Source organism: Salvelinus namaycush, chromosome 21, assembly GCF_016432855.1.
Source record: "Salvelinus namaycush isolate Seneca chromosome 21, SaNama_1.0, whole genome shotgun sequence".
Classification (NCBI taxonomy): Eukaryota; Metazoa; Chordata; class Actinopteri; order Salmoniformes; family Salmonidae; genus Salvelinus; species Salvelinus namaycush.
This window is the reverse complement of record NC_052327.1, coordinates 47,892,546-47,964,634: the sequence shown is the minus strand read 5'-3', so window position 1 is coordinate 47,964,634 and position 72,089 is coordinate 47,892,546. Positions and strand designations below refer to the sequence as shown.

The 72,089-nt window shown below is 43.8% G+C and overlaps 2 protein-coding genes across 2 annotated transcripts; one reads left to right on the top strand and one right to left on the bottom strand.

The window, feature by feature from the left end:
- Positions 1 to 29,360: 29,360 nt before the first annotated feature.
- LOC120065785 (solute carrier family 23 member 1-like) lies at positions 29,361 to 39,087 on the top strand. Its single transcript, XM_039016838.1, has 12 exons — positions 29,361 to 29,408; positions 31,257 to 31,391; positions 31,757 to 31,914; positions 35,410 to 35,569; positions 36,151 to 36,332; positions 36,669 to 36,789; positions 36,957 to 37,113; positions 37,360 to 37,613; positions 37,760 to 37,924; positions 38,259 to 38,367; positions 38,528 to 38,623; positions 38,825 to 39,087. The coding sequence occupies exons 1-12, from the start codon at positions 29,361 to 29,363 to the stop codon at positions 39,085 to 39,087; spliced, it is 1,848 nt and encodes a 615-aa protein (XP_038872766.1).
- Positions 39,088 to 44,092: 5,005 nt separating this feature from the next.
- On the bottom strand, positions 44,093 to 61,477 carry LOC120065934 (protein FAM180A-like). The gene is made up of 5 exons (XM_039016976.1): positions 61,367 to 61,477; positions 61,077 to 61,151; positions 50,591 to 50,711; positions 44,749 to 44,846; positions 44,093 to 44,635 (listed from the first exon to the last, which is right to left on the bottom strand). The coding sequence occupies exons 1-5, from the start codon at positions 61,475 to 61,477 to the stop codon at positions 44,288 to 44,290; spliced, it is 753 nt and encodes a 250-aa protein (XP_038872904.1). The 3' UTR covers positions 44,093 to 44,287.
- Positions 61,478 to 72,089: the final 10,612 nt, after the last annotated feature.

The following is a 72,089-nucleotide window of genomic DNA, read 5'->3' as shown; positions in this document are numbered from 1 at the left end:
GTAGGTGGGGCGTCATTATTGTTGGGCCTGCCCTCTTTGGTGTCAGTTGGTGCTCCAGTGACCACTCCCATCATATCAGGTTTCCGGTAAGGGAGAGCTTTTCTAATTTCCTCAATTGCCCATAATCCTATTTTCATCTCAGCCTCTGCCTTCTCCCTCTGCTTTGTCCCTTCTTTTTTAAATAAGTGACTCTTATTCTTATCAACTTCACATTCTATCCCTTGCTTCACTGCTTCCTCCAATTCTTTCTCCATAATGAGGAGTTGCCCTTTTGATGGGGCGACTCCACTAAGGAAGCCTGCTTGAATCCATCTCAGCCTCACTTCTTCCCAAACTCTTTTAACGGGTTTGTAGTGTAATTTCCCGCCTGCTCTGTCTTTCATTCTCTGATCTAAATATTCGTTGAATTTGTGTTTGGGGACGATAGTCGTGGTCATTTTGTCGTTGAGCTATGTCTGGGTCTATTATTATCTTGGTGCACTTAGCCCATCACTGGCCAAAACTAACAATGTATCTCTGGTGCTGACACAGTCTTATCTCTGGTGTCTGTCTCCCCCTTGTGTACAAAGAATGTTATTGCTTTATGTTTGGCGAATTAATTAAATACTTTCCCAAAGTATTTCGGCAATATCCTTTTGGAACACTCTACTAGTATTATCTAGCGCTTCTATTTTAAATATAATAATAATTTTAGGAACTATTTTCAAACAGTTATTATTCGTTTTCACTTTTTCGATTATTTAAATACTTTGCCAAAACATTTCAGAAATGTCCTTTCGTGACATTATATTAGTATATTCAAGCGTTTCTAGAATAAATATTTAATTAATTCTAGGACTCATTTTTCTCAAAAACTAATTAAAAAACTGAAAACTCAAAAACTAACTTAATTAATTAAATACTTTCCCAAAGTATTTCAAACGTGTCCTTTTAGGACAATATATGGTGTATCCTAGCGCTTCTAGAATAATTATCAAATTAATTCTAACCCTTAAGGATTTGCCAACAGCACCAGAGGGAAAAACCAGGTCAATTTATCAGCAGAAAAATAGCTGCTTCACAGCAGCTCCCACAATCTGACTCGGCGGTCACTTAAACACAGCCTCAACCTAGCATATGGCTAATTAGTAGCAATCGGTCTCGTGGAACGTTCAGTCACTCACATTAATTTGGAGAGTTTCAGGTTTAAATACCATTACTCCTATTTCAAGCTTAGATTTATCACCGATGCTCCTAGTTGAAGAATATTTCGACTAGTCCCAGATTACTAATGCAACTTGAATCCCAATACGCCAAGCTTAGATTTATCACCGATGCTTCTAGTGGAGTGCCATATCCACTAGCCTCAGATTACTAATACGACTTGAACAGGCTACATTACATTTCAACACTTTGAGTTTCAAGTTTAATACCATTACTCCTATATCAAGCTTAGGTTTATCCCCGATGCTCCTAGTGGGGTGCCATGTCCACTAGTCCCAGATTACTAATTCGACTTGAACGGCGTCAAGCTTAGATTTATCCCCGATACTCCTAGTTGAAGAACAATTCAACTAGTTCCAGATTACTAATTCGACTTGAACAGCCTCAAGCTTAGATTTATCCCCGATACTCCTAGTTGAAGAATAATTCAACTAGTTCCAGATTACTAATTCGACTTGATTTTATACTTCGCAAATATCTTTACACAATGCCTTAGATTCTAAACAATTCCACATAAATTTAGCAACAATTCACACTCACCTCAGTACTTCTGATCATTGAATTTAGATATTGGCTATAATACAATATGCAGATTTTGATTAAACCGGCTCTGCTTACCTTAATATTTTCGAGCTCTTTGATCAGTTTCCTGGGTGAGTTGAATCGCCGACGTCTCCCTCGAGCGGGTCACCTCTCCTTCTTGAATCTTTCTCCCTCTCGTCTCCTGTCCGATGAATTTTCTATTGGGCCGAATTCAAATATGTTTTAACCATCCTCTGCTACCAAGTTTGTTGATAATTCGTTTTACTTGAGACAGGAGACCAAGTGGAGACATAGGACGAGGTGGATAATTTTATAATAAGGCAGGTTTATTCAAGTGTAAAAATATTATGCAAAGCGTGCAGCACGGCTCTTTCTATCTGATCCGTATGGGGTCGTCAGGAAAAGGGAGAGTTTCCACAGTTGTACAGTTTTATATATAGACAACAAGCAAAGTAGGTTGATCTGCGAGTCTGGCCTTCCGATTGGTCGATCTGGGTCTTGGGTAGTCCTGTACAGGCCTGGTGTCCACGTTCCATTGGTTCCTGAGGTAGTTCTTTGTCTGGAGCTCCAACCCTGAGTTGTGTGTGTCTGAGTGATTGTCATGGGGGAGGGGAGTTGTGGGTGTCGTGCATGTGTCCAATGAGTCCAGCATATGTCCAATATAAAAGGGAGTGTGTATATTGTGTCAACCATAGCTAATGTTGAGAAGTTGTTAAAACAAGTTACCAATATCTAATACAATTCCTTACAAATTATATGCATAAAATAATTTAAATGTTAAATTAGCTTCATGATGCTACAAAAAATAAAAATAAAATACAAGCAGAGTCATTTGAACTGGGTTAATGTTGGTTACATTAATTGCACTCAACATTGTCATCTAATGGATGATACAGGAACATCCCACAGCAAAGCAATGGCCAGTAAGGATCATAACTTACAGTGCTTGCTTCAGGCAGTTTTTTAAAGAAGAAAACTATTAACAAAAATGTATATACCTGGTTGTTCACTTCTGTTTTCCAAATGACCGACAAAGGCAACAGGTCGCAACTTATGGTCTTTCTGACCTAGGCTACTTTATAAGCACAAACATCTGTCTGAAATATGTCTGTGACGAGGGACACTATCTATACAAAAGTATGTGGACACCCCTTCAAATTAGTGGATGCGGCTATTTCAGCCACACCCGTTGCTGACAGGTGTATAAAATTTAGCATACAGCCATGCAATCTCCATAGGCGAACATTGGCATTAGAATGGCCTTACTGAAGAGCTCAGTGAGTTGGCACCATCATAGGCAACATGGCACCGTCATTGGCAACGTGGCACCGTCATAGGATGCCACCTTCCCAACAAATCAGTTTGCCAAATTTCTGCCCTGCTAGAGCTGCCCCGTTCAACTGTAAGTGCTGTTATTTTAAAGTGGAAACATCTAGGAGCAACAACGGCTCAGTGGTAGGCCAAACAAGCTCACAGAATGGGACCGCCGAGTGCTGAAGCGCGTAGCACCTGCACACAAGCCTAAGATCACCATGCGCAATCCCAAGCGTCGGATGGAGTGGTGTAAAGCTCGCCGTCATTGGACTCTGGAGCAGTGGAAACACGTTCTCTGGAGTGATGAATCACGCTTCACCATCTGGCAACCCGCCGGATTAATCTGGGTTTGGTGGATGCTAGGAGAATGCGGCAACAGTTTGGGGAAGGCCCTTTCCTTTTTCAGTATGACAATACCCCCGTGCACAAAGTGAGGTCCATACAGAAATAGTTTGTTGAGATTGGTGTGGAAGAACTTGACTGGCATGCACAGAGCCCTGACTTCAACCTCACCGAACACCTTTGGGATGAATTGGAACGCCGACTGCGAGCCAGGCTTAATCGCCCAACATTAGTCACCGCAGCAATGTTCCAACATCTAGTGGAAAGCCTTCCCAGAAGAGTGGAGGCTGTTATAGCAGCAAAGGGGGGACCAACTCCATATTAATGCCCATGATGTTGGAATGAGATGTTCGACAAATCCAAAATGGCCCCATTTGGCCCCATATAGCAATTACGTCAAGTCAAGTTTATTTGTCACATGCACAGGATACACATGGTGTACACAGTACAATGAAATGCGTACTTGCAGATTCACCTCTCAAAAATGTGACAGTAATACAAATAGAAGTAATTCATTTGAAAAATAGTACAAAATAAAAGCTCAGTGGAATAAATATAGAATAAATGAAGTCCAATAAAATGCAATTGTACTACAGAAAATGTTGGTTTTTTATTCGTTAATAATTTCACTTTCCACATGCACCTTTACTTAACTAATTGGTGTATCAGCATTGTTAATATGTATAAGTGATAAATAAGAATATATATATTTTTCAGGTATAAGCAGACAATTTTACTCCAAAGTGAGTTATACAGTTAACTCATTCCGTATGTGGCCCTTTCACAAAACAACACAGTATATTATGAGGTTGCAAGCACTATATGATCCAACGTTCTGAGTCTTTGGAACCATAATAGTACCAGATATGTACTGTATCTTGCCTGGGACAAGATATACTGTATTTTTTATTTGATTTATTTGACCATTAAAAAAACATAAAATACAACCACATTATGTGGACACAATGCACTTACAATCGTCGAGGATGACACAAACAAAGTTTTAAAAGGTTATATCCTGTCTACATTTTGTCAGTATGGGTCAAATATAGCTGAAATTCTTGGAAATGTACTTCTCTGAATTCACCATCTGACCCATAAATAACCCCAGCTCAAATTAAGATAAGGAGAGCTATAGCTCAATATAACAATACACCCATAGAAAGGATAAGGAAGGGAAGGGCTGCTAGGGCACGCAATAGTAGAACTTTGTAGACTATAAACACACTGAGCAAAAATGTGAAAGTCAAAAGGGTATGTCATACAATAGTGAAACTATCTTAGATTTACAAGAGGAGGTAGTGTGATCAGAAGACATAGCTAAACCTTCTGTCCTGCAGATAATTATGCCATTAAACCGTTGTACTCCGATATACACTCCTCACATAATATCTGTATTGAGAGTTATCACCAAAACACTAGTACTGTAGGTTGAATAAGCAGCTTCAGATGCATTCTGTTGTAAATAAAGGACTTTATATATAGACATGTACACTTTCACATGTATTTATATCTGTACATTAGAAGTCCTAGAATAGGGATTATCTTTCAGAGACTATTTTAATGTACAGGGACTATTCTTAACATCAACGTTAAACAATATTTTCAGAACCACAGCCACATGAGAAATACAGACACCACACAAATGTAATCATTAGAAATTAGATGTATTACAGTATTTATTTATGTATGTGTTTTCATGTATTTACAATATCATTATACAATTCCAGTCAACATATCTGGATGAGTGGAGAGTGAGTTGATAAAAAAACACAAAAATGTTATTCACTTTACTCAGCCATATTGCTTTATCTGTGAGAGATAATACTCAATTATCAATTCATTCATCAGTTTCAACAGCTTCTGAGATAGCAGCACCATGATTCCCTCTATACGGACACAGATGACAACATACAGATACATCCTATTTACAAAGCTTTTGAAGATACATTTCTTTAGTGTTCATTGTGTCAACTGAACGTGACTCTTGGGATTGGGAATTAATGTTGGGTCCAGGGGGAGCATAGAGCTTGGTGATGCAGGTGTGGCAACATAGGTAGAAAAGGTTGGAACGGCAATACCCCTGGGTAAAGCTTTTGTAGTAGTTGGTATGGCCCGTACGGTAGTGAGCAAGCATTCAACGGAAACAGAAAGATAGCATCTTCACCCTGTTTTGTCATGGAAACAAATGACAGGATCATTTTATTGAGGTTTTTGTCAACTGTCTCAAGCATGACTCACGTCTTATACAATCACATATACAGTCGTGGCCAAAAGTTTTGAGAATGACACAAATATAAATTTTCACAAAGTCTGCTGCCTCAGTTTGTATGATGGCAATTTGCATATACTCCAGAATGTTATGAAGAGTGATCAGATGAATTGCAATTAATTGCAAAGTCCCTCTTTGCCATGCAAATTAACTGAATCCCAAAAACATTTCCACTGCATTTCGGCCCTGCCACAAAAGGACTAGCTGACATCATGTCAGTGATTCTCTCGTTAACACAGGTGTGAGTGTTGACGAGGACAAGGCTGGAGATCACTCTGTCATGCTGATTGAGTTCGAATAACAGACTGGAAGCTTCAAAAGGAGTGTGGTGCTTGGAATCATTGTTCTTCCTCTGCCAACCATGGTTACCTGCAAGGAAACACGTGCCGTCATCATTGCTTTGCACAAAAAGGGCTTCACAGGCAAGGATATTGCTGCCAGTAAGATTGCACCTAAATCAACCATTTATTGGATCATCAAGAACTTCAAGGAGAGCGGTTCAATTGTTGTGATGAAGGCTTCAGGGCGCCCAAGAAAGTCCAGCAAGCGCCAGGATCATCTCCTAAAGTTGATTCAGCTGCGGGATCGGGGCACCACCAGTACAGAGCTTGCTCAGGAATGGCAGCAGTCAGGTGTGAGTTTATCTGCACACACAGTGAGGCGAAGACTTGCCTAAGAACACAGCCATGAATAAAGAATGGTACCAACACATCCTCCGAGAGCAACTTCTCCCAACCATTCAGGAACAGTTTGGTGACGAACAATGCCTTTTTCAGCATGATGGAGCACCTTGCCATAAGGCAAAAGTGATAACTAAGTGGCTCGGGGAACAAAACATCGATATTTTGGGTCCATGGCCAGGAAACTCTCCAGACCTTAATCCCATTGAGAACTTGTGGTCAATCCTCAAGAGGCGGGTGGACAAACAAAAACCCACAAATTCTGACAAACTCCAAGCATTGATTATGCAAGAATGGGCTGCCATCAGTTAGGATGTGGCCCAGAAGTTAATTGACAGCATGCCAGGGCGGATTGCAGATGTCTTGAAAAAGAAGGGTCAACACTGCAAATATTGACTCTTTGCATCAACTTCATGTTATTGTCAATAAAAGCCTTTGACACTTCTGAAATGCTTGTAATTATACTTCAATATTCCATAGTAACATCTGACAAAAATATCTAAAGACACTGAAGCAGCAAACTTTGGGAAAATTAATATTTGTGTCATTCTCAAAACTTCTGGCCACGACTGTACTGTCAGTGGAGGCTGCTGAGGGGAGGACGGCTCATAATAATGGCTGGAATGGAATAGATGGAATGGTATCAAACACACAATGGTTTGACACCATTCCATTCACTCCATTCCGGACATTACTATGAGCCATCCTCCCCTCAGCAGCCTCCACTGTATACTGAGTATATGTATCCTTATCTGACAGATCTGTATCTGACAGGTAATACAAGTATTCTAAAACTGCACATGTTGTATTTAATAGTTTGTTTCGATGCCTATGTAATGTAATTATACACTTGCTGGTTTTGATTAAAACTATATTACACCCACCTCACTATAAAGAAGCCCAGGTTTGGATGTACATATAGGGGTCTGGTCTCTGGCCATCATTTCCATGTCCCTTAGCATCTCAGTCTATCTCCATTTGACTCTGCGGTTCTGGAACCAAATCTGAAGACAACAGTGAGCATGATAGCAAATGGATGTTTGTGCCCTCTGACAGATAACTTGGTGTTTGACTTATGCAAGCAGATGATAAGGACTGTTTCTGTTTCTCCAGATGGCAAACATGGATAACAGTGATAACTCAAGACAACTCTTCATAACAGTGTCAATTTTTTTGTAAGATTCAATTGGAAATCTTTGTTGAACCCATATACTACCATGTTTAATTAATTGTACTTGTAACCAATGTACTCGTATAAGAAGCTCATACTGTAGATATATTTCAGCATGTCTCAGATGTTTCATGCTAGCATACCTGCACTCTTCCCTCGGTGAGCTTCAGATGAGAGGCAAGTGTGTCCCGGATGTGGACATCAGGATAGTGGGTCTCCAAGAACACCTTCTCCAGCTCCTCCACCTGACCTGGAGTGAAGCTGGTCCGGGTCTTCCTTCTCCTCCTGACCTGGAGTGAAGCTGGTCCGGATCTTCCTTCTCCACCTGACCTGGAGTGAAGATGGTCCAGGTCTTCCTTCTCCTGACCTGGAGTGAAGCTGGTCCGGGTCTTTCTTCTCCTCCTCTGCACTGTGCACACCAAACACAAGCAAAAGAGTCTGTATCATCGTCAAAATGACCATTATCATCATCATCCTCCATCCTCGTCCTCCTCATTCTTATCATCGTCATAATCAAAAACACATTTTTTATAATGTCGTTCATCCTCAGATATAATTCCGCTCCTTGATTCCAGCAATATTGACTGTAAGACTTGTGCTAAATCTCACCATGATGAGCTTGGCAGCTGTTCCTCTCCCACTGGATTCTGCCTTCGTCCTGGCCCTCCTCTCTCCCTGCTCTGTCCTGAACAATACTATCTTTACAGGAGCCATTACTGTGGCTGCTGGAGTCCCCACTGTGGTCTTGGGAGATGCGGTCAATATTGCACTCTCCAGAGTGTAGTCTTATGACCTCTGTGTTGTGGTCACCTCTCCAGTCAGTGACGATGTGCACATGCTGTGGCAGCACCCTGTGTTGAAAAGTTCCTTCTGTGGACAGAAAGAAAGCACAATATTGCTTGATTATCTTTGTCCTAAAAATAACTCTATGAACTACTAGCTCAATTCAGATAATGTTACCATAAAATATGATACACAGAATACAATTTCCCAGACTTGAGACAGAATCAGCCGTTTGACATCTAACCCCTTTGCCTCCTTGTAATGTATACTCCCCCAAAATCTCTTATGTTACATAGGCCTGCCCATAATAGTAACATAACAAGTCAAGGTCAATTGAACACACAGTGCCTGTATGTACATGCTGGTATGGACATTCTTCATTCTGTCTGTTAACCGACCATCCACCTAGCCCCTCTTGCCTCTCTTCTCCCACTCTGGATGGCTTCTTCAGGATCTCCTCAATAGAGTGGGACAGTTTTTTAGGAGTACTCGCAGTGTTGTCTACTCCTCTATCCAGAGTGAGCTGTTCATTAGAATTCTCTCTCAAACGTTTCTTTGGTCCATGCACCGTCACTTGCATAGTAGTCATGCTCCCCCTTTTTAAAATCCTTTGTACTTGTAGGCTCCTGATGTCTTCTGTTGTCTGTTCTTGGTCTATTCCTATGCCTTCAAAGCAACTCTCTGTTTCTCTCCTTCTGTCGTTCTTTTCTTCTTTCTGTCAGGTAAAGGGAGTAAGCTAGTTGTCCTCCTCCTTTCTTCCTCATCAAGCAGATTGTGTTTGGCCAGCATCATATGATCATTAAGAGGAGGGGTAAAGTTTACTGTTTAACTATGCCTTTCATGGTAATCCACTAACACTAACCAGTGTTGCGCTGAGCTGAGATATCCCAGCTCCAATTTACCTTGTGTCACTTTCTCTTTTTCACAGCTGCATGTTTTACTACCAGCGCAGTTTGAACAGTGCTGAACACACGTACCAACAACTTCATCGTTATCGTTATCTAAAATAGCAACACTATCTATATCTGAAGGGATATTTAATTATTTATAGTTGTGTAATTCTAATCAATTTAATCAATGTAATGTTTTGAAACTTTAGTTAAGAATATCTTGTGTTGTGCGTGTCATGTTGTAAGTGTTGCTGCTCTTCCTTGTTTACAGGTATATTGCCAACATATCTTTACCTTTACTACTCTGGCCTCCACATGAACTCTCATACACTACGCCTGCGTTTACACAAGCAGCCCAATTCTGATCTTTTTTTCACTTGTTCGTATTTTTAAAAGATCAGAATTAGGCTTTTGACCAATCAGAAACGCTCTGAAAAATATCTAATGTGATTGGTCAAAAGACCAATTTAGAGTAAAAAAAGATCAGAATTGGGCTGCCTTTGTAAACGCAGCCTACCTTGCTTCACCTTTCAGTCTGCTGTTTGTGAGGGACTTCTTATGGTACTACAGAGCAGAGCCATCGAAGGTTTGAGGGTGTCTCTCTCTAGTGGTGGAGAAAAGTATGGCAGTAAATGTAGAAAAAGTATGGCAGTAAAATATCTTTATTTTCTCCTATAGGAGACTTTGGATTAGATCCAGTCCAATAACATCAACGTAATAATTTAGTTTGTAAAATATCAGAGAGCAACTCAGAGCAACAACAACAACCACCCTGAATGACCTTTTAGTCCCCAGATTTCCTGTTGCAACAACGGCTTTGACTATCCAAAAAATGTTGATAAAATGTGTCTTAGATCACCTGTCTGGTTTGCTCTGAAGATTGCTTGTATTCAATTGACACAGGAACTTTTGTGTTTTCATACATTATACTGAAAGCAGCTGAGACCTTACCAAACCAGAGTGGGGAGTACGAGGAAGGACTCCATGCCCCACTTCTTTTTTGGATGACACAGAGAGAGATGTACACACGACACAGAGAGAGACAGTGTGTGGTGTGTGTGTTTGGCCTACCTACCCTACTTTAAAAAAAAACTTTATTTAACAAGGCAAGTCAGTTAAGAACAAATTCTTAATTATAATGACAGCCTACCCCGGGCCAAACCCTGAATATCCTTGAATATCCAAGATGGCGTAGCAGTCAGACGTCTTTGTCCTTCGTCTTGTCGTGTCACATGTATATATCTTTTTCTTCGCATATCTAAACCTCAACTTCAAAATACTCTCCTGCAACCCGCCTCACCCAATGTGGTGTGGATCTGTTTTTTTTAGAAAGTATTTTTTATTTACCTCGGAACCGGAATCCCCAAACAGAAGCTAGCCAGCTCACTAGCTACTAGCTAGTAGTCAGCTAACCACTGCTAACGGTCATCAGCTAACCTCTAGCTCGGAAAGCTCTCGCTGGTTTGTACAACGCGGTTCAAACCAGAGCATACCGGACCTATTTTCTCTCTGAACCTTTTCACCTGTATCATCGCAGCAAGCTAGCTGCAATCTGAGTGACTACTCGTGGCTAACGTCTCTGTCCCGAAGCAAGCACCAATTAACCTGGAGCTAGCCCATGCTAGGCCCATCTCCCGGCTAGCTGAAGAGGCCCATCAGCCACTCCTGGGCTACAATATCCGGACCCCTTCTACTGCCAGTACGGGGCACGGAACCCCGCCGAGCCGTCACGTCTGGACTACCGACGTAATCTGCTCGAGGGGGTACTCAACTGGCTCCTAGTTCGCGACGTCCCCTGAATGCCCATCTGCTAGCCTGCTAGCCGCGGCCCGCTAGCTGTCTAGAGCATATTGGACTGTTAGCTAATAGGCCTATCGGCCAATTTCTCGGGCCACTATACCTATTTTGGGCCCCTTTTACTTAACGAAGCCCTGCTTATCCATCACGACTGGACTACCAACATAATCTGCCCGAGGTTTTTTCCCCAACAGGCCCCTCCGTCGCGACGTCCCCTGAATGCCCATCTGCTAGCCTGCTAGCCACGGCCCGCTAGCTGTCTAGAGCATATTAGACTGTTAGCTGAATAGATCCATCGGGCAATTTCTTGGGCCGCTATACCTATTTTGCCAATTGGACTTGGACCCCTCTGCTACTCGGAACCCTACTAATCCATCACGACTGGTCTATCGATGTCACCGCACGCGGAGGCTACAACAGACTTTCCTCCATTGCGACGTCCCTCTAAGGTCCTTCTGCTAGCTTGCTAGCCCCGGCCTGCTAGCTGTCTGAATCGCCGTGTCTCCAGCCAGCCCAACCACTCACTGGACCCCTACGATCACTCGGCTACATATGCCTCTCCCTAATATCAGGTGCTCTCTTTTGATGACTTCTGTAACCGTAAAAGCCTTGGTTTCATGCATGTTAACATTAGAAGCCTCCTCCCTAAGTTTTTTTTATTCACTGCTTTAGCACACTCTGCCAACCCGGATGTCCTAGCCGTGTCTGAATCCTGGCTTAGGAAGACCACCAAAACCCTGAAATTTAGATAAAACTGCCAAAGGGGGCGGTGTTGCAATCTACTGCAGAGATAGCCTGCAGAGTTCTGTCTTACTATCCAGGTCTGTGCCAAAACAATTCAAGCTTCTACTTTTAAAATCCACCTTTCCAGAAACAAGTCTCTCACCGTTGCCGCTTGCTACAGACAACCCTCTGTGCCCAGCTGTGCCCTGGACACCATATGTGAATTGATTGCCCCCCATCTATCTTCAGAGCTTGTGCTGCTAGGTGACCTAAACTGGGACATGCTTAACACCCCGGCCATCCTACAATCTAAGCTTGATGCCCTCAATCTCACACAAATGATCAATGAACCCACCAGGTACAACCTCAAATCCGTAAACACGGGCACCCTCATAGATATCATCCTAACCAACTTGCCCTCCAAATACACCTCTGCTGTTTTCAACCAAGATCTCAGCAATCACTGCCTCATTGCCTGCATCCGTTATGGGTTTGCGGTCAAACGACCACCCCTCATCACTGTCAAACGCTCCCTAAAACACTTCAGCGAGCAGGCCTTTCTAATCGACCTGGCCCGGGTATCCTGGAAGGATATTGACCACATCCCGTCAGTAGAGGATGCCTGGTTATTCTTTAAAAGTGCCTTCCTCACCATCTTAAATAAGCATGCCCCATTCAAAAAATGTAGAACCAGGAACAGATATAGCCCTTGGTTCTCTCCGGACCTGACTGCCCTTGACCAGCACAAAAACATCCTGTGGCATTCTGCATTAGCATCGAATATCCCCCGTGATATGCAACTTTTCAGGGAAGTCAGGAACCAATATACACAGGCAGTTAGGAAAGCAAAGGCTAGCTTTTCAAGCAGAAATTTGCATCCTGTAGCACAAACTCAAAAAAGTTCTGGGACACTGTAAAGTCCATGGAGAATAAGAGCACCTCCTCACAACTGCCCACTGCACTGAGGCTAGGAAACACACCACCGATAAATCCACGATAATTGAGAATTTCAATAAACATTTCTCTATGGCTTGCCATGCTTTCCACCTGGCTACCCCTACCTCGGTCAACAGCCTTGCACCCCCCACAGCAACTCGCCCAAGCCTCCCCCATTTCTCCTTCACCCAAATCATGATAGCTGATGTTCTGAAAGAGATGCAAATTCTGGACACCTTCAAATCAGCTGGGCTAGACAATCTGGACACTCTCTTTCTAAAATGATCTGCCGAAATTGTTGCAACCCCTATTACTAGCCTGTTCAACCTCTCTTTCGTATCGTCTGAGATCCCCAAAGATTAGAAAGCTGCCGCGGTCATCCCCCTCTTCAAAGGGGGAGACACTCTAGACCCAAACTGCTACAGATCTATATCTATCCTACCCTGCCTTTCTAAGGTCTTCGAAAGCCAAGTTAACAAACAGATCACCGACCATTTCGAATCCCACCGTACCTTCTCCGCTATGCAATCTGGTTTCAGAGCTGGTCATAGGTTCACCTCAGCCACGCTCAAGGTCCTAAACGATATCATAACCGCCATCGATAAGAGACATTACTGTGCAGCCGTCTTCATCGAAACTGGCCAAGGCTTTCAACTCTGTCAATCACCAGATTCTTATTGGCAGACTCAACAGCCTTGGTTTCTCAAATGATTGCCTCGCCTGCTTCACCAACTACTTCTCTGATAGAGTTCAGTGTGTCAAATTGGAGTGCCTGTTGTCCGGACCTCTGGCAGTCTCTGTGGGGGTGCCACAGGGTTCAATTCTCGGGCCGACTCTCTTCTCTGTATACATCAATGATGTCACTCTTGCTGCTGGTGATTCTCTGATCCACCTCTACGCAGACGACACCATTCTGTATACCTCTGGCCCTTCTTTGGACACTGTGTTAACTAACCCCCAGATGAGCGTCAATGCCATACTCTCCTTCTGTGGCCTCCAACTGCTCTTAAATGCAAGTAAAACTAAATGCATGCTCTTCAACAGATCGCTGCCCGCACCTGCCCGCCCGTCCAGCATCACTACTCTGGATGGTTCTGATTTAGAATATGTGGACAACTACAAATACCTAGGTGTTTGGTTAGACTGTAAACTCTCCTTCCAGACTCACATTAAGCATCTCCAATCCAAAATTAAATCTCCAATCGGCTTCCTATTTCGCAACAAAGCATCCTTCACTCATGCTGCCAAACATACCCTCGTAAACTGACCATCCTACCGATCCTCGACTTCGGCGGTGTCATTTACAAAATAGCCTCCAACACTCTACTCAACAAATTTGATGCAGTCTATCACAGTGCCATCCGTTTTGTCACCAAAGCCCCATATACTACCCACCACTGTGACCTGTACACTCTCGTTGGCTAGCCCTCGCTTCATACTCGTAGCCACCCTGCTGGCTCCAGGCCATCTACAAGTCTCTGCTAGTTAAAGCCCCGCCTTATCTCAGCTCACTGGTCACCATAGCAGCACCCACCCGTAGCACGTGCTCCAGCAGGTATATCTCACGGGTCACCCCCATAGCCAATTCTTCCTTTGGCCGCCTCTCCTTCCAGTTCTTGGCTGCCAATGACTGGAACGAACTGCAAAAATCACTGAAGCTGGAGACTCATATCTCCCTCACTAGCTTTAAGCACCAGCTGTCAGAGCAGCTTACCGATCACTGCACCTGTACACAGCCCATCTGTAAATAGCCCATCCAACTACCTCATCCCCATACTGTATTTATTTATTTATCTTGCTCCTTTGCACCCCAGTATCTCTACTTGCACATTCATCATCTGCACATCTACCATTCTAGTGTTTAATTGCTATATTGTAATTACTTCGCCACTATGGCCTATTTATTGCCTTACCTCCCTTATCCTACCTCATTTGCACACACTGTATATAGACTTTTCTACTGTATTATTGACTGTATGTTTGTTTATTCCATGTGTAACTCTGTGTTGTTGTATGTGTCGAACTGCTTTGCTTTATCTTGGCCAGGTCGCAGTTGTAAATGAGAACTTGTTCTCAATTAGCCTACCTGGTTAAATAAAGGTGAAATAAAAAAATAAAAAAATAAAACCCTAACAATGCTGGGTCAATCCCAATCACATCCAGTTGTGATACAGCCTGGAAACAAACCAGGGTCTGTAGTGACACCTTTATCACTGAGATGCAGTGCCTTAGACCGATGCGCCACGGGTGCCCCTTGTTAGCTACCCTTTGTTAGCTTACGATTTTAAATGGATCCGATTATTTAAAGTGACTTGTAGGAGAGCTTTGGTTCATAATGCTTTATTCTAGAAACAAGCTTTAAAATACCCAGGAAAGACGTGACTCAGATGTATATGGGGATATCATGGTTTTGTTTCTTTGACATTGAGGCTGAGCTACAACCTTCTATAGCCGAGGATACAAAAATTGACTTTGCTTGGGAAGTAATCAAATTATGTCACAATCAATTGATTAAGCTATTCACTTTCTGTACAATAGAATATGTTTAAACCCAGACAGCTTTGAATGAAACGCTTGTGACCTTCTCTCGTTGGGTTAAGCCACGGAAGAGAGTAGCAGTTAAAGCTTAAATTTTTCTGTGTCGGTAGGCATATCTAGGTTCATTTATTATGATATGTTACGTTCCTTATGGTATGTAGTCATTTGTGGATGTCCATCACCCATTTTGCATGATATGTTACGAATTACAATTCATATTATATGTTATGTACACTATTTACAATTACAAAATGTACAATATGATATGAACTTGCAAAATTATGATATGTTACGAATTCTAGCTAGGTGGCTAACGTTAGCTAGCTGGCTAACGTTAGCTAGGCTAGGGGTGAGGGTTAGGGGTAAGTTTAGGAGTTAGGTTAAAGGGTTAAGGTTAGGGTTAGGGGAAGAGTTAGCTAACATGCTAAATAGTTGCAAAGTAGCTAAAAAGTAGTTTAAAAGTTGCTAATTAGCTAAAATTGTCCATGACAAGATTTGAACTTGCAACGTTGGGTTGCTAGACGTTCGCGTTATACGTCTCATGTAACCATACCAAACGTGCCATATCATACAAATTTGAGTGTTACAGATTTACTTTTATTGTTACATCTAGTCTATGAGACCAGGCTGATCTCTCTGTCCATTCTTAGCCAATAATTTAGTCAATTTGTGTGGTATGAAACATTCTGCTATAATGTAAAATAACATAGAATTGTATAATTTTTTTATAAAATGCACATTTTTCACTGACCTGCAAATAGGATGAAATACCACATTTTTTATTACCTTTATTTAACTAGGTAAGCCAGTTAAGAACAAATTCTTATTTTCAATGACGGCAGAACAACAGATTTCTACCTTGTCAGCTCAGGGATTCGATCTTGCAACCTTTTGGTTACAATTCCAATGCTCTAACCATTAGGCTACCTGCTGCCCCATTTACACAAGTATTCAGACCCTTTACTCAGTACTTTGTTGAAGCACCTTTGGCAGCAATTACAGCCTCAAGTATTCTTGGAAAGAACACTACAAACTTAGCACACCTGTATTTGGGGAGTTTCTCTCATTCCTCTCTGCAGATCCTCTCAGGCTCTGTCAGGTTGGATGGAGAGCGTTGCTGCACAGCTTTTTTCAGGTCTCTCCAGAGATGCTCGATCGGGTTCAAGTCCGAGCTCTGACTCGGCCACTCAAGGACATTCAGAGACTTGTCCCGAAGTCACTTCTGCGTTGTCTTGGCTGTGTGCTCAGGGTCGTTGTCCTATTGGAAGGTGAACCTTCGCCCCAGTCTGAAGTCCTGAGCGCTCTGGAGCAGGTTTTCATCAAGGATCTCTCTGTATTTTGCTCCGTTCGTCTTTGCCTCAATCCTGACTAGTCTCCCAGTCCCTGCCGCTGAAAAACATCCCCGCAACATGATGCTGCCACCACCATGCTTCACCGTAGGTATGGTGCCAGGTTTCCTCCAGACGTGACGCTTGGCATTCAGGCCAAAGAGGTCTTGGTTTCATCAGATCAGAGAATCTTGTTTCTCATGGTCTGAGAGTCTTTAGGTGCCATTTGGCAAACTCCAATCGGGCTGTCATGTGCCTTTTACTGAGGAGTAGCTTCCGTCTGGACACTCTACCACAAAGGCCTGATTTGTGGAATGCTGCAGAGATGGTTGTCCTTCTGGAAGGTTCTCCCATCTCTACAGAGGAACTCTAGAGCTCTGTCAGAGTGACCATTGGGTTCTTGGTCACCTCCCAGACCAAGGCCCTTCTCCCTCAATTGCTCAGTTTGGCAGGGCGGCCAGCTCTCGGAAGAGTCTTGGTGGTTCCATACCATTTAAGATTGATGGAGGCCACAGTGTTCTTGGGGACCTTCATGGTTGCCAAAATTGTTTTGTACCCTTCACCAGATCTGTGCCTCGACACAATCCTGTCTCAGAGCTCTACGGACAATTCCTTCAACCTCATGGCTTGGTATTTGCTCTGACATGCTCTGTCAACTGGACATTATATAGACAGCTGCGTGCCTTTCCAAATCATGTCCAATCACAGGTGGACTCCAATCAAGTTGTAGAAACATCTCAAGGAGGATCAATGGAAACAGAATGTACTTGAGCTCAATTTCGAGTCTCATAGCAAAGGGTCTGAATACTTATGTAAATAAGGTATTTCTGTTTATTATTTTTAATACATTTGCAAAAAATTCAAAAAACCTGTTTTCGCTTTGTCATTATGGGGTATTGTGTGTAGATTGCTGAGATACATTTTTTTTAAATACATTTTAGAATAAGGCTGTAAAGTAACAAAATGTTGAAAAAGTCAGGAGGTCTGAGTACTTTCCGAAGGCACTGTAATACTTACAGGACAAAGACCAGTTTCTAAAACTGGTCTGTGCAAAAGTGAGGATAAACGGTAGACAGTGTTCTCTGCTATCCACTTTCTTTTAATTATTATTTTGAGTATAGGGGAGAGTCACTTGTTTTTCAGGCGTTCAGGGAGGGTTTAGGTCAAATGTATTTTGCTGAAGGGCGGACCACACATTTTCATTACAGAGAGGTCAGATTTTCTCCATGTAACCCTTGTTATAAATAACGTTCACTCCCTAAGGGTGCATAGGGTACATTAGTCAGAATGATTCTTGCACAGTAGGGTTTTCCCACTGCCGTGTCTTTAACCACTCAATGCTTTAAAAAACAAACATGTACTCTAGATCCACACTTCAATGAAAATCAAGAAAGACCTTTCATGATACCTAACAACCTTTAACCCAATTCAATAATAACAACATAATGTAGAATACATTACAGATGCTCCCCTGTCTGGACATCATGTGCCTTTGAGTAAAAGTGTTTGGCTTGACTGATGCATGTCTCCATCACAGAGGGAAGTCTTGTGAGTGACACTAGTAGGGACTGATATGGTAACGTGACAGTAATGTCTACACACACACACGAGGGGAACTCATGACAAACCTCGGCGGCCCAGTGGATACTCGCCAATTATTGGGCCAGATTCCAGATCCCCTCTGAACAGCACATCATTAAGTTGATTTCAAACCGGCCATTACAGAGTGACCACACTATTGCATGCTAATGACCAGGATTTGCTCATGTGCCATCATATGTTTAGTAGTCCCTCCCCCTGCCAGCAGCATACCAGGGGACCTTAAGATGAGTCTTGTGAGGCCTGTGGGCATCCTAGAGCAAAACAACCTGTACGTGTTCGTGAGAGTCTCACCTTTCCACAGAGGGGTCATATTAGTGTGTAGCCTAACTGTTCAGACGCTACAGATCACAGCAGATCGGCTGTACCTTCAGACACTTGTGGGGGTCGTAGAGCAAAATGGAGAACACCATTGTGTTCAGACCGTTAAGACGCTACAGAAGATTTTGTGAGAAGACCGTTTTTCAGGATGTCTTATGGTCTGACAAACACCGCTCTGGCTCTGTCACCTTTCACCGCAGATGTGGAAGTGCGACATCAGCGGATGCGGTGGATTGAGACATCTCTATTTAAAACTCAAAGATTCTTCTGGGGATTTTTTTATTATGCTAATTCGATTTTTGCTGGGGCATGGACATCGACTCTAGGGGGTGAAATAAATACATTTAAAAATCCTTAAAGTAGCAATCAGCAGTTGAAAAAATAACAAAGCAAATCCCCCACCCCTCTTTTGGTAAAAAGCTGAGGGATGGGGTTGGAGAAGTTTAACGACTCTCAAATTCATAGACAGAGCTATGGATCCATGGACCGACCATCCATGATATCAAAATTATGTTTTGAGGTTATATAGTGTTTATTTACATTTACTTTGTTTGCAAACAGAGTAAAACAAGCTTATATTTTGGGTTCTGATAAAAATATGGATGTAGCAACTACAGATTACCCCTTTAAAGATTATTTGAATCAATATTTTGGGGTGGTGGGGGTGGTCTATACCTGGCATTTCAGAAGAGGATGGGTTAATTTGGCCTATAGACTGCCAAGGATTTCAGAGGAGGTGTGGAATAGCGCTAGGCCAAATATCTCAATGCTCCCCTGAGATTTTATGTTTACAGTAATGGAATTTAATTTGACATAATTTTTTTTTCTCCACAAACTATTTTGTCTTTAAAGCAAGATATGGATTACAACCCCAGGGCTGCTTTTTCAGACCCGGCCTACTCCCCACTGAAGATATACATGTTCAATGGAGAAACTCCATTTACCTAAAGTGCTCTCTTGTGATGGTAAACAAGCACCATCCACTACAAATCAAATCAAATCAAATTTTATTTGTCACATACACATGGTTAGCAGATGTTAATGCGAGTGTAGCGAAATGCTTGTGCTTCTAATTCCGACTATGCAGTAATATCTAACAAGTAATCTAACAATTTCACAACAACTACCTTATACACACAAGTGTAAAGGAATGACTAAGAATATGTACATAAAAATGTATGAATGAGTGATGGCCGAACAGCATAGGCAAGATGCAGTAGATGGTATAGAGTAGAGTATATACATATGAGATGAGTAATGTAGGGTATGTAAACATTACATAAAATGGCATTGTTTAAAGTGGCTAGTGATACATTTATTACATGAATTTTTCATTATTGAAGTGGCTAGAGATGAGTCAGTATGTTAGCAGCAGCCACTCAATGTTAGTGATGGCTGTTTAACAGTCTGATGGCCTTGAGATAGAAGCTGTTTTTCAGTCTCTCGGTCCCCGCTTTGATGCACCTGTACTGACCTCGCCTTCTGGATGATAACGGGGTGAACAGGCAGTGGCTCGGGTGGTTGTTGTCCTTGATGATCTTTTTGCCCTTCCTGTGACATCGGGTGGTGTAGGTGTCCTGGAGGGCAGGTAGTTCGCCCCCGGTGATGCGTTGTGCAGACCTCACTACCCTCTGGAGAGCCTTACGGTTGTGGGCGGAGCAGTTGCCGTACCTGGCGGTGATACAGCCCGACAGGATGCTCTCGATTTTGCGTCTGTAAACGTTTTTGAGTGTTTTTGGTGACAAGCTGAATTTCTTCAGCCTCCTGAGGTTGAAGAGGCAATGCTGCGCCTTCTTCAACACGCTGTCTGTGTGGGTGGACCATTTCAGTTTGTCCGTGATGTGTATGCCGAGGAACTTAAAACTTTCCACTTTCTCCACTACTGTCCCGTAGATGTGGATAGGGGGGTGCTCCCTCTGCTGTTTCCTGAATTCCACGATCATCTCCTTTGTTTTGTTTTCCTGACACCACACTCCGAGGGCCCTCACCTCCTCCCTGTAGGCCGTCTCGTCGTTGTTGGTAATCAAGCCTACCACTGTAGTGTCGTCTGCAAACTTGATGATTGAGTTGGAGGCGTGCATGGCCACGCAGTCATGGGTGAACAGGGAGTACAGGAGAGGGCTGATAACTCACCCTTGTGGGGCCCCAGTGTTGAGGATCAGCGGGGTGGAGATGTTGTTTGCTACCCTCACCACCTGGGGGCGGCCCGTCAGGGAGTCCAGTACCCAGTTGCACAGGGCGGGGTCGAGACCCAGGGTCTCAAGCTTAATGACGAGTTTGGAGGGTACTATGGTGTTAAATGCTGAGCTGTAGTCGATGAACAGCATTCTTACATAGGCATTCCTTTTGTCCAGATGGGTTTATGCAGTGTGCAGTGTGATTGCGATTGCGTCGTCTGTGGACCTATTGGGGCGGTAAGCAAATTGGAGTGGGTCTAGGGTGTCAGGTAGGGTGGAGGTGATATGGTCCTTGACTAGTCTCTCAAAGCAATTCATGATGATGGAAGTGAGTGCTACGGGGCGATAGTCATTTAGCTCAGTTACCTTAGCTTTCTTGGGAACAGGAACAATGGTGGCCCTCTTGAAGCATGTGGGAACAGCAGACTGGGATATGGATTGATTGAATATGTCCGTAAACACACCAGCCAGCTGGTCTGCGCATGCTCTGAGGATGCGGCTGGGGATGCCATTTGAGCCGGCAGCCTTGTGAGGGTTAACACGGTTAAATGTTTTACTCACGTCAGCTGCAGTGAAGGAGAGCCCGCAGGTTTTGGTAGCGGCCCGTGTCAGTGGCACTGTATTGTCCCCAAAGCGAGCAAAGAAGTTGTTTAGTTTGTCTGGGAGCAAGACATCGTGGTCCACGACGGGGCTGGTTTTCCTTTTGTAGTCCGTGATTGACTGTAGACCCTGCCACATACCTCTTGTGTCTGAGCCGTTGAATTGCGACTCTACTTTGTCTCTATACTGACGCTTAGTACACAGGATCATCCTTCAATACAAATATTTACTCCACTCATGCAATCTTTCAATTATGTAAAAGAACCTTTGTCCTGAGAGAAGACTGTGTGCCCAGTGTGTGTGTGTGTGTGTCTGTGTGAGAGAGATAGAGAGCGAAACCCTACTGTGATGGTCTGGGCATAAATCACACAAAAATAACACTAGACACTATAGAACAGAAAACTTTTACTATCTCATCCTGGAATATAAAAGGTCTGAGGTCAACTGCCTTTGGCCTAAAGAGAAGGAACCCAGATTCCTCAAAGAAATTGGAAATGCAGACATTGTAATCCTACAAGAAACATGGTATAAAGGAGACAGACCCACTGGCTGCAATCTAGGTTACAGAGTCCCATCCACCAAACTGCCAGGTGTAAAGCAGTGAAGAGACTCAGGGGGTATGCTAATTTGGTATAGAGCAGACCTAAACCACTCTATTAAATTAGTAAAAACAGGAACATTTTACAGTTGGCTAGAAATTAATAAGGAAATGATCTCAACGGAGAAAAATGTCCTCATGTGTGCTACCTATATCCCCCCAGTGGAATCCCCATAATTTAACGACGACAGCTTCTCCATCTTATAGGGGGAGATCAACAATTTCCAGGCCCAGAGACATGTACTAGTCTGTGGCGACCTAAACGCCAGAACTGGACAAGAACTTGACACCCTCAGCACACATGGGGACAAACACCTACCTGGAGGTGACAGCATTCCCTCCCCTATATGCCCCCTAGACATAACTACAACAACATAACCAACAAAAACAGGTCACAACTCCTACAGCTCTGTCGGATGCTGGATATGTACATAGTCAATGGTAGGCTTCGAGGGGACTCCTATGGTAGGTACTGTACACCTACAGTATAGATCACCTCTTGGCAGTAGAACTGTAGACTACTTTATCACTGACCTCAACCCAGAGTCTCTTAGAGCGTTCACAGTCAGTTGTCACGTTGGTAACAATAATTTGAGAGACAGGCGCAGGAATGCGTGATCTGGGTTTTATTCAGCCCAAATTACGGCGTACCGTGTAAAGGCACGGGGACGAAGACCAAACAAACACGTAACAAAACACATAGGGTAGAAACACAAAACAAAAGAGCGAGGTGTACCTCGAATAAATAACACACACGCACAATGATTAACACACGGGACGAGACCCGTAATCATCTGCACAATCCACAAGGGCACGAAAGCCCAAAACACACAGCACAGGTACTCACACGCACCAAAGGTTCATTGTAAAAATAATCGACAAGACCATGGAAACCAAAGGGCACATATATACAAATACTAGTGGGAATAGGGGACAGATGTGCATGATGAAAGATCTAGAGGGATCCGTGACATCAGTCCACTGACACCCCTATCAGATCACAGCAAAATCACACTCTACTTTAACAGAGCTTTGCTCAATCATGAGGCATCAAAGCCAAAGGAACTGAGTCATATTAAGAAATGCTATAGATGGAAGGAAAGTAGTGTGGAAATCTACCAAAAAACAATTAGGCAACAACAAATTCAATCCCTTCTAGACAATTTCCTGGACAAAATGTTTCACTGTAATAGTGAAGGTGTCAACTTGGCAGTAGAATACCCAAACAGTATATTTGACCTCTCAGCTTCCCTATCGAATCTAAAAATTTCAAGCAGACAACCTAAGAAAATTAACAACAATGACAAATGGTTTGATGAAGAATGCAAAAACCTAAGAAGGAAATTGAGAAACCCATCTAACAAAAAACATAGAAAACCAGAAAACCTGAGCCTACGTATTCACTATGGTGAATCATTAAAACAATACAGAAATACAATACGGAAAAGAAGGAACAGCACATCAGAAATCAGCTCAATGTAATTGAAAAATCCATAGAATCTAACCACTTCTGGGTAAATTGGACAACTCTAAACAAACAACAACATAAAGAGTTATCTATCCAAAACGGAGATGTACGGATTCTTCAATCTTTTAGGCTCTACAACAAAGATCAAACACCAAAATACATGATCAAATACAAATCTTAGAATCAACTATTAAAGACTACTAGAACCCACTGGATTCTTCAATTACATTGAATGAACTACAGGACAAAATACAAACCCTCCAACCAAAAAAGGCCTGTGGGGTTGAAGGTATCCTAAATGAAATGATAAAATATACAGACCACAAATTCCAATTGGCTATACTTAAACTCTTTAACATCATCCTCAGCTCTGGCATATTCCCCAATATTTGGAACCAAGGACTGATCACCCCAATCCACAAAAGTGGAAACAAATTTGACCCCAATAACTATGCGTCAACAGAAATCTTGGGAAAATCCTCTGCATTATCATTAACAGCAGACTCGTACATTTCCTCAGCAAAAACAATGTATTGAGAAAATGTCAAATGGGCTTGTTACCAAATTACCATACTCACCCTGCACACCCTAATTGACAAACACAAAACAAAGGCAAAGTCTTCTCATGCTTTGTTGATTTCAAAAAAGCTTTCGACTTAATTTGGCATGAGGGCCTGCTATACAAATTGATGGAAAGTGGTGTTGGGGGAAAAATATACAACATTACAAAATCCATGTACACAAAACAACAAGTGTGCGGTTAAAATTGGCAAAAAAACACACACGTGTTCTTCAACATATATATCAACAAATTGGCGAGGGCACTAGAACGGTCTGCAGCACCTGGCCTCACCCTACTAGAATCTGAAGTCAAATGTCTACTGTTTGTGTAACGGGTGTCCTCCTCCTCTTCGGAAGAAGAGGAGGAGTAGGGATTGGACCAAAGCGCAGCGTGATAATTTGACATAACGAAGTTTATTAAAGTAAAGACGAAAAACCGAAAACACTTCAACAAACTACAAAATAACAAAACGACGTAGACAGAACTGAACATGGAACTTACATAAATACACGAAGAACTCACGAACAGGAACAGACTACATCAAACGAACGAACAAACCGAAACAGTCCCGTGTGGTGCAACATACACAGACACAGAAGACAATCACCCACAAACAAACAGTGTGAACAGCCTACCTTTATATGGTTCTCAATCAGAGGAAACGTCAAACACCTGTCCCTGATTGAGAACCATATAAGGCTAATTACAAATGACCTAAACATAGAAACACAAAACATAGAATGCCCACCCCAACTCACGCCCTGACCAACTAAACACATACAAAAATAACAGAAAACAGGTCAGGAACGTGACAGAACCCCCCCCCTCAAGGTGCCAACTCCGGACGCACCACCAAAAGTCTAGGGGAGGGTCTGGGTGGGCATCTGTCCACGGTGGCGGCTCAGGCTCTGGGCGTGGTCATGGCTGGATGACGGCTCTGGCTGGTCATGGCTGGATGACGGCTCTGGCTGGTCATGGCTGGATGACGGCTCTGGCTGGTCATGGCTGGATGACGGCTCTGGCTGGTCATGGCTGGATGACGGCTCTGGCTGGTCATGGCTGAATGACGGCTCTGGCTGGTCATGGCTGGATGACGGCTCTGGCTGGTCATGGCTGGATGACGGCTCTGGCTGGTCATGGCTGGATGACGGCTCTGGCTGGTCATGGCTCGCTGACGGCTCTGGCTGGTCATGTCTGGCGGAAGGCTCTGGCTGATCCTGTCTGACGGAAGGCTCTGGCTGATCCTGTCTGGCGGAAGGCTCTGGCTGATCCTGTCTGGCGGAAGGCTCTGGCTGATCCTGTCTGGCAGAAGGCTCTGGCTGATCCTGTCTGGCGGAAGGCTCTAGCGGCTCCTGTCTGGCGGAAGGCTCTAGCGGCTCCTGTCTGGCGGAAGGCTCTAGCGGCTCCTGTCTGGCGGACGGCTCTGTAGGCTCATGGCAGACGGGCGGCTTTGCAGGCTCATGGCAGACGGGCGGCTTTGAAGGCTCAGTACCGACGGGCAGTTCATGCGACGCTTGGCAGACGGACAGTTCAGACGGCGTTGGGCAGACGGGCAGTTCAGGCGCCGCTGGGCAGACGGGCAGTTCAGGTGCCGCTGGGCAGACGGGCAGTTCAGGCGCCGCTGGGCAGACGGCAGACTCTGGCCGGCTGAGACGCACTGTAGGCCTGGTGCGTGGTGCCGGAACTGGAGGTACCGGGCTAAAGACACGCACCTTCAGGCTAGTGCGGGGAACAACAACAGGGCACACTGGACTCTCAAGGCGTACTATAGGCCTGGTGCGTGGTACCGGAACTGGTGGCACCGGGCTGAGGGCACGCACATCAGGGCGAGTACGGGGAGAAGGAACAGTGCGTACAGGGCTCTGGAGACGCACAGGAGGCTTGATGCGTGGTGCCGGGACTGGAGGCACTGGGCTGGAGACACGCACCACAGGGAGAGTGCGTGGAGGAGGAACAGGGCTCTGGAGACGCACTGGAAGCCTGGTGCGTGGTGTAGGCACTGGTGGTACTGGCCTGGAGCGGGGAGGTGGCGCCGGAAATACCGGACCGTGCAGGCGTACTGGCTCCCTTGAGCACCGAGCCTGCCCAACCTTACCTGGTTGTATGCTCCCCGTCGCCCGACCAGTGCGGGGAGGTGGAATAACCCGCACCGGGCTATGTAAGCGAACCGGGGACACCATGCGTAAGGCTGGTGCCATGTAAGCCGGCCCGAGGAGACGCACTGGTGGCCAGATGTGTAGAGCCGGCTTCATGGCACTTGGCTCAATGCTCAATCTGGCCCGGCCGATACGAGGAGCTGGTATGTACCGCACCGGGCTATGCACACGTACAGGAGACACCATGCGCTCTACTGCGTAACACGGTGTCTGCCCGTACTCTCGCTCTCCACGGTAAGTACAGGGAGTAGGCGCAGGTCTCCTACCTGACTTCGCCACTCTCCCTTTTAGCCCCCCCCCCAAGAAATTTTTGGGGTTTCTTTTCGGGTTTCCAGCCACGTCTCCTTGCTGCCTCCTCATACCACCGCTCCTGGGCTTTAGCTGCCTCCCTCTCTTCAAAAGAGCGGCGATATTCCCCTGTCTGAGCCCAGGGTCCTTTTCCGTCCAATATTTCCTCCCAAGTCCACGAGTCCTGGTTCTTTGGCCGCTGCTGCTGGTTCCTCTCACGCTGCTTGATCCATGGTTGGTGGGTGATTCTGTAACGGGTGTCCTCCTCCTCTTCGGAAGAAGAGGAGGAGTAGGGATTGGACCAAAGCGCAGCGTGATAATTTGACATAACGAAGTTTATTAAAGTAAAGACGAAAAACCGAAAACACTTCAACAAACTACAAAATAACAAAACGACGTAGACAGACCTGAACATGGAACTTACATAAATACACGAAGAACTCACGAACAGGAACAGACTACATCAAACGAACGAACAAACCGAAACAGTCCCGTCTGGTGCAACATACACAGACACAGAAGACAATCACCCACAAACAAACAGTGTGAACAGCCTACCTTTATATGGTTCTCAATCAGAGGAAACGTCAAACACCTGTCCCTGATTGAGAACCATATAAGGCTAATTACAAATGACCTAAACATAGAAACACAAAACATAGAATGCCCACCCCAACTCACGCCCTGACCAACTAAACACATACAAAAATAACAGAAAACAGGTCAGGAACGTGACAGTTTGCTGATGATCTGGTGCTTCTCTCTCCAACCATTGAGGGGCTACAGCAGAACATAGATCTTCTGCACAGATTCTGTCAAACCTGGGCCCTGACAGTAAATCTCAGTAAGACAAAAAAGGTCCAGTTGCCAGGACCACGAATACAAATTCCATCTAGACACCGTTGCCCTAGAGCACACAAACAACTATACATACCTCGGCCTAAACATCAGGGCCACAGGTAACTTCCACAAGGCTGTGAACAATCTGAGAGACAAGTCAAGAAGGGCCTTCTATGCCATCAAAAGGAACATAAAATTAGGATCTGGCTAAAAATACTTGAATCCGTTATAGAACCCATTGCCCTTCATGGTTGTGAGGTCTGGGGTCCGCTTACCAACCAAGATTTCACAAAATGGGACAAACATCAAATTGAGACTGCATGCAGAATTCTGCAGAAATATCCCCTGTGAACAACGTAGAACACCAAATAATGCATGTGGAGGAGAATTAGGCCGATACCCACTAATTATCAAAATCCAGAAAAGAGCTGTGAAATTTTACAACCACCTAAAAGGAAGTGATTCCCAAACCTTCCATAACAAACCCATCACCTACAGAGAAATTAACCTGGAGAAGAGCCCTCTAAGCAAGCTGGTCCTGGGGCTCTGTTCACAAACGCAAACAGATCCCACAGAGCCCCAGGACAGCAACACAATTAGACCCAACCAAATCATGAGAAAACAAAAAGATAATTACTTGACACATTGGAAATCATTTATAGAAATACAGAGCAAACTAGAATGCTATTTGGCCCTAAACAGAGAGTACACAGTGGCAGAATACTTGACCACTGTGACTGACCCAAAATTAAGTGTCACGACTTCCGCCGAAGTCGGTCCCTCTCCTTGTTCGGGCGGCGTTCAGCGGTCGACGTCACCTGGTTTCTAGCCACCGCCGATCCATTTTTCATTTTCCATTTGTTCTGTCTTTGTCTTTTCACACCTGGCTTCACTTATTCAATTACTTGTTTATTATTTAACCCCCTGTTCTACATGTTGTATTTGTGAGTAATTGTTTGTTGTATTGTGGTCCGCATTGGGCTTGGTAATTCTCTTGTATTTTGATGACTTTGAGTAAAGTTACTTTTATTTACTCATCTCTGCTGTCTTCCGCCTGACTCTGCACCAGCTACACACAGACCTTTACATTAAGGAAAGCTTTGACTATGTACAGACTCAGTGAGCATAGCCTTGCTATTGAGAAAGGCTGCCAAAGACAGACCTGGCTCTCAAGAGAAGACAGGCTATGTGCACACTGCCCACAAAATGAGGTGGAAACTGAGCTGCACTTCCTAACCTCCTGCCAAATGTATGACCATATTAGAGACATATATTTCCCTCCGATTACACAGACCCACAAAGAATTTGAAAACAAATCCAATTTGATAAACTTCCATATCTATTGTGTGAAATACCACAGTGTGCAATCACAGCAGCAATATTTGTGACCTGTTGTCACAAGAAAAGGGCAACCAGTGAAGAACAAACACCACTGTAAATACAACCTATATTTATGTTTATTTATTTTCCCTTTTGTAATTTAACTATTTGCACATCATTACAACACTGTATATATACATAATAGCAACTTTTTTAAGTGTAATGTTTACTGTACATTTTTTATTGTCTATATCACTTTTCTTTATTCTCTATTTCACTTGCTTAGGCAATGTAAACATATGTTTCCCATGCCAATAACACCCTTAAATTGAAATTGAATTGAGAGAGAGATGTTATATGTCATAGTTTGGCTCATTAGAAGGGGGAGAAGGGGGAGGAGGTTGAATCACATACAGTATTTTTCTCTGGTATATGGTACTGATGTCAGGGTTATACAGTAAAGAGTGTTTAGGATTCCAATGACTCTAAATGTGTTATTGTTTCTATTAGTTCAACATTGTGCTTTAGCAACACAATCATTTTTTTGTCATGCCAATAAAAGAGAGACCGAGAAAGAGAGGTGGAGCTAGTGCCCTGAAAGGTTCTATTCTACGGTCGCGAGGTTCTGATCAGCTGCTTGCCTTGCTGTTGTAATTGGGTTCACATGAGAGGCTGGTGGTGGGACTCATTTCAGTTACAATCAGCAACAGCAGTAGTCTCGTGTTCAAATCTCTCTTTACTTACTCTCTCTAACTCTCTCCATCCCTCCTTCCCCTATTTTGCTCTCTCTCTCCCCTCATCTCTCTTTTTTTCTCCTTCTCCTGTATTCTCTCTCCTCTTTGCTCGCCTGTTGAGATTATTCACTCATAACTCAGAGGACCCAACATCCTAGCTGAGTCCAGACTGGAGCCATGGCTCCAGAAAAGGAAAGCAATGGTCTCGAAAACTACGCATTTGCTGTAAGTATAAACACAATTATTCCCGTGCTGGAGGATTATGTTGACATTTGCTGTAAGTATAAACACAATTATTCCCGTGCTGGAGGATTATGTTGACATTTGCTGTAAGTATAAACACAATTATTCCCGTGCTGGAGGATTATGTTGACATTTGCTGCAGTGACTTTGAGTAAAGATTATGTTCATAGTAAACCTAAAAGTTACAGGCTGTAAAGCATAAACACTGTAACATTTAGATATGTTTACACAATATTCAACAATGATAGTTTCTTAGTATCGGAGACAAACATTTGCGAGCGCCACCTATTACAGGTACAAGTTCTGAGGGAACACATGTAATGCATTTTCTGCACATAGATGAATGTGTAAACTCAAACAAAGAAACACATTCCAAGTGATTTTCAGCCTTGGTGATATATTGATTTCTTCCTCTTAACTAATTACCATATCATAACACATGTGGTACTCTTCAGATTGCATATTGTAGTTTTGTAATACTATAACGGGCTACAATAGTAAGTTAATCATTTCCAAGAAGTCTGAGTGAATTGATAAGAACTGAGTGACTTGAATTCCTTAGAATGGGTCTTGTTTATATGAATGCTACTTCAACCCAACAGTCACTTGTATACCTTGAAATAGGATGTGTGCTCTATTATGGATTTGGTTGAGCAGAATGAAGCTGAGAAGTGTTGTTAACTTTCTATATGGTTCCGCCGGTACGATCACCTGACCCGCAATTAGTCCCTCATGCATAACTTACTTATAATGGTTCTCTGGTGCAAATAATTGACCGCAAAATTACAGGAAACAGTAAGGGGCAAGAAAAAACTTGAAGGATACTGGGTTTCTATGCGAGATGTTGAATTTGTTGATTTGTTGACACATATATTTCTGATAAAATTGATTTAGTCCATGATAGCCCTGAAAATGTATTTAGCTACACATATTAGCCACTAATTTGTAGTTTATAAGTGTGTATATAAGTAGCTAATAAGGCTTTTATTTTCTGCATAAATATTGTCCAGAAATGTACATTGTACAGAAAGGGGCACACCTCCCCAACCCCATGATCAAAATCATATAATGTTTGCCTGAAATAAAGGATTTGTGTAGTATAATGAGATAAGAAATGTATTCATCTTATATCATATACTGTACGCTATACAGTCAACATTCAAGTCAAATTTGACATAAACAATTAGCAACTAAACTTCCATAGTGTAAGCAAACAGTCTACACACATCTCTGAGTAAATCTATTCAGCAAGCACTGATAGGCTGGCTTTGGTATACAACTATACGCGACACGGGTTTCCAGAATGTCTTAGCAAAACACTTTCAGTAAATAATTTAAAACCCCTATGGGTGATAGTAGCCCTTTCCTGCAGTGAATGACCAAAAGCGCCCTCTTTGGCCTCATGGGTGAAATGTTATTCGTATTTTTCATAATTCCATCATCAATAAAGATACTTTTTTAAAAACAGATGAAAATTCAGTGTTTCTATGTCAAACAGTTTTGTTATATTTAAGTCTTCTGTAATGTAAATAAAGTGTAATATTGGGATGCAAACTCAAAATCAAATACATTTCAACTCAATATCTGACATGGTATAGGTGTCTTCTTATTTTAAGCCCATAACCATGTGTGTGAGGTATATACTTTAGTTTCAAAGTAGATTTATTTAAGACTACCAATAATCACTCTGTGTGACCCTGATTTAGCTCACTGAATTAAAAGGTTTTAAGCCTATGTTATGAGCGATATTATGCCTGTGTTATGAGTGATATTATGTCTGTCAGACCCATTTGTGCCCCAATGAATGCGACCCTGGTCTCTGTCCTGTAGATTGATGGGCGTTTCTGTGATCTGGAGAAGGATGGAGAGGGCTCCGACCTCTCTGAGGAGGACGACAAGAACAAACTGGCTTACTGTGTCACAGACATCCCACCCTGGTACCTTTGCATCATTCTGGGCATCCAGGTAGGTCCAAGCCCTACTTTTTATAATTAGAGGCTCACTGGTCGAGGTTGGCCTGGGTGCAGCAGAGGATGGGCCTCCTCAGTGCTCCATTGATTTGATTAGGCAGTGTAATCAATTGGATGAACAGTCCTGTTTCCCAGGATTAATTTGGGCTCAAATTAAAAAGAAAGCCACCAAGTCACATGAGGACCTCAATCTTAAATATCCAACAGCGGGATGTTTGTTGAGGCTGATGGCAAATACTGTACCTGTACCTGTTATTTCAGCTGCTCATCTTGGCTTCAGTATCCTCGGTGGGTTTAACCCTCATGAGTGCATCTCCTCTTCTTCCTCTCTCCCCTCCACCCCTCCTTGTCTCTCCTCAGCATTGCCTGACAGCGTTTGGAGGGATCATCGCCATCCCTCTGATCCTGTCTCAGGGTCTGTGTCTGCAGCATGACAGCCTGACCCAGGGTCACCTCATCAGCACCATCTTCTTTGTGTCAGGCGTGTGCACCCTGCTGCAGGTCACCTTTGGAATCAGGTGAGGAGGGGAGCTGGGGTTGGTTGGATATGGCTTTGGGCCAATCATTCATCAGCAACAACAGAGTGACTGTTGACATAATGGGGGCCTACAGCAAGGGGAAGAAAGAACAAAGGGGCCAAACTTTATATGGTCAATGAAGATTGACCTTTAAAAGATAACCTCTTGTGATGGTGGAGTTACCCATGATATATGGAGACACCATACAGGTAGATGGCGAGGCTTGGCATCTCCTTGTTGTCTTGTCATGTTGGAATCAAAACAAAGTGCCAGGAATTCCATGAAATCAATATACTTTAAAACCAATGAAACCAAATCCAAACTGTGTAGACATGTTATCAGCTCGCTGATAATTACCCAAATAAACGCTAGACAGTCAGGGAGCAAAGAAAATTCCCAAAACAATGGATAGATAGAGAAATTTGTTTTGCAAATTTTGACGGCAAGGGAAAACATAATAATGTAGTGCAGCCCTCCAGACCTTGTTGAAGACCAAATGAAGCCCCCGGGGCAAAATGAGTTTCACACCCCTGAACTGGGCTGTATACTATGGGTTCTTAAGTTTCCTTCTAAGCCTCTGTTGACCTTTGGAGCATGTTTTTCAGGTCAGTGTGATGCATTAGCCTCACACAATAGGATATTATGCAGTGGGCACTGGGGCTTTAGGTTATTAAAGCATGTGCCATTATTGTGCACTAGCTAGGTCTTAGTATGGTATGCAAGTGCCAGATTTCTCTCAGAAACATCTATTTTCTGACTGAGAATGGACAACGAGAGTTGTTGTTCTGTCTATGGTGTACTGTAAGCAAGGTGTTGTTTTATCTATGGTGTACTGTAAGCAAGGTGTTGTTCTATCTATGGTGTACTGTAAGCAATGTGTTGTTCTATCTATGGTGTACTGTAAGCAAGGTGTTGTTTTATCTATGGTGTACTGTAAGCAAGGTGTTGTTTTATCTATGGTGTACAGTAAGCAAGGTGTTGTTCTGTCTATGGTGTACTGTAAGCAAGGTATTGTTCTATCTATGGTGTACTGTAAGCAAGGTGTTGTTCTATCTATGGTGTACTGTAAGCAAGGTGTTGTTCTATCTATGGTGTACTGTAAGCAAGGTGTTGTTCTATCTATGGTGTACTGTAAGCAAGGTGTTGTTTTATCTATGGTGTACTGTAAGCAAGGTGTTGTTCTGTCTATGGTGTACTGTAAGCAAGGTGTTGTTCTATCTATGGTGTACTGTAAGCAAGGTGTTGTTCTATCTATGGTGTACTGTAAGCAAGGTGTTGTTCTATCTATGGTGTACTGTAAGCAAGGTGTTGTTTTATCTATGGTGTACTGTAAGCAAGGTGTTGTTCTGTCTATGGTGTACTGTAAGCAAGGTGTTGTTCTATCTATGGTGTACTGTAAGCAAGGTGTTGTTCTATCTATGGTGTACTGTAAGCAAGGTGTTGTTCTATCTATGGTGTACTGTAAGCAAGGTGTTGTTCTGTCTATGGTGTACTGTAAGCAAGGTGTTGTTCTATCTATGGTGTACTGTAAGCAAGGTGTTGTTTTATCTATGGTGTACCAAAAGCAAGGTGTTGTTCTGTCTATGGTGTACTGTAAGCAAGGTGTTGTTCTATCTATGGTGTACTGTAAGCAAGGTGTTGTTCTATCTATGGTGTACTGTAAGCAAGGTGTTGTTCTATCTATGGTGTACTGTAAGCAAGGTGTTGTTTTATCTATGGTGTACTGTAAGCAAGGTGTTGTTCTATCTATGGTGTACTGTAAGCAAGGTGTTGTTCTGTCTATGGTGTACTGTAAGCAAGGTGTTGTTCTATCTATGGTGTACTGTAAGCAAGGTGTTGTTCTATCTATGGTGTACTGTAAGCAAGGTGTTGTTCTATCTATGGTGTACTGTAAGCAAGGTGTTGTTCTATCTATGGTGTACTGTAAGCAAGGTGTTGTTCTGTCTATGGTGTACTGTAAGCAAGGTGTTGTTCTATCTATGGTGTACTGTAAGCAAGGTGTTGTTCTATCTATGGTGTACTGTAAGCAAGGTGTTGTTTTATCTATGGTGTACTGTAAGCAAGGTGTTGTTTTATCTATGGTGTACTGTAAGCAAGGTGTTGTTTTATCTATGGTGTACTGTAAGCAAGGTATTGTTCTATCTATGGTGTACTGTAAGCAAGGTGTTGTTCTGTCTATGGTGTACTGTAAGCAAGGTGTTGTTCTGTCTATGGTGTACTGTAAGCAAGGTGTTGTTCTATCTATGGTGTACTGTAAGCAAGGTGTTGTTTTATCTATGGTGTACTGTATGCAAGGTGTTGTTCTGTCTATGGTGTACTGTAAGCAAGGTGTTGTTTTATCTATGGTGTACTGTAAGCAAGGTATTGTTCTATCTATGGTGTACTGTAAGCAAGGTGTTGTTTTATCTATGGTGTACTGTAAGCAAGGTGTTGTTTTATCTATGGTGTACTGTATGCAAGGTGTTGTTCTATCTATGGTGTACTGTAAGCAAGGTGTTGTTTTATCTATGGTGTACTGTAAGCAAGGTGTTGTTCTGTCTATGGTGTACTGTAAGGCCATGTATGGCACTGCCCAACTGCCCAGGTCCAACCTGGCCAACCATAACCTGACCCAGAGTTCTGCATCATATCATTATAACAGGATTAGGTAGGAATTTCAATCTTATTAGGTCGATAAACTAGCTCACATTAAGTCCACATTCCTGCAGGCAAAGATCTCCAAAAGCCTGGAGGTCAGCTGTGAGGAAAACAATGGATGTGTTGAACTCGCTAGTAGGGAGTGAAACTCCAGCACAGCCCTGATCAGGATATGAGATGTGACACATTTATACATGTCAGTTAGAAACGTAGGTAATTGTATTGTAATGCCATAGGAGTCAACATTTACACAGACAAACAATCACTTCACTGTATTTAGTGGGTCCATTGTCATTACTGATCCATCTGTCATCAGTAGTATAATTGAAAGTGGGGCCTAATGTATCAGAGGATGGAGACACACAGCAGATAGTCATTACATTAACCTGTAGGAGTCTTGATTGGAAAGACATGGTTTTTACATAATGTCCTCACAAGATTTGAATCAGCCCTTCAAGGCCTAAAATTAGATCTAGAGAAACAATGTGCTGTGTGAGTCAGGACATGCTGTTTGAACCTGGAGGTTGCATGTTTTGGATCGGGTTAGCTAAAGACTGGCACTTTGGCTGGGAGTTGATTGAGACTGTTCTCTATGGAAGGAAAGGAGGGGTTGATTCATAAAGGCAACCTTTGTTTGGATGATGTTACAGTAGTGCTCTGCATCTCAGCTCAATACTCATCTTTGACTACTACTGTACTAGACAAGTCTAGACTAGACAAGTACTAGTCTCTACACTTTAGACAGAACATCTTCGCAATTGTGATTTCAGACATCATACTTCCCCCTCTTTCTCTTGCGCTTTCTCTCTCCCTTCCCCCTCTCTCTTTCTCTCCCTAATCTCTCTCTCTACCCCTCAGACTGCCCATTCTACAGGGGGGTACTTTCACCTTGCTGGCTCCCTCCATGGCCATGTTGTCGATGCCAGAGTGGACATGCCCTGCCTGGACCCAGAACGCTTCCCTGGTCAACGCCACCTCTCCTGAGTATGTAGAGGTGTGGCAGAGCCGCATGCGAGCGGTGAGTGACACAATTATTACACGGAGTGAGAGAGAGAGAGAGAGAGAGAGAGAGAGAGAGAGAGAGAGAGAGAGAGAGAGAGAGAGAGAGAGAGAGAGAGAGAGAGAGAGAGAGAGAGAGAGAGAGAGATGGTGGAGCATGGCGCTTGTAATGCCAGGGTTTGCTTCCCGGAACCATCCATATTGTATAATGTATGTACTGACTTTAAGTTTTGGATAAAAGCGTCTGCTAAATGGCATAAACAGTACACAGGGTGTACAAAACATTAGGAACGCCTGCTCTTTCCATGACATAGACTGACCAGGTGAATACTTATTGATGTCACCTTGTAGAGTCATGCCCCAACGAATGGAGGCTGTTCTGAGGGCAAAAGGCGTTGCAACTCAATATTAGGAAGGTGTTCCTAATGTTTTATACACTCAGTGTATTTTATAGAGAGAGAGGGCATGTTTAGCCACGTCTGAACATTTCTTAATAACCCTTGACAACACATTATTTACAGGATTCCCATCTATAGGATTTCCCATCTTATTGTGATTATTGATTGTGTGTATATGCTTATGTGGTTTATTCCTCTACAGCTACAGGGCTCTATCATGGTGGGCTCCTTGTTCCAGGTCCTGGTGGGTTTCTCTGGCCTCATCGGTCTCTTCATGCGTTTCATTGGCCCCCTCACCATCGCACCCACCATCTCTCTGATTGGCCTGTCCCTATACGACTCAGCTGGAATGAATGCAGGGAACCACTGGGGCATCTCAACTATGTATGTACCTCTCAGTATGGTTATTTAAGTCTGATTTATGGGTTTTACTTCAAAACCCCCACAAGCCTGTAGTCATCCATCCTTGACCTGGAGAGCCATAAGGTGTGCAGGTTTGTGTTCCTGCCCAGCATTAAAAGATTCCCAGATTCAATTAATCGGCTGGATTTAGGGTTGTAACAAATGCATGTTCACCCTCTAGCTGTCCCAGACCAGGTTTGGCGTAAGCTATGAATTCATGCATGTCAATGGCTACATACTGTAAGATGGTACCCATGCTAAGTGCATAACTAGAGGGCACATTCTGCTTTGTGAACAGAGTTAGTCTCTTTCCTACAGGACGACTGCTCTGATCATCCTGTTCTCCCAGTACCTCCGACACATCCCTGTACCATTCCCCACATACAGCAAGACCAAGAAACTCCACACCTCCAAGATCTACATCTTCCAAATTCTACCAGTAAGTCCATTAGAAAATTAAGACTCAAAGCTGTTCACTGTTCTCTCAAGCCCTTATATAGGACCCAGAGTTTTCCATGGTCAGTTTCTGTGGTGTGGAAAAACTCCTGGTCCTAATAATGACTGGTGTAACATATTTACATGTACTGTATGTGACGTCTTCCTCAGGTGCTCCTTGGCATCACACTGTCATGGCTGATCTGCTACATCTTCACCATCTCTGACGTCCTGCCCTCACAGCCAGAGCAATATGGCTACCTGGCTCGCACAGACCTGAAGGGGGATGTCATAGTCCAAGCCCCCTGGTTCAGATTCCCATACCCAGGTAGGAGGCACAGCCGCTCAGGGGGAATCATAGGCAACAACTCCATAACCTGATAATCAGATGTTTGGATACATTTTTCCTGGTCTGGTCACATGGTCAGGTCACATGGTCAGGAAAAACTCAGGGCTTATCACCTATTCTAGCCCTAACCCTAACCTTTAGTACTATATGGGTAATGAATATGTATGGTTTATTGATATGTGCATTATTAAAAAGACCCTAATGTATTATACCACCCAAACTCAGGTCAGTGGGGCTTACCAACAGTGAGCCTGGCGGGAGTGGTAGGGATCTTGGCTGGGGTGATATCCTCCATGATAGAGTCGGTGGGGGACTACCACGCCTGTGCCAGGCTATCAGGGGCCCCTCCTCCCCCAAAGCATGCCATCAACAGGGGCATTGGCATCGAGGGGCTTGGCTGTCTGCTGGCTGGGGCCTGGGGCACAGGCAACGGAACCACCTCCTACAGTGAGAATGTGGGAGCATTGGGGATCACCAAGGTGAGATGGGCTAGAGGCTATTTTTCAGTATAGAATCTGTTTTTAGATGTTAAACTGAGCTGAATCAATGTTTTTTTGGAATATAGAACTTATAAAAGCTATTAGCTGTGAACAGTCTCAATAGACAATGTTCTCTTTTCTTGCAGGTGGGCAGTCGAATGGTGATCATTGCTGGTGGCGTCTTGCTGATCATTATGGGACTGTTTGGTAAAATTGGAGCCATTTTCACCACCATCCCCACACCTGTGGTTGGAGGAATGTTCTTGGTCATGTTTGGGGTCATATCTGCAGCTGGAGTTTCAAATCTGCAGGTAAACTCCTGTGGAGACTCAAACCAGTTTGGACAGTTGCCTAGGTTTATTTACACATTGTTATTGTACAATGGCCACAAGACATTTTGCATATGAAGGCTTTTTCATTCAGGTCTTTACTGACAAGTAGGGTTGCAAAATTCAGGTACAATTCTAAGGTTTTCCAGAAATCCCAGTTAAAATATGTCTGGTATCAGGAGGGAATAAGCAGGATCTCCGGGAATGCTCCAACCAGGATTTATGGAAAATATGGGAATTTGGGGAAAGTTTTGCAACCCTAATGACTGGTTGGCTCTGTTTATTTGTCATCTCCTCTCTCCTTATCATTTGACAGTATGCAGACATGAACTCCTCCCGGAACATCTTTATCTTTGGGTTTTCCATGTTTTCCGGACTTGTCATTCCAAACTGGATATTCAAGAACCCAGATGCCATAGCAACAGGTATCAGAGCAGATAACGCATGTAACACTGTAAAACAAAACATTCAAACTTCTTTACAAAAAAGCTGGGGGAAAAGCTCAACAGAAGATCAACATGGAGATATAAGGTTCCTCTAGTATGTGAATTGGCCCAGTGTGATGAACTGTATTCTCTTTGTCAGGTGTGGTCGAGCTGGACCAACTGCTGCAGGTGCTTCTGACAACCAGCATGTTTGTTGGAGGCTTCTTTGGGTTCTTCCTTGACAACACCATTCCTGGTAAGCTTCCACCCAGGAATAAGGGGGAATATCTATCCAACTGTTTCACATAGAGTAATGATTAGGTAAAGAGTAGACATATTCAGTGTTAGTTCATCTCCTCCCCAGACCTCAAAAACATTAAACATCTTTCCTAAGATTCACAAGTCTCTGTTATAGGTGAGTTGCAGCATTCTAACGCCACTGCTTTGGGCCACACAGGAACCAAGCGAGAGCGAGGCATCCTAGCCTGGAACAAGATCCACCTGGACGACTCCAGCAACACCTTGGAGAGTAGCGAGGTGTACAACCTTCCATTTGGAATCAGCTCTTGCCTCTCCTCCTACACATGGGTTCGATATGTGCCGTTCCTCCCTCTGAATGCACCCAGCTCACAGGACAAGCCCGGGGTGGACTCTTTGGAGACCAACAAGCAACCTGGGAAGCCAGAGCCCTCACATATCATCAGATCAGTGGCCCTATGAACACTGAGCAAGCCCAGACTCTGGCTAAAACAACAACAACAATAACAAAGGCAGCTCTCGTGACTTGGACCACCTGTCCTGCTCTTAAGACACTGTAAAAGAACGCAATCCATACTTATTTAGTCAGACATTTTCTACTCACTTCTTGGCCAGAATCAGATTAGCAGTAACCCTCGTTAGCCAACAAACGCATAGCTTTTCATTGTTTTTGTTTAGGCAGTGTCGGAGGTGTAACTGCATTAGAGCTGAAATAATCCACAAGCGGCTCCTGGCATTACCTATCGCACACATTGCCATTGGATGCCATTGGATGCACCCAGTAGCATTAGTAGAAATCCCATGCAGCCACGTTACAAGTTCAAACACTGGAATGTGGGATGTAATGTACATCTTAATTAGGTTGATATAAATCCCTATTATCCCTATTATGTTGACTTCCGGCGCCGACAGAGAAGGCCGCCTCGCTTCGCGTTCCTAGGAAACTATGCAGTATTTTGTTTTTTCACGTGTTATTTATTACATTGGTACCCCAGGAAATCTTAGGTTTTATTACATACAGTCGGGAGGAACTACTGGATATAAGAGCAACGTCAACTCACCATCATTACGACCAGAAATACGACTTTCCTGAAGCGGATCCTGTGTTTTGCCCACCACCCGGGACAATGGATCGGATCCCAGGCGGCGAACCAATACAACGACGCCGTAAAAGGGACAGACGAAGCGGTCTTCTGGTCAGGCTCCGGAGACGGGCACATCGCGCACCGCTCCCGAGCATACTACTCGCCAATGTCCAGTCTCTTGACAACAAGGTTGATGAAATCCGAGCAAGGGTAGCATTCCAGAGAGACATCAGAGACTGTAACGTTCTTTGCTTCATGGAAACATGGCTCACTCGAGACACGCTATCGGAGTCGGTACAGCCAGCTGGTTTCTTCACGCATCGCGCCGATAGAAACAAACATCTTTCTGGTAAGAAGAGGGGCGGGGGGGGGGGGGGGGGGGGGTATGCCTTATGATTAACGAGACGTGGTGTGATCATAACAACATACAGGAACTCAAGTCCTTCTGTTCACCTGACTTAGAATTCCTCACAATCAAATGTCGACCGCATTATCTACCAAGAGAATTCTCTTCGATTATAATCACAGCCGCATATATTCCCCCCCAAGCAGACACATCGATGGCCCTGAACGAACTTTATTTGACTCTATGTAAACTGGAAACCACATATCCTGAGGCTGCATTCATTGTAGCTGGTGATTTTAACAAGGCTAATCTGAAAACAAGACTCCCTAAATTCTATCAGCATATTGATTGTGCTACCAGGGCTGGTAAAACCCTGGATCATTGTTATTCTAACTTCCGCGACGCATATAAGGCCCTCCCCCGCCCTCCTTTCGGAAATGCTGACCACGACTCAATTTTGTTGCTTCCAGCATATAGACAGAAAATAAAACAGGAAGCTCCCGCTCTCAGGTCTGTTCAACGCTGGTCCGACCAATCTGATTCCACACTTCAAGATTGCTTTGATCACGTGGATTGGGATATGTTCCGCATTGCGTCAAACAACAACATTGACGAATACGCTGACTCGGTGAGCGAGTTCAAGTGCATTGGCGATGTCGTACCCACAACAACTATTAAAACATTCCCCAACCAGAAACCGTGGATTGATGGCAGCATTCGCACTAAACTGAATGCGCGAACCACTGCTTTTAACCAGGGCAAGGTGACTGGAAACATGACCGAATACAAACAGTGTAGCTATTCCCTCCGCAAGGCAATCAAACAAGCTAAGTGTCAGTATAGAGACAAAGTAGAGTCACAATTCAACGGCTCAGACACAAGAGGTATGTGGCAGGGTCTACAGTCAATCACGGATTACAAAAAGAAAACCAGCCCCGTCGCGGACCAGGATGTCTTGCTCCCAGACAGGCTAAACAACTTCTTTGCTCGCTTTGAGGACAATGCAGTGCCACTGACACGGCCCGCTACCAAAACCTGCGGACTCTCCATCACTGCAGCTGACGTGAGTAAAACATTTAAACGTGTTAACCCTCGCAAGGCTGAAGGCCCAGACGGCATCCCCAGCCGCATCCTCAGAGAATGCGCAGACCAGCTGGCTGGTGTGTTTACGGACATATTCAATCAATCCTTATCCCAGTCTGCTGTTCCCACATGCTTCAAGAGGGCCACCATTGTTCCTGTTTCCAAGAAAGCTAAGGTAACTGAGCTAAACGACTACGACTAGTGCTTTGAGAGACTAGTCAAGGACCATATCACTTCCACCCAACCTGACACCCTAGACCCACTCCAATTTGCTTACGCCCCAATAGGTCCACAGACGACACAATCGCAACCACACTACACACTGCATAAACCCATCTGGACAAGAGGAATACCTATGTAAGAATGCTGTTCATCGACTACAGCTCAGCATTTAACACCATAGTACCCTCCAAACTCGTCATCAGGCTCGAGACCCTGGGTCTCGACCCCGCCCTGTGCAACTGGGTACTTGACTTCCTGACGGGCCGCCCCCAGGGGGTGAGGGTAGGTAACAACATCTCCACCCCGCTGATCCTCAACACTGGGGCCTCACAAGGGTGCATTCTGAGCCCTCTCCTGTACTCCCTGTTCACCCATGACTGCGTGGCCATGCACGCCTCCAACTCAATCATCAAGTTTGCAGACAACACTACAGTGGTAGGCTTGATTACCAACAACGACGAGACGGCCTACAGGGAGGAGGTGAGGGCCCTCGGAGTGTGGTGTCAGGAAAATATCCTCACATTCAACGTCAACTAAACAAAGGAGATGATCGTGGACTTCAGGAAACAGCAGAGGGAGCAGCCCCCTATCCACATCAACGGGACAGTAGTGGAGAGGATAGAATGTTTTAAGTTCCTCGGCGTACACATCACGGACAAACTGAATTGGTCCACCCACACAGACAGCGTGGTGAAGAAGGCGCAGCAGCGCCTCTTCAACCTCAGGAGGCTGAAGAAATTTGGCTTGTCACCAAAAGCACTCACAAACTTTTGCAGATGCACAATCGAGAGCATCCTGTTGGGCTGTATCACCGCCTGGTACGGCAACTGCTCCGCCCACAACCGTAAGGCTCTCCAGAGGGTAGTGAGGTCTGCACAACGCATCACCGGGGGCAAACTACCTGTCCTCCAGGACACCTACACCACCCGATGTCACAGGAAGGCCATAAAGATCATCAAGGACAACAACCACCTGAGCCACTGCCTCTTCACCCCGCTATCATCCAGAAGGCGAGGTCAGTACAGGTGCATCAAAGCAGGGACTGAGAGACTGAAAAACAGCTTCTATCTCAAGGCCATCAGACTGTTAAACAGCCACCACTAACATTGAGTGGCTGCTGCCATACATGTAAAAAATGTATCACTTGCCACTTTAAACAATGCCACTTAATATAATGTTTACATACCCTACATTACTCATCTCATATGTATATACTGTACTCTATACCATCTACTGCATCTTGCCTATGCCGTTCTGTACCATCACGCATTCATATATCTTTATGTACATATCCTTCATCCCTTTACACATGTGTGTATAAGGTAGCTGTTGTGAAATTGTTAGGTTAGATTACTCGTTGGTTATTACTGCATTGTCGGAACTAGAAGCACAAGCATTTCGCTACACTCGCATTAACATCGGCTAACCATGTGTATGTGACAAATACATTTGATTTGATTTGATTTAATGATTTTAAATGTGTCATTATTTCTATAAAGCCTACACTTTGTCATTCTGAACTTTTAACATGGCTAGGATATCAGGACAGGTGTGGGTTCATGACAATGACTACAACAGCAGCTGCTATACATATTGACAGCTCTAACATCTGCGTGCACCATATCGCGCACATGTTGATTTTGTCGGCCCACACCAGACGCGATCAGGACTCGCAGTTTGAAATATCAAACAAACTCTGAACCAATTATATTAATTTGGGGACAAGTCGAAAAGCATTAAACATTTATGGCAATTTAGCTAGCTTGCTTGCTTTTGCTAGCTAATTTGTCCTGGGATATAAACATTGGGTTGTTGTTTTACCTGAAATGCACAAGTCCTCTACTCCGACGATTAATCCACAGATAAAACGGTAAACCAAATTAGTTTCTAGTCATCGCTCCTCCTTCCTTCAGGCTTCTTATTATTATTTGGACTTTATATGTCGGTTGGCAACCAACTTTAAGGTGCATTACCACCGATTGGAGTGTGGATCTCAGTTCATCTTTCAATCACCCATGTTGGTATATGCTCCTAAAAACCAATGAGAAGATGGAACGTGGGTATATGCTCCTAAAAACCAATGAGGAGATGGGAGAGGAAGGACTTGCAGTGCGTTGAGCGTCACAAATACAACCAAGTTATATTTTAGCGCCTGGCTACGCAGATGCTCGCTGACGTGCGCGAGCAGTGTGGGTGCAGTGATTGAATAACATGTATGTGTATTTTGCAGCGCTCGCGCACGCGACGCGTCCGGTATGGTCAGCATGTAAAGCAGATAAATGGCCCCCAAAAAATCTATGAAAAGCTCTGCGTTTGTCGGCTAACGAGGGTTACCGCTGATCGGATTGAATCCTGGCCCTTGTATAGGTTTGCTTTGTATTTTCTAAATGAACTTTTGGCAGGGATCTTTTGGCTTTTTGGGGTGTGAATACATTTTTGCTGTGAAACATATTCTTTCAAAGCTTGGAAATGTTGTACATTGTTCATATTTTTTTCTTTTCAGTGGATCTTGTATTTAATGATAACACAATGTATAAGAACTGTATACGAATTTTACAAAAATTGGTGCTTTTTAAAGAAAAACCTTGATTTTTTAAAATGAATGTAAGCATACTGATTTCTCCGCATTTCCAATTTAGTTCAGGGTAACACTACTAATAAACCTTTAAAAAAGTTAGAAATAAATCAAAGAAATGTATTGTCCCAATGCATATAAAAAACAGCAATAGGATTAAAGTATATCTCAGAAACTTTAATTTTGAGTCCATGTGATACGATAGTCCTCAAGGGTTGCCAAGAAAATCATGCTGAAACATCGTATCTATAATGAATAATAGAAAATTAGAGAAATTCCTTCTCCAATAGAGATCTGGAAATAAAGGCAGTGATATGTATCAGCATAGTATCAATCCCCAACATTGCGATATCATTTAGCTGTGAGGTCGTTCTCAGCTGTCAGGTCCAGCTTGATAGCTCTGTACAAACTGACAAAGGACTCTGCCCACAAGTCTCTCTGCTGGTCTGTGGTAGCGTTGGCCAGCCGCTGGGCGGTGTACACCATGGTCAGCACAGTGCGCTCAAAGTCCTCCAGGCGCAGGTGGCCCATGTGATTGGAAAGGTCAGAGGTCAGGCGACGGATATCAGAGAGTGTTTTGGGCAGGATGTCCTCGCAGATGACTTCCAGCTTTTTGGTCTTCCGCAGGGAGGCCAACTCCTCGTCCTGCACGGAGAACAGAGTGTGCTCGTCTCCAAACTGCAGGCCAGCCAGCAGGATCTACACAGCACAGCCAAAAACAGTAGACTCATTACAAACCCATATTTTTGGTTGCTAACTCAGAGGATTCATACAATATTTGCTACTGTAGTTATCCAAGGAAAATGTCTCACCTCAAATAGTAAATTGACATCCTCTATGGAGTTCTGAAAAGTGGGGTTCACCATTGATGCCATCCCTCTCTTCACTCGAACAGTTGATGGGTAAAGGACTGAAAGAGGGAGGGAGAGAGAGAGAGAGACTGTTATCCAACCTACTACTTTCTCTTTAACTCTTGCCCAGGGTTTCATCATGCGATGCGGACCATGTGGCTTGAACCAGATGTATTGCAATTAAGATGAATTCCCGAGACAAGGCTAACATACAGTACAACTTGCATGCCGTGACAGGTACTGTATATAACAGGGTAGACTTTACAGCCATAATGTTCACAGACATGTGAGGACCATAGAGCACCACACGGTTCAGTTTGAGAAACCTGAAATGTATGACCTTACGAATGTCTCTGATCAGCAGACTGTAAGAAATTACTTCTTGCTTCAAAGGCAGAGAATTCAAAGCAGAGAGGCACATGGGATACCAGAGAGAGAGTAGGAGAGAGAGAGAGTAGGAGAGAGAGAGTATGAGAGAGAGAGAGAGAGAGAGAGAGAGAGAGAGAGAGAGAGAGAGAGAGAGAGAGAGAGTAGGAGAGAGTAGGAGAGAGAGAGTAGGAGAGAGAGAGAGAGAGAGAGAGAGAGAGAGAGAGAGAGAGAGAGAGAGAGAGAGAGAGAGAGAGAGAGAGAGAGAGAGAGAGAGAGAGGTGGAGAGACTGACTTACCGACTGACTTAGAGATGAGTCTGCTTTTCATAAATAGACAGAGCTCACTTACCAGAGCAACATTGGACACTGGTTTTAAGAGTGAGTGCTAACCAGAACATGTGACCTGGTCATAGCAGGACACTTCCCAAAGAACATTTCACCTACTCATCTTTTGAGTTGGTTTCACATGGAATAAGGACCACCACTTACTGAAATCTGCTATCTGGATTCTCATCTCAATCCAAATACAGGATTGTAAATCATTCTATGACAGGGTTTCTCAACTGGCAGTCCGCCGGCCAAATTTGGGCCGCGAGGTGTTTTATTCCCCCACCTAGGTTTTTTGTTGTTCGATTTTTATTGTTGGACATAAAAGACTATAAAAACCCAGGATATCAGCTCCAAGTGATTTTTTATTCCCAGCATAATAGAGAGTCGCGATCGTATACAAAAGCAAGCAGGGTTTGAAATGATTATGTTTTTGTCAAATATTATATCTGTTTGGGCAAATTATTACAAATTATTTGTAATTATGTTCCGGCCCCCTGATCATCCGTTCAAGAAAAAATTGGCCCGGGGCTGAATCTGGTTAATGATCCCTGTTCTATGACATCAAAGCTATTCATATTTCCGCAAGTCCACAAATATTGTAAAGACACAAACCGGTTATGCTGAACAAGCATTGTTACTGTACATGACAGGGGGAAAAAATATAGAGAACAAAGAGAGAGAGGGATTGAGAGCGTCAGTGAAGACACTTGCCAGCTGGTCAGCGCATGCTCAGAGTATGCATTCTGGTAATGTCACGTTCCTGACCTGTTTTCTGTTAGTTTTGTATGTGTTAGTTGGTCAGGACGTGAGTTTGGGTGGGCAGTCTATGTTTTCTGTTTCTATGTTGGTTTAAGGGTGACCTGATATGGCTCTCAATTAGAGGCAGGTGGTTTTCATTTCCTCTGATTGAGAGTCATATTAAGGTAGGTGTTTTCACACTGTTTGTTGTGGGTGGTTGTCTTCCGTGTCTGTGTATGTTGCGCCACACGGGACTGTTTTCGGTATGTTTGTTCGTTCGGTTTTTGTGTAGTCTGTTTTCCCGGTTCGTGCGTTCTTCGTGTTACATGTAAGTTCTTACGTTCAGGTCAGTCTACGTTGTTTTGTTATTTTGTAATCCTTCCAAGTGTTTGTTTTCGTGTTTCGTCGTTTGCTTTAATAAATCATTATGTATTCACAACCCGCTGCATTTTGGTTCAATCCCTGCTCCTCCTCTTCGGATGAAGAGGAGGAGGAAAGCCGTTACAGGTAATCCATCTGGCCCTGCGGCCTTGTGAATGTTAATCTGTTTAAAGGTCTTACTCACATTGGCTACGGAGAGTGTGATCACACAGTCGTCCGGAACAGCTGCTGCTCTCATGCATGGTTCAGTGTTGCTTGCCTCGATGTGAGCATAGAAGGCATTTAGCTCGTCTGGTGGGCTCAAGTCACTGGGAAGCTTGTGGCTGGGTTTCCCTTTGTAATCCATGATAGTTAAGAAGTCCTGCCACATCCGACGAGCATTAAAACCGGCGTAGTACGATTAGATCTTAGTCCTGTAATGATGCTTTGCCTGTTTGATGGCTTGTCGGAGGTCATAGTGGGATTTCTTGTAAGAGTCTAGATTAGTGTCCCGCTCCTTGAAAGCAGCAGCTCTAGCCTTTAGCTCAGTGCAGATGTTGCCTGTAATCTATGGCTTATGGTTGCGACATGTACATACAGTGACTGTGGGGATGATGTCATCGATGCACTTATTAATGAAGCAGGTAACTGATATGGTAAACTCCTCAATGCCATCGGATGAATCCTGGAACATATTCCAGTCTGTGCTAGTGAAACAGTCCAGTAGCTTAGCATCCGCTTCATCGGACCACTTCCGTATTGAGCTGTCATTGGTACTTCAGAATTTTTGCTTGCAAGCAAGAATCAGGAGGATACAGTGATGATCAGATTTGCCAAGTGGAGGGCAAGGGAGAGCTTTGTATGAGTTTCTGTGTATGGAGTAAAAGTGATCTAGAGTTTTGTCTCCTCCAGTAGCACAGGTGACATGCTGGTAGAAATGAGGTAAAACGAATTTCAGTTTTCCTGCATTAGGTAACCTAGCAGTTAGGAGCGTTGGGCAAGTAACCGAAAGGTTGCTGGTTAGAATATCCGAGCCAACTAGGTGAAAATCTGCCAATGTGCCCTTGAGCAAGGCAAGAGGGACCCTAATTGTTCCTGTAAGTCGCTCTGGATAAGAACGTCTGCTAAATGACCAAAAAATATAAATATATTAAAATCACTGGCCACTAGGAGCGCTGTTTCTTGTTTGTTTATGGCCCTATACAGCTCGTTGAGTGTGGTCTTAGTGCCAGCATCAGTTTGTGGTGGTAAATAGACAGCTACGAAAAATATAAATAGCAGACTTGGTCAGAAGCCCGTAAATTGGCAGCTATCCACTGCAGCTCCATTCAAATGTCAGACAGAGGTGCTGTAAACGTGCAAAGGGTTTGAATATTAAGAAATTATTCGTAGTGTTTTGTACACTCAGTGTGCATTGACAAGCAAATCTTATTCAGATGTTCTTTGAAAAACAAACTCTAATGAGGAAATCCATTATTGGACATGAGCACATTCCCGAGTGCACATACCAGGAATGAAACTTTGGAATACTCTCTCCAGTGCTTCCTTTGGTGTTTACAGTCAATCCAGCTAATGAAGGCCCTGAAATAGTACTTGTTTAAGAAGGGCTGATAAGTTTAGAAGAAAATCATCAGGAAGCGAAGAGGAGTGCGTCATAACAAAGCTATCGCTTGCCAGTTGGAAACAGAGATGGGTCCTAGGACCATAGACAGGAGCCATGCAGTAGACACCTAGCCAAACGAAGGGTTCCGCATACAAGCATACACTCTTAGAAAAAAAGGTGCTATCTCAAACCTTAAAGGGTTCTTCGGCTCTCCCCATAGGAGAACCCTTTGAAGAACCCTTTTTGGTTGCAGGTAGATCCCTTTTGGGTTCCATAACAAACCCTTTCTACATGGAACCTAAAAGGGTTCTACTTCTACCTGGAACTGAAAAGGGTTCTACCTGGAACTGAAAAGGTTGCTCCTATTGGGACAGCTGAAGAACCCTTTCGGAGACTTTTCTAAGAGTGTACTAGCACATACTGTATATGTTGTCCATCGTGGGCAAAACTTTCCATATATTTTTATTCACACCCCAAAATAGTCAAATGTTCTACATGGAGATAAGGTTTTTGTTTGCCTTTATTTTAGTACATTCAGCTAATAAGATTTGTTGATGCCATGATGAAATCAAACAATTCATGCTATTTGATCACTACTTTTCCATTGAGGTAATTGAGATTGCTATGACTTCAGAATGTGTGTAATAGCAAACACAAAGTTGATATGATTTCATCAGATATACCAGAGCATGTCAAACAATGTTCTAGACACTCCACCCATACAAAAATAGTAGAGCCAGGAGAAACAAATATCAACAAATATAATCCAAGAAAAGCTAGAAAGACAGTACTCCTGAGCTGTCATTGTACTGATTGAGCCTCAATCCTCTCATTCTAAGAACATGTTTTTCCGTATGATCCAATTGCCACAACACATCACATAACAATATCTAGAATAACCAAAACAAAAACTACAAAATACCTAGTTTAGCCAGATTCAAGACAGCTTTGAAAACTTTCTGGTGGTGTGTTTTTCATTCTTCAGGGGCCTATCAGTTTCCTGCTGCAGTTCATATTTGAAGCCCTTTCATTGTTTTCATATCAGAAACAGATGCGGATAGTTCATACACACATTGAGCCCAGTAGCCGACACATAAACCGAAATGGAACTTTAAACATACAAGTCGTTAAGGACCATAGTTTAATTGTGCTAGAAAATGGGACCCAACTGTTCTGGAGGACCAGAAATGTGAGTTCTTGGCAGCTACACCTGTACACAATTAGAAAAAAATATGCTATCTAGAACCAAAAAGGGCTCTTATACTGTCCCCATAGGTCAACCCTTTTAAAAAACCTTTTGGTTCCTGGTAGAACCCTTTCCACAGAGGGTTCCACATGGAACCCAAAAGAGTTCTAGCTTGAACCAAAAAGGGTTCTACCTGGAACCAAAATAGATTATCCTATGGGGACAGCTGCAGAACCCTTTTAGAACCCTTTTTCCCAAGTGTATATACAGTACAAAAGAGTTCTCCATTCTATTTCTTAGAAATTATCTGGATTTTTCTGATGTCAAATCATTTATCCAACCAAGTACAGCACTGCTACAGTTGCTCAGCATCATTAAGGTCCATCTGTAGGGCACTTGAATTTCAGATGGATTGCAACAGCTGGAGAGAAAACAATGATTTCAATGACACTCCTTTAATTCTAAATAAACACAGAAAAAAATCAAAAGACCAAAATATCCCCAGTACACTCCCCACCACACAGCTTGCACGTTGTTGTGATGTATGCAGCATGTTACAGCTGTGCTGGTGGATGCTGCTGCTGGATCTGTGTACATACTAATCAGTAATGTTAACACATACTGTTGTGAAATGACTTTGCTCAATCAGAGGTTACAGCTGGACAGACAAAGCACAGAGGACAGAATTAAATGTGTGACTAGGCTAACTATTGATTGCAGTTTTCTGTGTGATGGGGATGGAATAGGGTAAGTCTATATTCTGTATTAGTCTTCTGGATTTGAGACGGCGATGCTGAGGCCAAGAGAGAAGCATATGTAAAATGACTTTAGCTTGACATTTGATACCAGGAATGATATTGGACTTTGTGACTATCATAACAGAATGGTCGTTAATCTGTCCTTTCTCTGGAATAAGAGCATTACATCTATCTTTCCATCACTGGATACATATTCTAATCCACAATGAGCTGATTCTCAGTAATGCCTTGAATTATTTGGCAGAATTACTGTTGAGTTTAATGTAGCATCTGGGAATGAGGTGCATTCCTATCAATTATATTTATGGACAACTACTGCAGCAAAACGTACCCTTTAAAAGGGCATATGCACAGGTTACAATTACACAGCAACATTAAACATAATCATTGCATATAAACATACTGTAAACTGTATAACATTTCCAATTGAACACATTAATATGGGTGAAGATATTCTTACCTTTGTTATGCCGATAAGTGGCACATGTGTTGATATTGCAGTAGAATAGTGCAACAATGACCATCTTCCAGGGCATCATGGTGACCTGACATCCACCTGGCATCCAGTAGCCAGGGACAGACTGGACAGAGCCACAGGTCCAGGACCACGATCAAGGACCACCGTCACTCCACTGGGAAAAACCTCAGACCATCCCACCACTGCAACTGCTCTCCTCCTTTCTGGAATCCTGTGTCACTATAGTACCCTTCTCTCGCTCTCTCGCTCTCTCGCTCTCTCGCTCTCTCGCTCTCTCTCTCTCTCTCTCTCTCTCTCTCTCTCTCTCGCTCTCTCTCTCTCTCTCTCTCTCTCTCTCTCTCTCTCTCTCTCTCTCTCTCTCTCTCTCTCTCTCTCTCTCTCTCTCTCTCTCTCTCTCTCTCTCTCTCTCTCTCTCTCTCTCTCTCTCTCTCTCTCGCTTTCTCTCTCTCTCTCGCTTTCTCTCTCTCAAACCAGCTGACACTGTTGGTGCTGTCATCTGGCAGTCATCAGACCCAGAGAGACACGTCTACTTCTTACTGTTGCCTCCTTGTCCTCTTCTGACCGTAAGCGCGCCTTACGATCATTTCCTCTTTTCTCTTTCATAATCTTCCTTTTCTCTTCTTTCTCCTTCTCCTTAATGCTGAACTGTCCTCCTAGTTCTGATCACGTTAATTACATTGATGTTAATAAGTGCAGTCCAGTTTCGTCTGTGGAACATCTTGTGTTCATCAATAATATACACTGAGTACACAAAACATTAAGAACACCTGCTCTTTCCATGACATGGACTGACCAGGTGAATCCAGGTGAAAGCTATGATCCCTCACTGATGTCACTTGTTAAATACACTTCAATCAGTGTAGATGAAGAGGAGGAGACAGGTTAAAGAAGGATTTCTAAGCCTTTAGACAACTCAGACATGGATTGTGTATGTGTGCCATTCAAGAGGGTGAATGGGCAAGACGAAATATTTAAGTGCCTTTTAACAGGGTGCGATAGTTGGTGCCAGGCTTGTGTCAAGAACTGCAACTCTGCTGGGTTTGTCATGCTCAACAGTTTCCGTGTGTATCAAGAATGTTCCACCACCCAAAGAAAATCCAATCCAACCAACTTGATAACTGTGGGAAGCACTGGAGTCAACATGGGCCAATATCCGTGTGAAATTCTTTCGACACCTTGTAAAGTCCATTCCCCGATGAATTGAAGCTGTTCTGAGGGCAACAGGTGGGATGCAACTCAATATTAGGAAGGTGTTCCTAATGTTTTGTATAATCAGTGTATGTTCCCTTTTTGTTTAATAAAAGTTTTGAGGACATATTACTGGACTCTGCCTTGAGTTTGAGGTTTGTGAATGGATGAATGCAAGCATTTATTGTTGTCCAGACTGCTGAGCCATGTTTCTGTATCCATGGTCAACATTAGTTCTGCTTGTGCTAATGAGAGGATCCTTGGGAGGGTTGGAACTTGGAACGTGTGTGTCTGTGCCAGGAACACTTCAGGGAACCAACCCAGTTTTGTTTTCTGGGAGGTGGAGTGTGGAGACTTCACACTCCAAACACACAACCCAACACAGCATATTGTTGCTCTACAAATTAAATGTATTATTATTATGATTATGATTATTATGAGTATTATTATTTATTACTAGAGATTATAGCTATCCAAACACACAGTGGAATGGACACAGACAAACCATCTGAAGAAGCTTCTTCAAAGAGATCCTATTCCAAGGCTGGCAGTAAGATCACCAAAAGAAGAAACATCACTAAGAAGAAATGTGTGATTTAGTAGTGTTATGGAATTTGTTTCATTCTGTGCAACTTATAGCTAACAATAGTCGTACAGTAAATTAAACGTAATTCAGAAAGAGCTCAGTTTTTCCTTAATTTATAATTCATCCTCTGATTCGAAGTTGAACTCCTCTCTCTTTAGGACCAGTGAGACACTCTCATACTGATGAGATGTGGCCGTCATGAAGCTGCCAGGGAATGCAGAGACAGTGCTATAGTTGGAAAGATGGATGGGGCCACCATAGAATCTCTAAATTAGAACACAATAAGTTGGACAAACATTCTATTCTCACAGGGGAAATTTAATTTGTTTTTGGTCACACTCCAATTCAAAGAGTTGCCCTATGTAACGTAGTTTCTTCTCCTAGCCCTATTAGTAATACCACAGTCTATGTGAGGATGTGAAATAATTGATATGTGAGTGAATATTTATCTAGTTTAATTGAATTCATAGAAAAGGGGAGAAGGTAATTGTCTTTATGCTGTTACAGTAAAAGTCATGTCCAAATAGACATAGCTTTGCAGAAAGTATGGTTGAAGTAGAAATACAGTTATCTATTGTAGAAGTACAGTTATCTATCGTAGAAGTAAAGTTATCTCTTGTTGAAGTACAGTTATCTATTGTAGAAGTACAGTTATCTATTGTAGAAGTAAAGTTATCTATTGACAAACTTAAATATGTGAGGAACTTTCTTCAGGACACGCCTAAGCACTGACAGAATTATAGGACTGGAGTTATGCAACAGAACCAGAAGAGTAAAACATGTAGTACTCACTGTCACATCTAGAACAAACCCTTCAAGTATCTGGCCCATATTTCAGATTTCTATGAAATATGACCTATAATTCATTACAATATCAGTGAAATGCTTTTCCTTACAATTTTTTAAAAATGAAGTCTGTTAAAAAGCAGATTATCTGTTTTGGAAGGGTGTGGGCGTACCCCAACAACAGAATGGTGGGTCACACTTTATTTGGATAGTCCGGATTTTCCATTTATAGATGCTCTACAGATGGTCATACTATCTGCAAACTATCTGTTGATAAGCAACTGCTTGCTAAGGTTATGGTTAGGGCTAGGGTTAGGGCTAAGGTAAGGGTTAGGGTAAGGGTTAGGACAAGGGTTATTGTTAGGGTTAGAGCTAGAGTTAGGGTTAGGGTTAACAGATAGTTCATTGAAATGTTAATGATAGTCTGTAGAGCATCTACAGATGGACTATCCAAATAAAGTGTAATCGAATGGTGTGGCCGTATACCGGCCATTACAAATATTAATGTGAGATGACCGCTGATTGGCCAGCTCAGCCAAAGAGGCAGGATGACATAATTCTCTATGAGAAAATAGCAAGTGTTTTCAAACATTCTGTTTGAGATACAGGTTTGAGATGGGGTTTTCTAAGTGTTTTTAAACATTCTGTTTGAGATACAGGTTTGAGATGGGGTTTTCTAAGTGTTTTTTCTCCAATTTATGTTTTGGCCACAAATATGAGCATAAGACGGGTGAACAACATTATTTGGGTTAACAGAATATAAGATTTTCACTGGGCAGATACATTCTGATTCATCATGTGTAGTACTGTGTGATGTATGGAACATTTCTTGGAACGATTTTCCAGGTTCACTGTCTATTGTCCACGTTTTCACCCAGCTCAGGCATGCATACTGTAATATTGCCACGCTGTTTGTTCCTCAATGCTTCCCATCCTCTACTAAAGTAGTCTCTTGTGACAGACTGTTACCATTAAGTATTTGGTCAGAGTGAACATGGGACCTGGTTCTATGTGCCAAGATTACATACTGAAGCAATTTCAGTGTCCTACTGCAATGTGCCAGAAGATGGCAGTCTTCTCAAACTAATGCTCTCAGTCAATTCTAATACTGTAGGCCAATCAAAAACTACAACTAAATTGACTGTACTAATTTAGGGTTTGTTTGAAAATGTACTGAGACCATCAATGCTACCATCAAATGTCCACTAGATGAAGGCAGCCAACAGAATATAACCTTTCAGCGAATTCCCTCAACTACCATTGCCCCTGTTTATCTGTTAGCTTCACAGCAATGCATAAAGCAATAGTGCACAGCTATAGAAGTACAGTGAGTATACTTTTAAGATCAGCAAACATAATTCCCCTTGGAAAATTAAGCAAATAGTGTTCTGATGTTTTGGTAGTATTCTGCCTAAACCAATAGGCCTATCCAGAACAGCATTATGTACCTTAAAGGATAACTCCACCCAAAAACTATCTTTTGGCATTTGTTTAATTAGTCCATTGTTGATATTCTCCCAAAATATTTAGCATGTCAGCAATCAAGTTGTCAAGATATGTGTAACTTTCAAAATACAGAAATCTGTCCCGTATGATGCATTCTGCATCATATGATGCTGCATTTGGCATTATATGATGCAAAATGCATCATACGGGCCAGATTTCTGTATTTTGAAAGTTACATATCTTGTCAACTTGATTGTTGACATGCTAAATATTTTGTGCCAATATCAACAATGGACTAATTAAACAAATGCCAAAAGATAGTTTCTGGGTGTAGTTTTCTTTTAAGGTAAACCAATATAACTCATAATTGTCCTATAGTGATGCTACGTTGTGGGCTGAAAAAAAAAGAATGTCAGCACATCTTATCCAAGCTAAAGTACACTCTAAGCACTTCCCAATCTGGCTCCAGAGAGATCATAGTCGCTTCAGAAGCCAGCTGTCATCATTACAGTACTCTATCCTCAGGCTAAAATCAGTTGGTGAAGCTCTCCTCCCCCTTCTCTGTCCACCATTCCTTTTTAAACTCTACCAACATTGAGTTTTGGGACTGAACAAATGTCCCCTTATTCATTCACACTTCACCAAGCATGACCATCAAATCCATTGTCCATCTGTTCTTCATAGACAGCAGAATGATCATTGTAATTAACCACATGAAGAAGTCAACAAATCCCCACAGAAAACGTGACTTTCTAGGACAGGCCATATTTGCTATATCAAATCTGCACCGAAAACAGCATTGTGGGAAAATGCTGGATCCTGCACTGACTGAGCACAATTACTCTGACAAATGACAGTATTAAATCCCCCACTGAGCGAAAAACTTAATTTATATATTAAACCTATGAGAATAGAATAAAACAATATTCCACTATGGTCAGATTTGTCAAATATGCACAATACTCCACCTTGATGCAGTTCAGATTACTCCAATAATGACTCTCCAGCATATCTACTGAGAGAAAAATGTAATCTTTGGTGTGGATTTATGATAATGTTGTATGATTTTTCTATCAGTCTAGGTTATAAAGATTACTTCAGCCTCGATACAAGCAAGACCGCCAAAGGGAACATCTTTTAGACAAAGGTTCTCAGAAGTTAAACTGTTATGAGGCACCAAACATTTGTAATTCTTGAACAATATTATTTACATAAAGGTTCTCAGAAGTTAAACTGTTATGAGGCACCAAATATTTGTGATTCGTGAACAATTTTATTTTGATTTAGACTTCATTTCTATGGTTCCCATCTGAAATTCTACTGTTAATACTTTCCTTTACTTTTTAGTTCATTTAAAAAAGGAGACTTCAAAAGGAGAATAGCGGAAATTCTGAGAACTCCACCGTATTGTCTCCCATTTCTAACGTGAAGCTCTCCAAAACATTTAGATCCTAAACACTCGACTCCCCCCAGAGACACACAGACCTTAATAAAGTCTGCTCAACATCCTGGTCTCATCGCCCCACAATCCACCTCCTCCGGTCTCCGGGGGCGACAGATGATCCTACTACAGTGCCAGAAGCTCCATGAGGTTTCAGGCTCTCTCACCCCCCTCTTAGCACACAGGACACCAGGGCTCGTATTCATTGGGGGAAATTCCGACCTGAGTTAAGCGTGCATAAATGGAAAGCAATTCCCTTTATATGCACTTTTCTCTCTATGAATATTCTGACCTTGAACTTAAAGGAAAACCCCAAAATGATCTTTTGGTATTTGTTTCATTAGTCCACTCGAGAAAATCCACGAGAAAGTCTGTTGGTCAGCATGTGGGAAGCATTTCAGCGGTTGAATTAAATGTATTCAGCGCCCGCAAGGGAACCACATCTGCAAAGCCCGTTACACAACTGCATAAGGTAAGTCTGAATACCAACTACTGAGAAGTGCGTAGAAAAAGGTGTGCGTAGGAAAGGGATACATTTCCTAAGTCTGAATCGGGTCCAAAACGCCTCAGAGTAGGAGTACTAATCTAGGAACCCCCTCCCTTGCAGCACTCCTACTCTGAGACACTTCACTGATATGACTCCAGACCTCCAGCCAGCCAGACCTTCTGTCCTTTATTTACTCAGGTCCAAGGTCTCCTCCTACTCCTCTTGGATCCTCCTCTGCTCTGTCCCAGCTTTCACAACTTCCTCTCATCCACCTGGGCCTGCCTATTGTTGACTTGCTTCATGAGAAAGGTGAAGAGAAAGAGAGAGAGAGAGAGACAGACAGACAGACAGACAGACAGACAGACAGACAGACAGACAGACAGACAGACAGACAGACAGACAGACAGACAGACAGACAGACAGACAGACAGACAGACAGACAGACAGACAGACAGACAGACAGACAGACAGACAGACAGACAGACAGACAGACAGACAGACAGACAGACAGACAGACAGACAGACCGACCGACCGACCGACCGACCGACCGACCGACCGACCGACCGACCGACCGACCGACCGACCGACCGACCGACCGACCGACCGACCGACCGACCGACCGACCGACCGACCGACCGACCGACCGACCGACCGACCGACAGACAGACAGACAGACAGACAGACAGACAGACAGACAGGGAGACAGACAGACAGACAGACAGACAGGGAGACAGACAGACAGACAGACAGACAGGGAGACAGGGAGACAGACAGACAGGGAGACAGGGAGACAGGGAGACAGGGAGACAGGGAGACAGGGAGACAGACAGGGAGACAGACAGGGAGACAGACAGACAGACAGGGAGACAGGGAGACAGACAGGGAGACAGGGAGACAGACAGACAGGGAGACAGACAGGGAGACAGACAGACAGACAGACAGACAGACAGACAGACAGACAGACAGGGAGACAGACAGGGAGACAGGGAGACAGACAGACAGACAGGGAGACAGGGAGACAGACAGACAGACAGACAGACAGGGAGACAGGGAGACAGGGAGACAGACAGGGAGACAGACAGACAGACAGACAGACAGGGAGACAGACAGACAGACAGACAGACAGACAGACAGACAGACAGACAGACAGACAGACAGACAGACAGACAGACAGGGAGACAGACAGACAGACAGACAGACAGACAGACAGACAGACAGACAGGGAGACAGACAGGGAGACAGGGAGACAGACAGACAGGGAGACAGACAGGGAGACAGGGAGACAGACAGACAGGGAGACAGGGAGACAGACAGACAGGGAGACAGGGAGACAGGGAGACAGACAGGGAGACAGGGAGACAGGGAGACAGACAGGGAGACAGACAGGGAGACAGACAGACAGACAGGGAGACAGACAGACAGACAGGGAGACAGACAGACAGACAGGGAGACAGGGAGTCAGACAGACAGACAGGGAGACAGACAGACAGACAGGGAGACAGGGAGACAGACAGGGAGACACAGAGACACAGAGAGGGACAGTACACGATGTCCAAGGTGACAGGCAAGAAACAGTGTCAATTGTACTGTGATGGAAATGGTGCTAAATTGTCAGATTTGAGCTAAAGTAAATTTACCTCAGTAGAAAATGACTCAAGTAAATGTGAGTCACCCAGTAAAATACAACTTGAGTAAAAGTCTAAAAGTATCTGGTTTTAAGTGTACTTAAGTACAGTGGTGGAAAAAGTCCTCAATTGTCACACTTGAGTAGAATTAAAAAGTAAAATGAATTGCTATACATCAAATCCCTTATATTAAGCAAACAAAAGGCACACATTTCTTTTTTGTATTTTTTCTTTACAAGCAGACAGGGGCACACTCCAACTCTCAGACATAATTTACAAACATGCTATTTGTGTTTAGTGAGTACGCCAGATCAGAGGCAGTAGGAATGACAATGCGTTATTGTCACACCCTGATCTGGTTCACCTGTCCTTGTGATTGTCTCCACCCCCTCCAGGTGTCGCTTATTATCCCCGGTGTATATATCCCTGTGCTTCCTATCTCTCTGTGCCAGTTTGTCTTGTTTGCCAAGTCAACCAGCATTTTCCCCTTGCTCCTATCTTTCCCAGTCTCTGTTTGTTTCTAGTCCTCCTGGTTTCAACCATTACCTGTCCTGACTCCGAACCTGCCTGCCTGACCAATCTGCCTGTTCTGACTACCAGCCTGCCTATCCCCTTGTACTGTTTTGGACTCGGATCTGGTTTCTGACCCCTGCCTGGCCTGACCTCGAGACTGCCTATCGTCTGGTACTGGTTGGACTCTGACCTGGTTTATGAACTCTCGCCTGTCCCCGACCTGCCTTTGCCTACTCCCTTTGTAATAATAAATGCCTCCTGTGTCTGCATTTGGCTCTCGCCCTTATAGTACGAACTGGTCATGACAGACCCAGCAGACTTGGACAAGCTCCGTCACGTTGTCTCCCTGCAGGGAGCCACCATTGGGAGGCATGAGGAGCTACTTCGGGACCTTTTAGAAGGGCTTTGTTCCCTGACGGAACGCCACGACCAAGGTGATAATGGAGCAAATCAGTGAATTAGCTCATAGGCAGCACGCCACATCTGAGACCTCCCAACCACCCAGTAACCTTCCTACTAGTGGTGGATTTGTTCAACCTACCCCGGCTCCCCGAGAGCCCTGCTTACCACCTCCGGAACATTATGCAGGCGATTCTGGTACCTGCCGGGCGTTACTTTCCCAGTGCTCTCTCATCTTCGAAGTCCAGCCCTCTTCATTCCCGTCGGACCAATCGAAGACCGCGTATTTCATCATGCTAATGTCTGGAAGGGTGCTCTCCGGGGCAACAGCTGTGTGGGAGCAGCAATCCACTGTGTGCCAGAGCTAGGAGGAATTCATGGCAGAAGTGAGGAAGGTTTTCGATTCTCCGGTGCCCGGGAGGGAGGCGGCTCAAGCTAATGCATGTACATCAAAACTCCCGTAGTGTGGCAGACTACGCAGTAGATTTTTGCACATTGGCCGCCGAGAGTTCCTGGAATTCGGAGGCTCTGTTCGACACCTTCCTCCATGGACTGTCGAATGGGATAAAGGACGAGCTCGCAGCTCGGGAAATACCACTGGACCTAGATTCCCTTATCGCACTTTCGATTAGGATTGATGGCCGCCTACGAGGAGGTCGGGTCTCGGGAACACTCGTTCGTATGATGGCACTCGTCCTAAGGAATCTGGAAATCCCCGACATTTGTATTTCCGAGGAGAGCCAAAAACACCCAAGGTTCCCCGAGAATCATCAATGACGGGTGAGTTGGATACTCCTGAGCCTATGCAACTGCGAAGAGCTAGGTTATCGGTTGGGGAACGGTCAAGTAGGCTGAGTTCAAACTGTTGTCTGTACTGTGGAGGGGCAGGACATTATGTAGCTACCTGCCCTGTTAGGAAACCCTTGCCTCTGGTGGGTACAAGTGCTCTGGTGAGCCAGACTGGGAGTTCCTTAATTCCCATCACCTGCACTCCTTTTTTTGTGCTTTTTCTGTGGGAAGACCAGTCTAAGTCTCTCCGAGTGCTCATTGACTCTGGGGCTGATGAAAGTTTTATGGATGCTACTATTGTTTCTGAACTTGGTATTCCCACTCAACCCCTCTCTGTTCCCATGGATGCAAGGGCACTGGACGGCTGCTCAATTGGAAGAGTCACCCATAGTACAGTGCCCGTTCATATACGGGTTTCAGGAAACCACAGTGAGACCATACAGTTCCTCCTCATTGCATCTCCCTATGTTCCTGTTGTCTTGGGATTTTCCTGGCTCCAAAAACACAACCCTGTTATTGGACCACGAGCTCCATCCTGGGTTGGAGCCCATTTTGCCATTCTCACTGTCTTAAAGCAGCACAGGCGTCCCCGAGACGTCCTCCTCAGGGCTTTAGTAAGGCTTTGGATGTCTCTGCCATTCCCACTGAATACCATGACCTCCTTTTTGGAGCCAGGAACATTTTCAGTGAGGCATATGCTACTTCTCTTCCCCCGCACCGTCCTTATGATTGTGCCATTGATCTCCTCCCAGGCACCACACCTACTTGTGGTCGGCTATATTCTCTATCTGGGCAGGATACCAAGGCCATGGAGGAATACATAGAGGAGTCTCTGGCTACTGGAGGCGTCCGTCTGCATCTCCTGCTGGCGCAGGGTTTTTCTTTGTGGAGAAGAAGGACAAGACCCTGTGTCCGTGCATTGACTACCGGGGTCTGAATGACATTACGATTAAGAATTGTTACCCCCTACCACTCCTCTCCTTGGCTTTTGAACCTCTCCAGGGGGCCACAAGTTTTTCCAAGCTGGACCTTCGGAATGCCTACCACCTGGTTCGGATACGCGAAGGAGATGAATGTAAAACAGCATTCAACACAGCCAGCGGATATTATGAGTACCAGGTCATGCCTTTTGGACTCACCAACTGTCTTCCAGGCTCTGGTAAACGATGTGCTCCGGGACATGCTAAACCGTTTTGAGTTTGTATACCTTGACGACATCCTGTTTTTTCCCCGGTCTGCCCAAGAACATGTTCTTCATGTCAGACAGGTCCTTCAGTGCCTCCTGGAGAACCAATTGTTCGTGAAAGCCGAGAAGTGTGAGTTCCACCGCTCGACAATCTCCTTTCTGGGATATGTCATCGCTGAGGGATATGTCCAAATGGATCCTAGAAAGGTGAAAGCAGTGGTAGATTGGCCATAACCTACGTCCAGGGTGCAGTTACAATGTTTCCTGGGTTTCGCTAACTTCTACCACCGTTTCATTCGGGGCTACAGTACCCTGGCGGCCTCCCTCTCTGCACTCACCTCTCCCAAAGTACCATTCACATGGTCTCCAGCTGTCGACAGAGCCTGTGTGGACCTGAAGCATCGGTTCACCACAGCACCCATCCTCGTCCATCCAGACCCATCCCTTCAATTTGTGGTAGAGGTTGATGCTTCTGACGTTGGAGTGGGGGCCATCCTGTCCCAGCGATCTGCCCAGGACCAAAAGCTTCATCCCTGTGCCTTCCTGTCCCATCGTCTCAATCCTGCAGAGAGAAACTTCGACGTAGGAAACCGAGAACTGTTGGTGGTCAAGATGGCGTTGGAAGAGTGGCGGCACTGGCTGGAAGGAGCAGAACAGCCATTCTTGTTCTGGACTAACCATAAAAATGTGGAATATCCCCATACAGCCAAGGGCCTTAACTCCAGGCAGGCCTGGTGAGCTCTCTTGTTTGCAAGATTCAACTTCACCATTTCCTACCGCCCAGGTTCCAAAAATGTGACGCCTGACACACGCTCCCACCTATACAGTTCCTCTGCCACACCCTCGGTCTCCGAAACCATTCTCCCTACCTCATGCCTTGCAACCTCAGTGGGTTGGGGGATTGAGACCCTGGTTTGCAAGGCACAACGTTCCCAGCCTGGACCTGAAGGGGGCCCGGCTAACTGGCTGTTTGTCAGTCCGGTCCTGGAATGGGCTCATTCCTCCAGGCTGACCTGTCATCCAGGTTCCCGCCGTACCCTAGCATTCCTCCGACAACGTTTCTGGTGGCCCACAATGGTTCCTGATGTCTCTGCCTTCGTTGCCCCGTGCACGGTGTGTGCTCAGAACAAGACACCACGGCAAGCTCCTTCTGGCTTCTTCAGCCACTACTGGTCCCTAATCGTCCCTGGTCCCATATCTCTCTGGACTTTGTCATTGGGCTTCCCCCATCTGTTGGCACCATTGTTACGAACCCCTTTGGCCCTGCAGTCTAGGGGGGATGGAAACGAGACCCGTAACATATCTCATGCAAATCACCCCAGTGAAAAAGTAACAGTGAGAACTAAAACAACCACAGACAACCTAAATCTACCGTCAAACACTTCAGGTTTATTTTAAACACACAGTAATGGGGTGTGGGAAAAAGGGGCTGAGCTGGACCCAAGGAAATAAATAATAAATATCCAAATAAACCCCTAAGCTAGTCTAGCATGCTTTAAGAACAGCTAGCTAACTAATCAAAAATACAGTGGGTGGTCCGCCCAGTTCTAACTAGGGTATTTAGACACTGTTTTCCTACGGGTAATGTAGGCCCATGGGCAACTTGGCTGGTTATCCCCTTTTCCCACAAACAAACAGTCATACACCATAACAATACAATACTCACAGGATAACGGACAAAGTGACATGTAGGTGCAAAAACAAAAGAGAGACCTCCAGAGAGAACTAATTGGGATACTTTTAAACCAAGGGAAAGGGGATGTGATTGGGTAAGGGAAAAGGAGCAGGTGTGTCTTCAGTGGCGACTGATTGGCGACTGATGAGTGACACCTGTGACTAGGGCAGAAGGAAAGAAAACAAATACACACACAGGATACCTGTATCCGTAACAACCATCATTCTGACGGTGGTGGATCGGTTCTCAAAGGCCGTTCATTTCATCCCTCTCCCCAAACCTCCCTCTGCCATGGAAACGGCCCAGCTCATGGTGCAGCACGTCTTACGGATCCATGGACTCCCGGTGGATATGGTTTCCGACCGGGGTCCTCAGTTCTCGTCTCAGTTCTGGAAGGTGTTGGCCAGCATATCCTACAGATTACATCCCCAATCTAATGGCCAGTCGGAGCGAGCTAACCAGGACCTGGAGACCAACCTAAGATGCCTGACCTCAACCAACCCCACTACCTGGTGCCGACAACTGGTCTGGGTGGAGTATGCCCGGAACACCCTTCCCTGTTCAGCCACGGGACTCTCCCCTTTTGAGTGCTCCATGGTGTACCAGCCTCCATTCTTTCCAGAACAAGAACCGGAAGTCAACGTACCCTCGGCCCAGATGTTCGTCTGTCGATGTACCTGGAGAAGGGCTCGAGTAGCACTTCTCAAGACCAACTCCAGATATCGTCAACAAGCGGACCGCCGCAGGACTCCAGTTACCCACTACTGCATTGGGCAGAGGGTATGGCTGTCCACATGGGACCTGCCGCTTCGGGTAGAGTCCCGCAAACTGTTCCCCCTGTTTTATTCGTTATTTTCCCATCTCTAGAGTCTACTGCTGTAAAATGTAAAATGCCTCCTGTGTGTTCAACCACAGGGTAGGGGTTTCCAGTACCTGGTTGACTGGAAGGGTTACGGCCCGGAGGAGAGGTGCTGGGTTCCCGCTAGAGACATCCTGGAGCCAGCCCTCATCGCCGACTTCCACCGCCAAACACCCCAGCACCCCAACATCAGGTGCCGCCCCTAGAAAGGGGGGGGGGGGGGGGTACTGTCACACCCTGATCTGGTTCACCTGTCCTTGTGATAATCTCCACCCCCTCCAGGTGTTGCTTATTATCCCTGGTGTATATGTCCCTGTGCTTCCTGTCTCTCTGTGCCAGTTCGTCTTGTTTGCCAAGTCAACCAGCGTTTTTCCTCTTGCTCCTATCTTTCCCAGTCTCTGTTTGATTATAGTCCTCCTGGTTTCAACCCTTGCCTGTACTGACTCCGACCCCACCTGCCTTACCACTCTGCCTGTTCTGACTACCAGCCTGCCTATCCCCTTGTACTGTTTTGGACTCGGATCTAGTTTATGAACTCTCACCTGTCCCCGACCTGCCTTTGCCTACTCCCTTTGTTATAATAAATATCGGAGCTCTACCATCTGCCTCCTGTGTCTGCATTTGGGTATCGCCTTGTGCCCTTATAGTTATGTTGATAGGATTGGACAATATTGCTGTTCTGCCTGAGCATTAGGAATGTAACCAAGTACTTTTGGGTGTCAGCGAAAATGTATGGGAGTAAAAAGTACAGATTTAGTGGAGTGGATGTAGTGGAATTAATGCAACCGCTGTGTCAGATTTCAAAAAAACTTTACGGAAATATAAACCATGCAATAATCTGAGACGGAGCTCAGATGATTAGCCAAATTAGCCACCATGTTGGACTCAACAGAAACCAGAAAATACATGATAAATGTTTCCTTACCTTTGATGAATTCATCAGAATGCAGTCCTAGGAATCCCAGATCCACAATAAATGCTTGATTTGTTCGTTCATGTCCGTTATTTATGTCAAATTAGCTACTTTCGAATTGTTTACCAAATACCCTAACCAAAGTCTCAAAGCGCGACCACTATAACGTGACGAAATGTCCAAACGTTCCGTTACAGTCAGTAGAAACATGGCAACGATGTACTGAATCAATCTTTAGAATGTTGTTAACATACATCTTGAATAACGTTCCAACCGGAGAATTAAATCGACTTCAATTGAGAGATGGAACAGAGCTGCCTCTCACGTGAACGCGCGTGTTGAATGCATGGTCACCTCATGGCACCTCATACTAAATTCTGTCTCCTTCGACCCCCCTTCACATTAGAGTCATCAGACTTAGTTCTATTGACTGTTGACATCTAGTGGAAGCCGTAGGAAGTGAAAACCCATCCATATCTCTCTGTATTTTGAATAAGAGCTTGGTTGAAAATATGGCACCCCCAGAAAAATCCAAACAGGTGTAACGAGCATTACCGAAGGTGGCTCCCCTTCCTGTTCGAGTGGCGCTCGGCGGTCGTCGTCGCCGGTCTACTAGCTGCCACCGATCCCTTTTTCCCTTTTCGTTTGGTTTTGTCTAATTGTTTTCACCTGTTCATCGTTTGGTTGTTAGGGTGGTGCTATTTAAGTTCGTTTAGCCCGCTTCTGTTTGTGCGGGCTTGTCTTTCTGTTTTTGTATGAGGTTGTTCGTTTTATTGGGGTTTTCCACTGTCTGGATTTATTTTTTCCAGTGTGTACTGTATTCGAGTGGATTTTACGCCAATGTTTTGACTTTACCAGTTGTACTTCTGGTTGGACATTAAAGAGTGGTTTTTCCCCATATCTTTGCTCTCTGCGCCTGACTCCTCACACATTTTCCTCATCGTTCGTAACAACAGGAAGTGGAACTTCTCAGGTTTTTGCCTGCCATATGAGTTCTGTTAATCTCACAGACTTAATTCAAACAGTTTTAGAAACTTTAGAGTGTTTTCTATCCAATACTAATAATAATATGCATATATTAGCAACTGAGACTGAGGAGCTGGTCGTTTACAATGGGCACCTTTCATCCAAGCTACTCAATACTGCCCCTTCAGCCATAAGAAGTTAACAAACCTCCAAACGAGCTTCAGTGCCATACACCACTCCTTCCATGGCCTCCAACTGCTCTTAAATGCTAGTAAAATTAAATGCATGCTCTTCAACCGATCGCTACCCGCACCCGCCCGCCTGACTAGCATCACTACTCTGGACGGTTCTGACTTAGAATATGTGGACAACTATAAATACCTAGGTGTCTGGCTAGACTGTAAACTCTCCTTCCAGACTCATATTAAGCATCTCCAATCCAAAATTCAATCTAGAACCGGCTTCCTATTTCGCAACAAAGCCTCCTTCACTCATGCTGCCAAAGATACCCTCGTAAACTGACTATCCTACCGATCCTTGACTTCGGCGATGTCATTTACAAAATAGCCTCCAACACTCTACTCAGACTGCATCCAATTTGCTATCACAGTGCCATCCGTTTTGTCACCAAAGCCCCATATACTAGCCACCACTGCGACCTGTATGCTCTCGTTGGCTGGCCCTCGCTACATATTCGTCACCAAACCCACTGGCTCCAGGTCATCTATAAGTCTTGGCTAGGTAAAGCCCCGCCTTATCTCAGCTCACTGGTCACCATAGCAGCACCCATCCGTAGCACACGCTCCAGCAGGTATTTTTCACTGGTCATCCTCAAAGCCAATTCCTACTTTGGCCGCCTTTCCTTCCAGTTCTCTGCTGCCAATGATTGGAACGGATTGCAAAAATCACTGAAGCTGGAGACTCATTTCTCCCTCTCTAATTTTAAGCATCAGCTGTCAGAGCAGCTTACAGATCATTGCACCTGTACACAGCCCATCTGTAAATAGCCCACCCAACTACCTCATCCCCATATTGTTATTTTTTTGTTGTTGCTTACTTGCACCTCAGTATCTCTACTTGCACATTCATCTTCTGCACATCTATCACTCCAGTGTTTAATTGCTGAATTGTAATAATTTCGCCACTATGGCCTATTTATTGCCTTACCTCCCTAATCTTACTATACTTGCACACACTGTATATAGATTTTTCTATTGTGTTATTGACTGTACGTTTGTTTATCCCATGTGTAACTCTGTGTTTGTGTCGCACTGCTTTGCTTTATCTTGGTCAGGTCGCAGTTGTAAATGAGAACTTGTTCTCAACTGGCCTACCTGGTTAAATAAAGGTGAAATATATATATTATTTAAAGTGTGTTTAGGTGTTTTGGCTGAGCCCACTCATTGACCACACCTGATCTTAACGAGTGTTTGTTTCCTTTGATGGGGTCTGTTTGAATAGACAAAAAATAACAGTTTTGTATGAGTTAAATAACTTGGCATGCTGGCTCCGTCCTGGTGGCGCAGTAGACTAATTCCATGGATAGAGAACAGAATATTATAAGTTAGAATCTCACAATAAAAAAAGATATGTGTTTGTTTTCATGTTTAATGCCTAAATAAATTATGTTGTTCTATCTGTGCTTGTAGATTAAAACATGTGAACTCAAAACAAGCTAGCAGTGTTACTTAAAGTTTTATTGAAACATTCAGTGAAAGTTTTAAGGAATTTATTTAAAAACCTGAAATTACCTATTATTTCCATTCTCAGAGCGTTAATAAAACTTCCCAAGAAAACTTAAGGAACCAGAGTAAAATGCCCTCAGAACCTCCCTGCAACCTAAAAATAGACTTTCCCAGAACAGGCGAAATGTTTACTTATGTTCTCAGAATGTTAAAAAAAGTTACATTTTACCGGTTAGGAAACGTATGGCTTCGTTCGTAGAACCAATGTGAAGCTGAAAACATATGTTCCCACAACTTCCAAGGAACCAAATGTGCTAGCTGGGAAGACCCCAAATGTAAAATGATTTCAAGCTCTAAAATTGGGAAATGCATGTGAAAGGATTGTTTTCACAGCTGTGCACTTGGCGCCAACTCTTTAGGCTGGAGTATGTGTCAGGCAACCACAGTTGAAGAGAGGGATAGACTTTATAAGGATGCTGTAAGCAGCGATGGATGAATGGTGTGTGGAGCAGGTTGACCTGTTGATTAGCCAAGATGAGAGGGGAGGTTGGGAGGAGATGGATAGGGTTGCTTGTCGCACTATCATCGATTCGTAGCCTTGTAGTCATCTGAGTTTATATAAATAAATAAAGCATCTGTAATGAAATCATAGTCCAGTGCTAAATGCAAGGATTGCTCTTTGGCTGTAATGCAGTTTGAGTAAGTCTAATGTCCCCATAAGAGGAGAGGAATTCCCTATGGTGGAACCCAGAGGTTAGGGAAGTATTTCATGCAAAACTTCAAAGCACATATTATTTGAGACACTCCATTGATGAAGAAATTAAATGAAATATGCTTGTTTCTCTTATGTCCTCTGATCTCCACCATCACTTTAGTGTTTTAATCTCACCTGACCTTCAACTTTCAGCCTTAAAAGAAACAGAGACATCTACTAGGTTCACACAGTCCAGCCACTAGTTCAGGCTGAGGGCTTTATGTGTTAAATTATGCTAAATAAGTCTAGACAAATGATGCAACATACTATAAGTCCAGACATTCATATATTATGGAATTCCCAATTACAATAGCCACTTGTAAAAAATAGCAGTAAACATAACCTCTAATACTGTGTCCTGTATAAATATTTACTGATAATACTGTAGCCTGATTAATGAAATAACACATGACATTTGTTGTTATTCCCAGCAAGCCATGGAAACAAAAACACTCAAGTTTGAGTGAGAGCACAGTAAGTCTAGTAGATGTGTTACCCTTTCAAACAAGAAAGTGAATGAAAACATCTTCCACTGAGTCCACTGAGTCTATTATTATAGGCTCAGCCTATGGCTGCTCGTGCCAGCACTGGCTGATTAAATGCTGACAAACTGATTTGGTAACAGGCAACTCACACCAATGCTCAAGAGTTTCGGGAAAGAGACGTGTATCATACCAAGGATTATTCTGAAGTCACATGCAATAGTTGGTCAATCAAAACAACTTTTCTTTGTTTGGTAATATTGAGCTACTCGCTGCCCTGTGGTCTGATCTCACCACTGGCACCACTGCCTGCCTGACCGACTCACTGCTTCACAGACTTTAGGAGATGATTGTTAGAGTAACTAAGCAGGCAGGTCCCTCCCTTTGCCATGCACTTCAGCAGACCACTTCAAAACAAGCATCCATACTGTTCCATGGTAACAGAGGTTCTGGGAACAGAGGGTCAATTAATCATCCTAATTTAGCTTTTGCAGGTCATTAGATCTCTTTAATAATTAACTAGCAAGTCAAAGTACCCAGTCTTTTATCAGCAGACTATTATTAAATGACTTTAGGAAAATTGAGAACTTTTAAATGTAAAATCAATTTTATTTAGTGATTACTCTGACATTACAAGGACACACAACATTTTTGTGTTGCCTGGCCCTGGTGAAAAACAAGGACATGAGCAAAAGCATATGCTTAAATATTGGGTCTTGACTGTTCTTGTATTCCAGTTACAATGAATTGACTGTCTAAGGTTTACTGGAAGATGTGGGCCAAGGTGCATTCTTCCTTGCTGACTCAATGGGAAAGGCATCCAACACAGTAAATCACACCAGCTCCAATGTGTAGCTAGCCCAACGAACAGTGGTTCAGGCAAATGATGTACAGGCATTAACAAACATTCTGTATTTCATCTCTCTGCTGCCACTAAACCAAATCAAGATATCTATACTTTTACAGTGAAATGCAATGTAATCCAAATTATTCTATAAAGAAAAATGGGTCACACTTTATTTGGATAATCCATCTGTAGATGTTTTACAGATGGTCATACTATCAACAAACTATTTGTTGATAAGCAACTGACTATCTGTTGATAAGCAACTGCTTGCTAAGGTTACGGTTAGGGTTAAGGTAAGGTTTAGAATAAGGGCTAGGGTAAGGGTTAAGTTTAGGGTTAGGATAAGAGTTAAGGGCTAGGGATAGGGTTAGTAGATAGTTTGTTGAAATGTTACTGATAGTCTGTAGATAGTCTATAGAGCATCTACAGATGGACTATCCAAATAAATTGTTACCAAAAAATGTTAGTCTCTCATATACTGTTGGCTGGCTATGAGGTGATTTAATACATTGTTTGGGTAAATCGATTAACATTCTGTGGGAAACCGAACATTTCCTTTTCAAGTTATTTACATAAACATTAGCAGCTCAGAGAGCTGGGCTTTGGTATTGAAAGGTGATCTGGGAGTCCAGCTGTATGGTCTCCAGGGCTGCCATCCCTCTCTCTCAGCCTTCTGATGATGAGTACTGTGGATACACATTACAGAGAACTCTCTGGCCAATCATTTATCTCATAAATCTACACACGCAGGAACAGCAGCCACATTGCTCAAGTTCACTGGCTCAGCCTTTCTGAGGCAAACTTTCACTTTTATTTGTGTTTTGACTCTTTATGGTTCAAAGGGCCAGGGGAAGTTTCTTCCCGGTTTGATTAATGAAGAATACCAAATGAGCCAAAGAAAACACTCAAATCAGTTCATTAGTCACAGAGGGATATGTGTCTGTCTGTGGTGCACTGTGTGTGTGTGTGTGTGTGTGTGTGTGTGTGTGTGTGTGTGTGTGTGTGTGTGTGTGTGTGTGTGTGTGTGTGTGTGTGTGTGTGTGTGTGTGTGTGTGTGTGTGTGTGTGTGTGTGTGTGTGTGTGTGTGTGTACAGTATGACTGTGAACACGTGCGAGTTAAGTCGATTAAGTATGTGTGTCAGTTTGTGTGTGAGCATGCACCCTACAGTACAGAACAGTACATGTATAACATACACTACATATACAGAAGTACGCGGACACCCCTTCAAATTAGTAGATTCGGTTATTTCAGCCACATGTATACATTTGAAAACACAGCCATGCCATCTCCATAGACAAACATTGGCCTTACTGAAGAGCTCAGTGACTTTCAACGTGGCACAATCATAGGATGCCAGTTCGTCAAATTTCTGCCCTGCCCTAGCTGGCCGGTCAACTGTAAATGCTGTTATTGTGATGTGGAAACGTCTAGGAGCAACAACGGCTCAGACGGGAAGTGGTAGGCTACACAAGCTCACAGAATGGGACCGGCGAGTGCTGAAGCGCGTAGCGTGTAAAAATAGTCTGTCCTCGGTTGCAACACTCACTACCGAGTTCCAAACTGCCTCTGGAAGCAACGTTAGCACAATAACTATTCGTCAGGAGCTTCATGAAATGGGTTTCCATGGCCAAGGAGCCTCACACAAGCCTAAGATCATCATGCGCAATGCCAAGTGTCGGCTGGAGGGGTGTAAAGCTCGCCGCCATTGGACTCTGGTGCAGTGGAAACGCGTTCTCTGGAGTGATGAATCCCAATTCTGGGTTTGGCGGATGCCAGGAGAACGCTACCTGCCCCAATGCATGGTGGCAACTGTAAAGTTTGGTGGAGGAGGAATAATGGTCTGGGGCTGTTTTACAGCATACAATGACATTCTAGACGATTCTGTGCATCCAACTTTGTGGCAACAGTTTGGGGAAGGCCCTTTCCTGTTTCAGCATGACAATGCCCCCGTGCACAAAGCGAGGTCCATACAGAAATGGTTTGTCTAGATCGATGTGGAAGAACTTGACTGTTCAAACATCTAGTGGAAAGCCTTTCCAGAAATGTGCAGGCTGTTATAGCAGCAAAACGGGGACCAACTCCATATTAATGCCCATGATTTTGGAATGAAATGTTCGACGAGCAGCTGTCCACATACTCTTGGTTATGTAGTGTGTGTGTATATTTACTGTACTGTAGGTGTCAGAAAGGTAGCCATTGAAAACCTGATATGAGGAATGGTTTTGCGATACTAGCACCAGATCAGACTACAATCAAAACCGGACATAATCCTGTTTTATGATGGTGACATAAAACCTTTACACATTTACAGAACCGACATGTACTTTTCTATTGTGTGTGTGTAAACAATCCTCATCACTCTGGAGATGATATTGGTCTATGTCATAGACCCAATGACATCATGGAAATCTTCCATGCAGCAGAAACAAGAATATCCACCACATGACAGAGATCCCCAGATTACAGTTCTGTGCTGCGAAGAAGATGTTTTATAGAAAAATAAATTCCTTCTAATTCATGGTTTGTCAATGAGAATTATGTGTTTGGAGTGGGTGTGTGAAATTATCATAAAGGCTTTCTGAATATAGCTCATGCAATACAAGTAAGTACCATTTAGAGCTGTGTGGATTTTCATTGCACCCATTGGGCCTGAGCAGGGTACCATTTATAACTCTGTCTTCCAGATCACAGCGATAGTAGAGGACATTTTGACAAACACCTCTGAAAATCCACAGCAGTCCAAACAGACCCCAGCTAGATTGGTTTATACAGTATGCCCCTGCCCTGGTTGAGTTGGCAGGCAATAAGCAGTATACATCATTCAGGGAAAGATATTCTTCGTAAAACATTAT

Excerpts from the sequence above, each read along its gene's own strand:
- LOC120065785 (XM_039016838.1), top strand. The coding sequence starts at position 29,361 with ATGGCTCCAGAAAAGGAAAGCAATGGTCTCGAAAACTACGCATTTGCT. Across the intron at positions 35,570-36,150 it reads GGCAGAGCCGCATGCGAGCG|CTACAGGGCTCTATCATGGT; the intron begins GTGAGTGACACA and ends ATTCCTCTACAG. Across the intron at positions 36,333-36,668 it reads CACTGGGGCATCTCAACTAT|GACGACTGCTCTGATCATCC; the intron begins GTATGTACCTCT and ends TCTTTCCTACAG.
- LOC120065934 (XM_039016976.1), bottom strand. The coding sequence starts at position 61,477 with ATGGGTGCTGTGGTGAACCGATGCTTCAGGTCCACACAGGCTCTGTCG. Across the intron at positions 44,847-50,590 it reads CACTTATCGGCATAACAAAG|TCCTTTACCCATCAACTGTT; the intron begins GTAAGAATATCT and ends TCCCTCTTTCAG. Across the intron at positions 44,636-44,748 it reads ATGTCAATTTACTATTTGAG|ATCCTGCTGGCTGGCCTGCA; the intron begins GTGAGACATTTT and ends TGTGCTGTGTAG.